The sequence below is a fragment of the Pholis gunnellus genome (assembly GCF_910591455.1).
Source record: "Pholis gunnellus genome assembly, chromosome: 7".
Classification (NCBI taxonomy): Eukaryota; Metazoa; Chordata; class Actinopteri; order Perciformes; family Pholidae; genus Pholis; species Pholis gunnellus.
In genome coordinates this window covers 27,005,770-27,062,188 of record NC_136533.1, presented here as the reverse complement: position 1 = coordinate 27,062,188, position 56,419 = coordinate 27,005,770, and the positions used below count along the sequence as shown (strand labels likewise).

General features: G+C 41.3%; 4 protein-coding genes across 4 annotated transcripts; 1 reads left to right on the top strand and 3 right to left on the bottom strand.

Annotated features, from left to right (window-relative positions):
• Positions 1 to 848: 848 nt before the first annotated feature.
• On the bottom strand, positions 849 to 11,737 carry cotl1 (coactosin-like F-actin binding protein 1). The gene is made up of 4 exons (XM_079163355.1): positions 11,383 to 11,737; positions 10,337 to 10,419; positions 2,428 to 2,585; positions 849 to 985 (listed from the first exon to the last, which is right to left on the bottom strand). Exons 1-4 carry the CDS (start codon positions 11,457 to 11,459, stop codon positions 875 to 877), a joined length of 429 nt encoding a protein of 142 aa, XP_079019481.1. The 5' UTR covers positions 11,460 to 11,737; the 3' UTR covers positions 849 to 874.
• Positions 11,738 to 14,515: 2,778 nt separating this feature from the next.
• klhl36 (kelch-like family member 36) lies at positions 14,516 to 23,225 on the top strand. Its single transcript, XM_079163234.1, has 9 exons — positions 14,516 to 14,730; positions 15,055 to 15,138; positions 16,641 to 16,835; positions 16,931 to 17,053; positions 19,443 to 19,664; positions 19,765 to 20,070; positions 20,890 to 21,117; positions 21,250 to 21,407; positions 21,543 to 23,225. Exons 2-9 carry the CDS (start codon positions 15,079 to 15,081, stop codon positions 22,114 to 22,116), a joined length of 1,866 nt encoding a protein of 621 aa, XP_079019360.1. The 5' UTR covers positions 14,516 to 14,730; positions 15,055 to 15,078; the 3' UTR covers positions 22,117 to 23,225.
• A 178-nt stretch (positions 23,226 to 23,403) lies between these two features.
• On the bottom strand, positions 23,404 to 34,246 carry LOC306698764 (aldo-keto reductase family 1 member B1). Its single transcript, XM_079163235.1, has 10 exons — positions 33,937 to 34,246; positions 29,455 to 29,631; positions 28,187 to 28,303; positions 27,510 to 27,587; positions 27,297 to 27,413; positions 26,304 to 26,416; positions 25,335 to 25,422; positions 25,171 to 25,254; positions 23,811 to 23,893; positions 23,404 to 23,737 (listed from the first exon to the last, which is right to left on the bottom strand). The coding sequence occupies exons 1-10, from the start codon at positions 34,015 to 34,017 to the stop codon at positions 23,704 to 23,706; spliced, it is 972 nt and encodes a 323-aa protein (XP_079019361.1). The 5' UTR covers positions 34,018 to 34,246; the 3' UTR covers positions 23,404 to 23,703.
• Positions 34,247 to 36,211: 1,965 nt separating this feature from the next.
• Positions 36,212 to 48,612, bottom strand: tat (tyrosine aminotransferase). Its single transcript, XM_079162284.1, has 12 exons — positions 48,558 to 48,612; positions 47,627 to 47,919; positions 47,062 to 47,166; positions 46,391 to 46,458; positions 45,899 to 46,057; positions 44,741 to 44,879; positions 44,523 to 44,575; positions 39,909 to 40,061; positions 39,677 to 39,805; positions 37,828 to 37,911; positions 36,868 to 36,966; positions 36,212 to 36,741 (listed from the first exon to the last, which is right to left on the bottom strand). Exons 2-12 carry the CDS (start codon positions 47,916 to 47,918, stop codon positions 36,601 to 36,603), a joined length of 1,422 nt encoding a protein of 473 aa, XP_079018410.1. The 5' UTR covers position 47,919; positions 48,558 to 48,612; the 3' UTR covers positions 36,212 to 36,600.
• Between the last annotated feature and the right edge of the window lie 7,807 nt (positions 48,613 to 56,419).

Below are 56,419 nucleotides of genomic sequence, written 5' to 3'. Positions count from 1 at the left end.
TTTCTAGGCCATGTATGAACAGAAAATTAGTTTTTGTATGAACAGAAAATTAGTTCATTAGCTTTAGAAGTGCTGGTAGGCAGGTTTAGTTACCTCAGGACATTTCCAGGCTAGCCGTTTCCCCATTTCTTTATGCTAAGCTAAGCTAATCAGCTAATCACCAAATATTCATTCACCGCAAAGACCAGAAAGATCTCATCTTAAGGGCTTTACACAAACGGGGGCATTTCTTTTGTGCAGGTAAAAGGTGTATTTCCCAAAAATATTTCATTCATGAATTTGGAAACATCCTTGAGTGTCACCATGTTAAGGTATCTTTACGTGTGCAAAATCTCAAGGTCTCAAGGAATATATTCCAGTGTTGGCCGGGGGACAATTTGGCCCTGATCTGCCCCCAGATGTGCTGTGGAAGCTTTTTTTCACATCTCAGATACATACTGATTACATACACTGTTAAAATCCAGTATATAAATGCCCTAATGCATATAATTTAGAGGTGCACCAACAACATCTGAACTGTGCAAATACACTCAGCAGCCACAGTCCCACTGAGGTGTTCTGAAGCGGTTGTTGGGAGTAAATTAACAAGCTGTTAAATTAGTGGAAAAAAAGAGACTACTGTTTTCTAATAAGCTGGTTTTAGGCAGCATGAACGGCATTTGCTGAGTATTAGAAAGACTTATACTGGTCCAACAGACTGCTCCTAGTGCACCTCGGATTCGTTTGTGTGTGCATTTCCCTTTCGTCGAGCGCCCTCTCCATCCCACCTCGCCCTCTCCCCAAGAGGTAGCGGCCCCTGCCCCAACCCCCCTCCACCCCGACTTAACCCCCCCCCCCCCCGACCCCAACCCTTCCAGTGGACCATGGCACTTCTCTACTCGGCCTGAGCGTCATAGTTGGCTCCACCGGCCTTCTTCAGCTCTGTACGGATGTTGTCTGCATCCAGTTCCCTCGGGTCACTGAACATGAACTCCTTGGCAAAGTTCTGTGGACACAGAAGAGTTCAGAAAACCCAAAGTTACTTTTCACTTTTAGCAGAATGGGAACAACCCAAACTAATTAGGGCTGGCTGATGTTTTACATTTTTCATTGAGTATTTTTGTGCGGATAGCAAAACAAAAATTTGAATAGCTTTGAAAAATATGAAAATATTTTTCAGGAAAATCATGACAAACTTCTGAGTGCATCAGTCAGGAATCGTCTATCGTTGGCTCATTGTCTGTTACCAGTGTATCATTTAGCCTTTTATCTCCTTTCTGTTGACTTTAAATTGTGCTATTGGCACATTACAAAATCTTTTGAATCGGTGTGAATAATTATTTGGCAATAGCAATGTGCTTTCCTACGCTGTGACAAGAGTGTGTAGACGAAGACATACATTGGTATATTTTGCTCAGTTAGTGGCTGGGTTGTTAGCTAGCTAGCTTGCTAATAACTTCACCATGATTTCATGCTACAGTTACACAACATGAACTGCTGGGCTTGGTCTATGTTACTTTAACATTTAGTCAGATTTGATTGTTTTTAAATTATTGTTCATGATAGCCATTACTCTTTTAAATGGCTTATGCTAAACTCTAGCGCTAATCGTTAAAGCAAACCGCTAGCATGTTGACTATTGTTATGATTATGGTTAAGGAAGAGTGCTGTGAATTTGAGTTTTACATGAAAAGTCTGTCCAGGGCCGGTTATTAAGCCACTGCATTGTGTCTTTAACATTTCATTCAATAAAGAGTTGATAAAGGGGCTCTCCAAGCTAGTGAGCTTGCTAACTGTCAGCTCTTAGTTTGATACATAATAATTTACATCAGGTAATATAAATAACTGATATTCTTGAGACAATTCTTTGGCAATAAATTCCGGAGGACAAAGAAACTGTTCTTTGTCCTCCAGGCCAGGGTATAACAGCATGGCTGCTTAGTTGAGCACAAGTTAACACATTAAAGGAACCACGTGGAGCATTTGAGCACTGGTAGCACTATGCAGCAGTCCTTCACAGGGTACCTTCAAAGCTGCATTGTGCTGCATGTGTTCATGTTGTTTACACGTCCAGCTGACTCAGAACAACATTAGCATTCATTTGGAACCCACCTGATGACTGCAAGTACAACATTGACTCTCACTTTTCCCCCCTCCAATGTCAAAATACAAATATTGATTTGTGCATCTTTAACAAGTAAATATAAAGCGCACATAGCGGCTAAATGTTTCTCATTATTTTGGACTTTTTCCATATTATCTAGATTTTCAGATGGTTTATTGAATTTTAAAAATCTTATTTTTTTCAACTTTATGCAGCTTTCTGCCATTTTGCCTCTGTAACCAACGAGTTTACCAAAAGGGAACCATTAAAGCTTCACTCTCATGATAACAGCCATTACTGTAATTGCCACTTCCTCCACATGCGACACCCGCGGAGTCTCTGACCTGCACGATCTCTTTGACCAGCGCCTTGTCGGTGCTGATCTTGGCACGCTGCAGCCCGCTGATGTTCTCCCCAATCCAGGTGATGAGGGTGAACTTGGCCCGTTTGCTCATGGCGTCCCCCATCGTGATCCGGACGAAGGCGAACAGACGGGCGTCATCTGATGGAGGAGACGGAACAGGGCCGCGTTAAGACTCAACATTACAGCTGATATTTTTTTAAATGTGACACACTTCCATCACACCCCAGTGGGACAGTGTTTGTACGTCCTGTGTGTGTGCGTGTGTGTGTGTGTGTGTGTGTGTAGGACAGACAAAGAGAGAGAGAGCAAAAAGAGTTGCAGTGTTGCAGTGCAGATGAATACAAAGGTTCTGCTTTTTTGTAATTTCACTGCACTGGCGGAGTCCCAACAGCCCCAAACTGAGTGAAGTGTGTGTGTGTGTGTGTGTGTGTGTGTACTGAGGAAATATTCAGGTCAACAGACTAAATGAGTAAAATCTTTTGTGAGCCTTGCAGTTGTGTCCCAGTGACCACGCCCGTCACTGTCACGGTGGTCCACTGCAGAAGCCGGCTGTCTGTGAAGAACGTGCAGCAAACGCTAAAACATTTGTGCTGCTTTCTCTTCCCGACTTGTACCTCTTCGGGCCTCTAAATCCTATTCAACCGAAACAATGGGCCTTATGCAAGAACCACCGGTACGAACAGATTGGTTCTTAAGTGGCTTGTACGAGTGATTTAGGAAAACTTGCCACGTTCCCCAATTTCCTTTTATTTGGGATTTTGTCTTGGGTACAAACACAGTTTACAAATGGTCCAGCTGTTATCGAAACCTACATTTTCAATAATGGATTGTATATTTCAGAACTTTGAAGCAATTTGGATTTTGAAAAATAAATGACAGTTCATAATTAAGTTGAAATGATCTTATTCGATAGATAGAATATAATTCTAAATATAATTATATGGCCTAATAATGGTAAAATGGTAAATGGACTTGTATTGCACTTTTCTGGTCTTCCGACCACTCAAAGTGTTTTAACACTACATGTCATCATTCACCCATTCATACATTGATGACAGAAGCTAACATTCAAGGTGCCACCTGCCCATCAGGACTAACTAACATTCACACAACATCTACACAACGTAGGCACAGCTACAGGAGCAACTTGGGGTTAAGTGTATTGCCCCAAGTTGCTCCTGTAGCTGATCCTTGTTGATCCGCTATAGTCCATCAACAAGGACTAGCGGAGCCGGCGATCGAACCAACGATCCTCAGATTATAGGACAACTGACCCACATTCGGCCCAGCACTGATTTAAGTTGGCTGTTGATGCTACTGTTGTCACAGTCTGTTGTCACACATTATATGTGGAGACTGGACTGTGTTGCATCTTTCTGTTTTTCAGAGAAATTTGTGTTTTGGTCTCCCTTTTCCTTGTGTTTGCTTCCTATAAGTTAACTCTATATAAGAAGTGGACGTAGTCATCGTGACGTCACTCATTGGATTGTTGACTGATGTTAGTTCGGCGATTTTGCCGTCGCCATCTTGGATTACGGCCGTCGCCATGTTGTTTTTTTTGCAGCCAATGAACAGACATGACCATATTTGGAATGTGGAGGAGTGACGTCGAGACACAGTATACGTCTCTGGTAGAGACCTGTCAATCACAGTAAGCCCGCCCTAAAGCATACTCTGCTTTATGGTCTGTTTGACTCTAAATGGACCATCATTTACTAAATGAACATCATGCTGTATTGAAGAAGACTTGAAACTAGAGATTGAGACCATAAACTCATGTTTACAATGTTTACTGAGAGAATAAATCAAGAGAGAAGTAGAGTCATTTTCTCATAGACTTCTATACAATCAGAGGAGTCGCCCCCTGGTGGACATTAGAGAGAATGTACGTTTTAAGACACTTCCACATCGGCTTCACTTGGCAGAACCGGAGGTTGACGCCTGGTTTCCTTCAGGTTTAGTGTTTCCTGCTTTTGTTTTGAAGTTAACTCATTGTATCATTAGTTTCACCTGTTTATTTATACATGCACACTTCTTTTGTTCTTTGTCGGTTTGTCTTCAGTTATCCTGGGTTATGTTGCTTTATCCTTACTGTTATGTTGGAATCCAGCTTGTCAGCTTTTTTGCATTAAGTCATTGCATTCTTTCTGCTGCAGCCTCGTATCAATATGAACATCTCAAACTGCAAAGACTGTATTCCCTGTATGTGTTATGAATATGACATTGACTGGATATTTTCCTGCACAGAGAATTGCGAGGTGGCCGTTTCCGTCAAACCCTGTCCCGCCTTTCAGCTCTCGGCAAAACTCTGACGGGTGTCTTCACAGAAAAGATCTTTTTAACAAGAGTTGCACTCGTGGATTTCTGTCATTTGTACAATCGGAACAGTGAAGCAAAGCCGCTGCCAGAACTGTCAAAGAGGAAGAAAAGAGCCTGTTTGTTTATGGCTGGACGATATTTATAAAAGCTTATTATAATACATCTAAGAACATGACATGCCACAAAAAGGCACACTGATAAAAGCAAATAATTTAAATTGGAAAGTGAAATAAACAAAATAAATTACACAAAAAGGATAGGCTGTCTACTTAAAATACAATTCTTTTTTAAAATTCATTTGTAAATGCATCACAAACATGAGGAAATGTACCTATTGTGTAAAAGATATTTTCAAATAGGATTAAATTGAATTGATTTAGAAGATATTTAGTATATCAGTATATGTGTGGTCATGTTCTCAGTCTCAAAAGTATCTTAACAATGTCATGTGATATGCTACTTCAGTACACTTAATGAACAAATATGATGTAATGTAGTTGAAGACAAATTAAACTTTTGTGTTTTAAGAAGTTTTTGAAAATATTGAACATTGGTTCATACAATAAAAAAGTGGTCTTCATGTCAAGGCAATGACAAAGCCTAAATATCTATTCTAATATTAGACTACAGCTACCACTAGGACTCTTTACATCCTTCATTAGTAGTGTTTTATACCAAGTTATAAAAACCATCTCCAATGCTAACCAAACAGCACTTTACGTACTATTAGTAGTGATGCTGGCTTTTCCCGTGTTTGTGAAGCCAATAATCTATGCTACTAGCAAAAGATTACCAACAAATTCAACATTCCAATGATACCGAAAAAAATATATTCCGCAGCAGTAACCAGCAGGGCACAGTTGCTATCTGCAAATGGCTAACGACGTACAATAAATGGAATAAGCCCTGTATTTAGGTCCCGCACTCGATGTCCCATGATCTAACATCCGGCACACTGGAAGGCAGAAAACGCACTACTTTCTGTCCTGCTGGCAGATAATTGCTGAGACAGCAAGTTTCACGTCCAACAGTATAGTTAAAATGAAAAACTTCTTCTGTGTCGGACATGGTCTAAACCAGAGGTACAAATGCCTCCGTCAACATCCATGTTTGTCCAATATGGTGTTTTGTGAGGACACAGTGACCTTTCACCTTCAAATTCTAATGGTTTATTCCTTGAGTCCAGGTGGACATGTGTGCCAAATTTGAAGAAATTCGTTCTAGGTGAGATAGCCGCTAACAAAGCTCAGCTAATTTGGTGATTAACGCATTTTCCGACAACATCTTCGCAATAAAGGTTCCCCCGTTATGTCGTTATTTAAAAAGCAACAAGAAATGTTGGGTTTTCATCAGCAGTAAGTGAACAGGACTAGAGGGGCTCAGCTGGGTTGCCGAACAGAGTTTCGTTCATCCGTTATCTACCTGCCTGTTAGAAACCTGGAAGACTTCTGTTTGATTCAAAGTATCTTCATTGAATCTGCCAGGCTCTGAAGCTCCCTGCATCAGCCATGACAGTTTCCATCTGGAATTAACATCCTTACTGGATAAACAACACACAAATTATGGAAGTAAATCGATTTATGACGCACTGAAGATCTATAAAGGCCAATGACTGATAAAAGCATGTGCCTTTATCAAAAAATTACCAAACGATTTCCCTGCACTTACCCCTCTGTAGTACACCAAGCACGAACTGTTTACTTGGTCGTCCCACCCTCCGGTTCCTCAGAGTGAAGCCAATGTGGAAGTGTAATCTCAATTGCTCGTTTTGAGTCTTCTTCAATACATTATGATGTTCATTTAGTAAATTATGGTCCGATTTAGAGTTATGTTTTAGGGCGGGCTTACTGTGATTGACAGGTCGCTATCAGAGACGTATATGGCGTCTCTAAGTCACCCCTCCGCAGTCCAAATATGGTAACTTTTGTTCATTGGTTACAAAAATACAACATGGCTCCGGCCGTAATTCAAGAAAACGCCAAATTCGAAGCTTCAAAACATCAGTCCACAAACCAAAGGGTGACGTCACGTTGACTACGTCCACTTCTGACATAGTCTATGGTCCCACCAGGCAGCATTCTTTATGAAACATCATCCTGGAGCAGCAACAGTGAAGAGCGTCCCATCCCCCGGACTGGGACAGTCAGCATCACACATCAGGCAGCTCACTGCTGGAGGCAGGGCTCAACTTAACTTTTCCTTAGCTTTTAGTTGCTGAAACTGAAAGTAAGGTTGCAATTTTCAGTCATCTTATATTTTCAGTTATTAAAACACTATGCAGTTATACGTCTGTTATAATGAAAGTCTGTCAATGGATGGCTTATCGAGGTGTTGAACACGCTTCGTAGTATAATTCTCCGCCCATTTCAAAGATGGAGGGAAACTTCACATCCCAAGACTTCAAAAATCATCCTTTTAGTTTTTTGATTCTGGTTCATCTGGTTCTTTGTCTGCTGAACCAATTTGCACATCCTTTTGTGACGTTAACAGCTTAGTTGAACTTTTCACTTCACAGTCAAACATTAATTTTTTCTTAATGTAATTTGGTGTGGTATGTAGTTGTGTCAGTATCTTGTTTTCCTCTTGTCAATCATTTGTAAAGCGCTTTGAATTGCATTTAAATTGTTTGAAAGGTGCTGGATAAATAAAACTTGATTGATTGTTCAATTGATTGAAACAACTCAATTCACCATTGTGCAGAGTTATCTGGTTCTAACTGTACCAGCAAACATTACCTGAATATTGAAATATCGCATGCATTGCAACAAATAAAAAAGTGCAACGAAAGGCCAAGATTTGATTTGATGCTGATTTGAAATTAAGTTACACTTAAACGCTCAGTTGATTTTACATGGATGCCACTAAGAGTTCATACAGTGCGACCTGTATTATCTTTATGTACCTGTTGAAGCAGCTGATTTGAGACTTTCTTGGCAGAGCCTCAGTAGCACTGTTTTGATCAGACTGGCTGCAGATTAACAGGAGCAGCCACTATAAAAGAGTCTTATCAGTGCAACCACAAAGGATGTCGCTAGTTTCCACACCTTGCCCAGAGCCACACACACACACACACACACACACACACACACACACACACACACACACACACACACACACACACACCTGATTCAGCTAAGTCAATTCCGTGACCCTTTGTCTTAACTGTCATTGTCACCGTTTGAGATGCCAGAGGAACTAGTGCAAACATACACTTCCTCACTCTTGTTTCCTGGTTTGTCTTTCCTTCGAAGCCATGCTGACTCTGCAGTTTTCTCTGCAGACAGTTTCTCCCACCCTCCTACCCCCACCCTCCTACCCCCACCCCACCTCCTGCTGCAGAGAAAACTGCACTGAAACTACAACAATAATGAGACAGCAAAAAAAGACTTGTCGGCAGACACGTTGCGCTAAATAAAATGACCTCATTTTGGCACACCGAAGGTTGGGCGGGTGACACCGTGTCTTCCTGTGTTCGCTCTCCGAGCCCACACTCGGTCCCTCTGCGACACACAGCCAGGAAACTAGAGCTGTCTCCTGTGGACAGTGTCAGGTGGGTTCGGAGAGGAGTGGTGTTACCAACATGTCAACTGAGTCCACATTTGGTCTTGTTTTTGATCTTCGCTAAGAGCAGTGCCCGAGGACGGTAAAGCCAGACATCATTTGGTGCAGAGTTCCCAAAGGATGAATCCCAATCACTTTGTTGACGCCCAGATCTCTTATATCTAGGGTCCTTAGTGGAGGAGTTCCACTGTTTTGGGTGTCCTTCTGACGGTTCCTCTAGTGACACCATTGGGCCAAGTTTTCACTTGTACACAAAAAAATCTAAAATTCTAACAAACAGATATTACCATTAAAGCTACAGAGCGATTCATGCTCCCCAGAGAATAGAGTTTTATTTATTATTTTATTTTGAACACTCCACCAGCTTCTCTTTTTAGCCAACCTTAGGACAAAATGTCAAATTTGTACACAAGACATCATCTACTAATCTGCTTCTGCCCAAATCCATACACTGGATATTAGTGGAAACTTCTACCTGCTGGTGGCGCTAGAGGAAAAGTCAGGGGCTCATCGAAGTCATTAGGATTCATCCTCTGAGGATAATGAAACAAATTCAGCAGTGACAGCACATCCAATATTTGTCGAGCAAATTCAGCCTGGACAAACGGACCGAACACTGCCGTCCCTAGAGCCGTGCCTTCCCGCCAGGAGACGTTCAGGACGGGATTTCCCTTAAGCTGATAGTTTGGTGACCTACAATGAATAATTCATGACAGTGACTAAATAACTTATTGGTTGTTGCTACATTTTATCAGCAGAAATGGTGTTTTAAAAGTCCTGGTGGCAATTCTAATTACATGTGAGGATTTAGAACGTCCCCTGCCCTGCATGCAGTCCTATCCGTCTTCTTGCATTGACTCAACTTGTGCACAACAGAATTCACCTCCCTCTCCCTTCTGCAGTTGGATGACTTGAAGATCACTATGCAAAAGGAGCCCTCCTCTTCAAGCCTCGGTAGACGAGCAGTCTGCATCGGCTCCTCCTACACTCAGAGCCTTGTTTCGTTTTTTCTTCTGCAGAGTTACAACTTCACTGCTAAATAAGCAAAACAAGCCCACGGATAGAAAGATGTCTGATAATGTGTGTGTGTGTGTGTGTGTGTGTGTGTGTGTGTGTGTGTGTGTGTGTGTGTGTGTGTGTGTGTGTGTGTGTGTGTGTGTGTGTGTGTGTGTGTCATCTCCGAACAGGAACCGGCGGCAGACGCACCGGTGGAGCGGTCGTAAACCGTGGTAATAAATGAGTTATTTCTACATAGGAATGTGAACTGTGAAATGTCAGGAAGCAAAAAATAAATAAATAAATAAATAAATAAAAGTACAGCCCCGAGGCAGCAATCTTTAAAAGACAACCCGAGCAAGCATCAGAAACAGCCACACCCAACATCAGAGCAGCTGCTTTACTCGAGAGGCTCCATGCAGACAGAGGTACTAGTAATAACTGAGCATTCATTCAAAGCACACACACAATCAGAAAATAACTCAAAACTACTTTTTTTATCATTTTTTAGCATTATTTAACTCAAAAGCAGCAACAGGTGAACATGAACGCTGACTAGTTAGAAAACTTAAAGTTTCTACGTCTTTCTGTTGTAATTCAGGAAAACAATATACAAAAGACTGACCTTAAGTGTTTCACCAAAAACAAAAAACGTGCAGGATATTATGGAAGAGATTACGCAACGCATACAGTGCTAAGTGCTTTGACAGTGTAGTTAGGCTACAGGGCTCAAGGCCAATGGGTGACAGAGCACAGAGTCTTAAAAGATTAGTGTCCTGCCAAGTCAAGCTGTGTGGCCCATCCAGCAGGCCGTTTAACCCGTCCGGAGACAAAGCCGCGCGCGCGCGCACACACACACACACACACACACACACACACACACACACACACACACACACACACACACACACACCACAAAATGTAGACTAGCCAGCAGCAGGGAGGACGCATTACACCGGCAATGCTTGGTTGACAACTAGGGTGGGACATTCATAATAGGATCCCCTCCTTACCTGTGCACATGCTTTTGAAGTCCTCATAGTCCGTCCCTTGTCCTGCAGGCAGGATCCTGAAGCCCTCGTATTTAAACACGGCCCTGGAGGATGCACAACACACCGTGCTTTATTTATCACCATCCAGTCTCACGATCTATTGATTCTCAACATTGTTGCGCACATTGGGGCCCATTTTTTTGCAGACTGGAGCAATGCACACAGATTGCCCCAAATACACTCAATGCAGGGTGGTGGCGGGGGGGAAGGGGGGGGGGGGGCTGTGTGTCAGCCATGTGCATGTGTCACTACTATAACGTTATCCTCTCAGAATACAGGACAAAGGAAATTACTTCTGCCCCGCCGGGGCCTGATAACTGTGCAGTGTGTGACCGCTAGTGCTGAATACAGATCAGCTAGATCGGATCAGCTATATATTACGGGAACATAACTGCTGACTGTATGCTGTTAGGGCCAAATATTGTTACAAGCCTAAACCGTTTTGAATTAGGGCGTCGAATCCAGTTTGAAACAATTCGCGAAAGATGGAGTTGCGGGGCAAACCCCCTCCGAGGTGCCGTTCTAGCGCGTATTCGGAGTGAGCGGGTGGAACTGCTTTAAAATATCGAGCAATTTAAAGTCACCTTGGTTAAATGCAAACGTTCACACGATAAAAAAAACAGCGCATTTCATTTTCTATGTCTTTATGAATCTATCGTCCATTCGGCGCGTATTTGGTTAGACAAACTGTGCTTATTCAACATAGAATGTAAAGTTATATTTTAAAAAAGATCCGCCTCTTATTTCAGCACCCTTCGCCACCGAAAAGAAGGCGCAGTGGGCGGTAACAGGCTGTGTGAATTAAAATTCTAACGGAGATTAGATTTTTTTTAAACGGATTAATTATTGTATTGAATGTCTGCCGAAGTAACTAATAGCTAGAGAGTTTTCATTATTCATACGAGGTCGACGGTTACATGTATGATTTTTTTTTTTCAAGCAAGGACATTTAGAATAGTCCCATTCTTTAACGGAGTATGGAGAAGTATCCATGTCCGCGCACTCACCAATTGATGTCCGTGTTATCGTCTCTGACTTGGTTGTAAGCCTCTCTGCAAGCCTCTTTATCGATTTGGGTTGCCATTTTTCGTATAACGTTAGACAGGAGTGAAAACAGTCGAAGTCGCCGTTGTATCAGTCCAAACCAGGGAGAGCTAGCTAGCACAGTATTAAAAAGCAGCTAACTTATACAGTTGATGCTATACATCAGAGTACTATAACTGATAACGTTATACAATAGGCTTCACTCCAAAATCACGACCACCGCACTGGAACGACTGAGCCGGTCGGATGTAGCGGATAGAGACGGCTCTTCTTCTAGCAGCGAGGTTTATTTCCTGTATATCGCTACTTTATGGGCGTTGGTGATGCTAGACGATCAGGTTGCCAGCAGAGTAGTCCCTCAAACGCTGGATTCACCTTCTCCCTGTGAATGGTCAATGGTATGAGGGCCTCTGTCAAGGCACACATAACGTACGACTACATTTTCCGGTAAGGACTTTCAAAATAAAGTAACACAAATATTGAAGGGAACAGCTGTAGCTAAAACACTGTTGTGATATTATATTTATTCACAAAAGATACATTTTGCAGTCAGACATGTATGTCATTATTTTCTTCACCAGCAGTGACTTTCAATTTCCTTTTAAAAATAGGTTTTCTCATGAATTAAACAGCGTATTATCATCATAAGTCATTTAAAATGTTGCTTTGATGTGTTAGACAGATGAAAGTGGAGAAATTATTTGTTTTACGTGATATTGTGATCCAGTTTCTTTTCATGAATGTAGCCTACTACATCTACAGTGATCTGTTTTCAGACAGAAAACACCCAGTAGAATTAGCCAATACAAACAACATAAAAACAAACGTTCTCACTATTAACAGCATGAAATTTGATCTCCCTTTGCGGCTGGTTACACTGAATGGTCTTCATTGTATTGATTCTTTTTTCTTATCTATTCGAACAGAGAAAAGGCAGGGACATGGGGAAATACAGAGGGGTTGAGATGTCAGTTCTGCTGTCAGGAAACAAGAGGAAAGGTAAAGGTAAAACAAAAAAATCAAGAAACGCATAATACTTGATTATTCTTTTTTAGTGAGACACGTCTCTGTTTTATTCTGAAGGTAAAACAGTAAACCTCCGGTTTCATTTGAGCTAAATAGTTTAACTTGCCTAGTGCGGCGGTATTGAAATCCACCAATTGTGTTTCAATAGTTTAATTTCAGGTATAAGGTTTTGTCCTCGAGGGCCGATTCATTTGAAATACAAGCACCCGCATATTCTATGTTATGCAGAACATAACTGTATTACTATACAGTTATGTTCTGCATAACTACTGTACTACATCAAATATTGCAATCTGCTATTCATTACAACATTCTTAACAGTGTAGGCCTACCGCAAAATGTGCAACTCTACACTTAAATACAATACAAGCTATACACAACTACACAATACGGTGTATCTGTCAGCAGGGCAGGGGTTGCATGTGTATGGAGATTATAAGAAGTACTACATGAAGTACTGTATGGTGTCGGCCAGTACAGCAGACAGCACAGAGGCTAAACACGTCTTCCCTCCTCCTGGGAGAAGCCTACTGATTCCACCAGCTCCACGTGCTCTCTGATGACTGACCCTGGACGGTCACCACCTACCTGAGCTCTGAGCTCTGGATTGTCTGATACTGCATCACCCCGCCACCTGCTGGTCCACCAACAACCCATCACACCCCACCTGTTCCTAGCAAAGCAGTGCCAATGACTTAGGTGTTAATGGTACCGTCTGGTTATATATGTATAGAATTGTTAACAGCGCACATAAACTCATAATCCATGTTTGATTGTTATGTTGATGTAAAATGTAGCAGGCAAGGTTACTTTACATTATATATTCCATAGGCTACTGCTACATAATACATGTTTGTCATGTATGTAATACATGTATGTAATACATCATTGTCTATAGTGACCCTCTCTCGATCAGTTCATGATGACTCTGCATTTTGATTTGGCTCCCATTCAGATTCTATTTTATTTCTCATGTTCTGCCAGTTGACTTTGATTTGCTGCAGCTCAGTTTGCTGTTGCACTTGTTCCACATACACGATTGAAAGAGCCACAGTTCAAGCACTCTTTTTGAAATTTGGGTTGAAGGGGAATATGCCAGTTTTTTCCCCCTTTGCCCTTTGGAGGACATTTTTTTAATTTTTTAATAACAAATGTAAGTTATATTTTTTTATGGGTTCGTTTCATCCTAAATGTTGAAATCTTCATCTCTTTCATCGTGACATTAGTATTCTGACAGTGGTATTTTTTCTACCTTGTGAGTCTGTGGGTCAGTGTTTGTATATCCGTCTGTGAACAGATATTGTTACCGCGATGCGAGATAGTCACGAAACTTTACAGTTGTATAGTTGACATCAAAATGATCGTTGAATTATACAATCAAAGTCATATGATCAAGGGGAGTGAGGGGGCCATTGGACCCCCAACTTTACGCCCCTGGACCGATTTTGGCATCACAAATCTTTACAGGCGTGTAGTTGAGATCCAGGTGAAGGCCAAGTTCCCCTGGCTCAATTTGACTTCCAATTTGCGGGTGGTGCGATTCCATCGCATCTGGTTCTGTTTGCATTCACAAACATTAAAAAAAATTCATAAACCGCACCCCAACATCCAAGTTTATTATGGCCTACTTCCCAGTATTTAGCATGGGTTAAATGCCTTTAAAAATGTTCAGGGACATTGCGTGTCTTAAACGTACTCGCATAGACCTAATTGTGATTGGTCCATTAGGAGCATCTTGTTTCCTGGATGTATTTTAAAGCCAGATCTCGTTAACCTGGCTGGTGTCACTCACAACATCGGCTTGAAAGGTTTTGGCTTCAAAATAAAAGGGCAAAAATAATGAAGTGATGACATTTCCAAGTGAAAATGACATACACAGTTACATTTTTGAGAGACCATTGGTTCCTGTCATTTATTCACGTTAACGTACCATGGCTGCAGCAAAACAATGTTTCAAGGAGTGATAAAGGATAACATTAGCCTATTTTGAAAACCTAAGCCGGAAGTCCATATGTTTATTCAGGCTAGCTGAAAATGCTACATTCTTCAGCTATTTCCGTGGTAGTTTTGGGGAATATGTCTCTCTGCGAAGTGAGTTTGTTACAAGAGACTGTTTGTAGCAAGCAGTCTAGTTTGTGTCGTCGTTGAAAAACGCGTCTTTATCGTTTCCTCCAAAATAAAAAGGCGACTGCTTCTCCTTCTGGTGCTCAACTGACGGAACGAGAGATGCTGTTGGCAGCATCACGGTGCACGCGGATGTCGTCTGCTCCACGATCATTCCAAATGTCAGCACTTGTCAGTTCATAACAATAGGAGCTTTTTTAGGGATTGAATCAGAAAGTGACATAACTTAACGTAGTTTCTTGTCGTTGACGGTTTGACTGTTGTGTTTTCTAGCTAACAGTATGAGGAGCATAGAAGCATGGGGACATTAGGGGCTCGTCCAGTTACTAAGTTAGGATACATGGCTTTTCTGGTTCTCACGTCTGTGAGGGATTCATTTAGTGCTAGGGATGGGGCACAATTGGTGAGGGAAGATCTTACACACTATTTTCACCATGTGTGTGTACGTGCGCGCGTGTGTCTCTGTTTGTGTGTGTCTCCTTTAGATGATGCCTGCCTGAGGGAACATAATGGACAATGGCAAACCGAGTCGTGTGTTTCGTCCCCAGCGGATCAGTGAATCGTCCAAGGTCAGTGTGTGTGTGTGTGTGTGTGTGTCAGTCAGACTCTGACACACATGAATGTAAACAAGAAGCTGATACTCATCTCCTCCATTGGCCAATTTATTCAATGACTTAAAAAGACACACCAGAATCTCAGCAATCAGGCGTCAATCGTGTGTAAATGTGGATGTCTTTGTGAGTGTTCCATCCACATTTGAGAACACTTAACTTTTATTTTTGCGCAATTTGTTGCAAGAAGCGTTGACACTTCAAGGTACCCCCGTGGAGTTGTCTTGTAAGCAAACACAGTTGTGTTTACATTCAGTGTTTCTCACCAAAACTCATTGTGTGTGTCCTTGACGTCTAATAATTGTATTCATTGCATTATACAATCAACAATACAGGGATCCAGCTTAAAGAAATAAGATGGCTTCTCTCTTTAAGAAATTTAAGTTCTGGAAAATGACCACCCACCTACTCGTCAAATCCATAAACTTTATAAAAGAAGTGGACATAGTCACTGTGACAATACCCATTGGTACGGCCTTTTTTAGAAGCCTCGAGTTTGGCATTTTGGCCATCACCATCTTGGTTTTTTGGAAACCACAATTGACACAAGAGGGTGGAGTCATGTTCAAACACACACTGAATAACAACATTTTTAGGTGGCCAAAAAAAAAAGGCAACTGTGGAAGGGTTAAAGTTCAATGACAAAAACACGGACAACGTCGTTGTAGCAATCACAAGGTAGCCACGCCTCTAAAGCATACCCTGCTTTGTGTTCTACTTTACTCTAAACGGCACCATAACTTGCACTCACGACATCTATCACGCTTCTGTCCATCCTGATTAGAGGGATCCCTCCTCTGTATCTCTCCCTAAGGTTTCTTCCTCTTTTCTCCCCGTTAAAGTTTCTTTTGGGGGGAGTTCTTCCTGTTCCGATGTGAGGGTCCTGGGACAGAGGATGTCGTATGTGTACAGATTGTAAAGCCCTCTGAGGCAAATTTGTGATTAGTGATTTTGGGATTTATTTTGAATTGAATAACTTACAAAATGAACATCATGCTGTATTGAAGAAGACTTGAAACTAGAGATTGAGACCATAAACTCATGTTTACAATGTTTACTGAGGTAATAAATCAAGAGAGAAGTAGAGTCATTTTCTCATAGACTTCTATACAACCAGAGGAGTCGCCCCCTGGTGGACATTAGAGAAAATGCAGATTTAAGGCACTTCCGCATTGGCTTCACTTTTTAGACACAGAGGTTGCCGCCTGAATAAAACCCTCCCTTCCAGCATTATTTATTAAATGCATCAGAGGAGTTGGAGGCTGTAGAGGCGGGGCTATGCAGCATGTTAAGTCAGGACTCGAGGAAAGACTGACTGACTCGTTTCAAAAGAACTAGCCTGAACTGAACTGTCAGATTTAAGCAGAAGATGAACAAACTTAACTGAGCAGAAAATGTTATGCACAGTATGTTTTGTGTGTACTGTTTGAAAAATCTTGCAAACCGCGTTGTGTTGGCAGGTGTTCCACTGGGTGGACCAAGCTGTGGAGGTGTTGCGGGGCCTCGACGAGCAGCGGCAGCACGGACAGTTCTGCGACGTAGTGCTGATGGCGGACAACCAGCGGGTTCCCGCTCACCGAGCCCTGTTGGCCGTCTCCAGCCCGTACTTCCACGCCATGTTCACCCTGGGCATGAGGGAGCAACGCCAGGAGGAGGTAAACGCACCGTAGGACGATGCACCGGGGCACAGACGGACGTTCTCAAATGTCCAACGCCTGATTAACCTCCGCTGTCCTCTTCCTGTCTGCAGGTTGAGCTGGTCGGTGTGTCCTACATCGGTCTGAACGCTGTTGTTGACTTCCTGTACAGCGGAGAGCTGCCATTGGATGGAGGAAATATTGACCATGTGCTGGAAGCTGCCCACCTTGTGCAGGTGAGACACTGTTCAACACATGATAGTAAATGTATAGATGAACTAGGGTGCGTCATCATATTACGCATATGTAAATGATAGAAGTTGAAATTGAACCAGCTGCCATAGATACGCCAAAAAGGGCTGTGGTGAATAATGTTTGTCATTCCTTCATAGTCTTTCAGTTGTATTATCAAGCATTTATTCATGCACATGTACAGATACTACAGTGTCTAAAATAATTTGTATTGAATATACATTTTAAGAAATTTATTTTAAGGCGTTTTATAAAGCACTCATTTCCAAACACTGGGTTGGGCTGGGTTGCCAAATAAATTAGCCCCCATAGTGCTTTATTTAACATTTATATGACCAGTACACCTTTAAGCCACATGAAGGAGCCTTAATGTTCTCATAATTGCAGTCTACTTATAACATTGAACCTAATGAGATAAATCTGCCAAAATGTATTTATTTGGTCTCATTCATAAAGTATTCAACATGTGTATATGTTTTCTATAACACAGGCATTAAACCAACGATCTCTTCTAAATGTCTGGTTTACCTATTTAAGATAATAAAAGGTGACGTGGGAATGGCAGTAAAGATGGTCAGGAACGAAAAATCGCTCTATTTTGATTTGGGCCGCAATGATTTTGTCATATTTAAAAAGTTCCCAGAAAAAAAGTTTTGTAAAAAACATTTAGTAACTGTACACATTTACAGCAGGTTTAAAACAGGTTTGTGGTGCTTTAAAAACGGCTGTGAATATATAATCATATTTGATTATAACTTCTGTATGTTATCATGCGTTAATTAACTGTTTATACGCCACCTAGGAATGCTTTATAGTATGAGGATTTAAAGAACGTCCTGTTAATAACCAGCATGTTATAAAGCAGTGATTCATTGTTTATATAGTGGTTATAAATAATTAATAAGAGGTAAAAATATAGTGTTAATTTGTTTGGAAATAAAAAACAACAACAGTATAATTCCTCATGATGGAAACAAACCAGTTGTTCTTTAACCTCCTGGACCCGAGCGAGCCCCATTTGGGGTTTACGAGATTTTTAATCGAAGAGAGCGTCGTAGAAATTAAAGTTCTTAAAGACATTAAAAAAAGAAATTACATTTTTTTTTTTTTTTTTTTATCGAAAAAAGTCTCCTTAATGTAATCACGTTAACCATTTTACACACTACAAACACCATTATAAACTATTCTACTAACTAACTAAGAAGATTCGCCACAATATCGCCACAGCCGGCAAGACAACAACTCAGAGAATGCTTCGTGAATCTCGGGCATAGCATCTTACCCGGCAAATCACACCGCTAACAACATTAGCATTCCACACAGAGTTCAACGGTAGCTTCCAAATTACTCTCCGTCAAAGCGTTCAGGAGTTACAGCCAACAAGCCACAGAAAGCACAACTCCCACACTGCGAAAATATTATAACTGTATCATACCTTGAGACGGTTTTGAGGGCCAAAACGGTGAAATCCGCAATTATTCCTTATTAGTAATGTGTTCGTCTGCTCAGTAGGTACGTCTGGAACTTAAAATGGAGTTTCTCCATTCATCTGAGCCAAAATGGTGGTCAGAATGCCGGCGGCGAATCATACAGGGGCTTGGGGCTTGGGGGCTGACCGCTGCACGGTTTTGGAGTTTTATTGGCTCAAACTTCTGTCAATCACTTCATGAAACACACGAGTGTGTTCGTTTTGAGCACCTGGAGCTAATGAGATGTCACATGACAAGATCCACCAACCACAGGCTGAGCAAGGGCTCCAGACAAACAGACAGAGACATCCAGGAGAGATATGACACGTCAAAATGGGTCAAAATGGGTCAAAATGGGTCAGAATGGGTCAGAATTATGCCAAAATGATGCCAAACAGCTCTGTTAGGATAGATTGTACAATATGAGTGACAAATAAAGTGAAATATATAATTATAAAGTATATAAAATGAGAATTTCGCATGTTTTTTTTTAGATAAACACCTATAATTGGGGTTTGCTTCACTTTATTTACACCAAATCTTTTTGTGAGGTTCCTGCACCCTTTGTGCTATGAATTGGGAATGTTTTTAGGCTAGCCAGGGCCTTATTTAATAAATTACAGTGCTTTTTCTTCAGACGAACTTGGGAATTTTCCCTGTTTGCTGTGTTCAGTCTTCAGCTACTATTAACCAGTAACATATACACAATATTTACTCATCTCATCAAATCTCACAATCCCTAGTGTTATTCAAGCATCAACATTTTTAAAATAGACCTTGTAGTTACAGAATTGTAGTCTCTTTTGTATGGGTTACAATTTTCGAGAAAAGGCCTAAAAAAAGGCTTAGGGTCCAAAAGGTTTTAAGGGGACATGTGAAATGTAAAAATCCTGCTGCTGTTCAGGTGTGGCGAGCGGTGGATTTCTGCTGCCAGTACCTGGAGAGGGAGGTGAGCGAGGACAACTACCTGTACCTGCAGGAGCTGGCCCAGCTCTACAGCCTGGAGCGACTCGACACCTTCATCGACCGCTTTGTCCTTGCGCGCTTCGCCACGCTCTCCCTCACTCCAGACTTCCTCCGCAACACCCCGCCACACAAACTCGCGTCCTACCTCGCTAGTGGCCAGGTAAATGCTGCACTGCTTGTTCAGATGTTGACACTGTAAGTTTATTCTTGACCTTTGGGGGCAAAGATTTACAAGACGCCGCTCCTCTCTTCGTCGTCAGGTCCAGCATGACGGTGAGCAGGAGCTTTTCCAGGCCGCCCTGCGGTGGCTAGGCGAGGCCCCCGAGCGGACGGCCCACGCCACGCAGCTCCTCTCCAACGTCCGCTTCCCCCTGATGCCGGTGGGGGAGCTGGCGGACCGGGTGCTGCCGGCGCTGCGGGCCCTTCCGACGAAGGAGGCCGGCTGCGAGGCCCTGGTGGAGGAAGCCCTGGCGTACCACGCCAGGCCCAGCGCCCAGCCGCTCCTGCAAACAGGACGCACCACGCTGAGGGGGGGAGCAGAGCGGCTGCTGCTGATCGGAGGAGAGGTACAGACCAAGCAGCAAACTCAAGGCTTCAAAACGGCAGTCCACAAACCAAAGAGTGACTACGTCCACATCTTAGATATAGACTATGTATATAGTCTATATATGTATATAGTCTATATACATATATAGACTTCACAGGTGATTGCTCACCTGTGATAACGATGACTTACATTTTTTGAGACTACAATGTAGCTATTTACAGTTAATCTGTTATTAGTCCACAAAGTAGACTCTTATATGACAAGGTGTTATCCTCTTGACATTTTTGGTTAATTTGTTTTTGCTTGAAAATGAGTATATGAATATTTGTCACTTTCTGTGCTGACTTGAAACCTGAGTCAGACTTTAGCTGCAGAAATAAAGACTTGCTGTGCTTTCAAATACCCATACTACCATACTATTTAGTGTGCCGGAAACAGATTGTCACAATGCATAGAATGTCAAAAAATACCAGGATGTTCTACAATGTCCGGTAGCCCGCTTTTCAGGCTGTTCTGACCTTTGCCTAGCAGACGTATGAGCAACAAGGTCAAGTTCAAGGTGTCATGTTATGAGGATGTATGTCCCAATTGAATGCATACCGGATGCCTCAGTACCTACTTTATTAGGGCAACTGCAGTATGAACTAAACGTAAAAAAGGCAAAGTATGCAAATTGGAATGCAGCTTTGATTCCCTAAAAACTTGACTAATTGTGTCTCAAGTTGTGACCTTGTAATATCTCATAACCATTAAACAAATAGACAGTGACTGGCACACTTTTTTGCTTTTTAATAACCATGCCTGATCGCTTAACCCTCCTCTCTTTTTACTCCTCAAGGTGTCGGAACGTGGCGAGGAGCTGAGCGCCAATGTTTGCCGGCTGGACGGTGAAACAGGGATCTGGGAGGTGGAAACCGAGCTGCCGGCCAAGCGGAGCCACCACTGCCTGGCAGTGCTGGGGGGCTTCATCTTTACTGCCGGGGGAAGCTTGTCCAGGGACAACGGCGGAGATGCCGCCTGCAACCTGCTGTACAGATACGACCCCCGCCACAACCAGTGGGCCAGGGTACTGTGAGAAATGTACATTTCTGTAGAGAGTAAAGGAGGCGTCCCCATGGTTCTCTTATGTTTGTTGGCGCTTGTCTTTTATCAGCCAAGTCGCCCACGCACAGTGACGGTGTGATGCTTTTTTTTCCAGGGCGCCCCGATGAATGAGCGGCGAGTGGATTTTTACCTGGTGGCAGTGGGAGACTGCCTGATCGCCGTGGGTGGGAGGAACGACGCCGGAGCGTTGTCCTCTGTGGAGGTGTACTGTCCCACTGAGGATTGCTGGTCCTACGTGGCAGGACTGCCCCGGTAGGGACACGTGTTGCCACTGGGTTTGCTGTTTTATGGGGACATTTCTCTGACGGCTGGGTATGCCGTGAAGTTTGGCATTTATGGTCCCCTGAGAATGTATCATAAAGAACATAGAACATTTGTCTTTCCTAGGTCCACTTACGGCCACGCTGGAACAGTCCACCGCGGTGTAGTCTACATCTCAGGTGGTCACGACTACCAGATCGGCCCATACCGCCGCGACGTGCTGAGCTTCGATCCATCACGGGACAGCGAGGTGTGGGTGGAGTGCCGGGCCATGTCCCTGGCGAGGGGCTGGCACTGCATGGCCTCCCCTAACCACCTCATCTACGCCATCGGGGGCAGCGACGACCACGAGGACACCACGGAGCGCTTCGACATCCTTCAGGTGGAGTCTTACGACCCATGCAGCGGCCAGTGGACGCGGGTGGCGCCGCTGCTGCTGCCCAACAGCGAGGCGGGGCTTGCGGTGTGGGTGGGGAGGATCTACGTGCTCGGAGGCTACAGCTGGGAGAGCATGGTGTTCTCCAGGGCCACTCAGGTGTACGACCCTGACGAGGGCTCATGGTCCAGAGGACCCGACCTGCCGAAATGTATCGCAGGGGCCTCGGCATGCGTCTGCACAGTGAAGCCCTCACCATCATCACCCTCTTCGGAGATGAAGAAGATAGGACAAAGGATGAAAGGAAGATTACACCCCACGTAGCAGCGGTAATGAAGAACTCTCTTTGTCCAAAAATATTTCTGATAAATCTTTTTAATAGAAGAAACATATTTTGTTATGTCCCTTACACGGGTATCAGAATCATGTTCTGGGGCAGTGCAGCGTCACAAAGGCAGAGAGGTGGCAATAACTGTCACCACTGAATTAACTACTTTTTTGGTTAAGAACTTATGATTAGTAAGGGGGATGGGAGAGAAAAGAAGAATTCACTCTGCTTTCATTTATAAATCTCCTACAAGACCTAAAGTTGAGTTACACACTGCATACCTGAGTATTAACACTGTATAGGCAGATATATGGGCTAGGTGACTGTCGTGGTAGGCCAGAATTTCCACCTTGCGGTTATATGCCTCCCCCCAACCAGTCAAGTAGCAGTTTACATCCATGTCTGTCCAAATCACTTTTTCCAAATTTTCATGTTAGAAATTGTCACAATTAGATATGAATTCTTGAGTTATGGCCAAAAATGTGTTGCTTGAGGTCAAAGGAACCTTTGACCACCAAATTTGAATTAGTTTAATCTTCTGTGCTAGTGGACGTCTGTGTCAAATATGAAGAAATGCCCTCCAGGTGTTCCTGAGGTATCACATTCACGAAAACATGGAATGGACGGACATTCCGGCCACGACTGAAGCGTTGTGGAGGCATAAAAATCCGAAGAGTCCCTCATAATCATCATTCTGGCTCCAAGGTTAATCGGCTTTGCAGGACTAAAAGTGATGGAATTGACAAAGATACATTGTTACCGCTTCCTCTGGAGTACAGAAATAGATTAATTTGAATGATCTCACAGAAATACGAAACGCCAGCGACCTCTTAAATGTAAATTACATTTCAGCAAAAAACATCACAAATGTAACTTCACCAGTACTCAACATCTCAGGGTTAAGGTCCTGTGTTGTTGACCCATCCACCTCAACCACTCACCGATCATACTACATCACTACATCTGACCGTTGCGTAGTCACGTAGATTTCATTTGCGTGTCAACCACAAAAAAGGATCCTGATTGACTTTCCATTGGCATTGTTCCGTGGTGACACAGTGTGTGCCACCACCATGTGATGCGCCGTTAATGGGTCATGTCATGTGTTTGTGTATATGAAGAGATTTGTTTGTACTCTGTTGGACACCAAAGCGCAAATACATTAAATGAAATTAAATGTTTCATCCAGCAAAACTACCTTAACTCACATAATAGAGTGTATGTAAAAAAAAAAAACATATTGTAACAAAAAAAGTTTTTTCTGAATTATTTGCTGGACTGTGCATTTTTGTTGAATTGTCTTTAATTAAAATGCAGCTGTTAACACAAACATAGTTTTTCGTTCATGACACAAAAACATTAGAAAATTAGGCACCCCACTTTTCAGAGCTGATGGACGAACTGATATTTGTGAAGTCACATTCATGAGATTTGTCTTCACATTCTATCTTGAGTATTATGCAAACAAGGCACTGATGAATCACAGCATGTAATACTGATACTGTGTGTAGACTGCATGTAGCCGGTCTTGAGTCTCGTTGGTTGTCATGGTATTAGTAGATCCAGTGTGCCGTGTCTTCTCCTCATACGAACGGGTAGTACGGATGAGACTTGACTCTGAGAAACAGAACAGGCATCACTGTGAGAACAGCGGCACTTTGCAGAACCTTTTTGCTGTGTGTCCACTTACTCTTCGAGCATGCAGGCCCTCCACCCTCGGTGCAGTCCTCTCAGTGCTCTCATGTCTTCTTCAGTCAGACTGAAGTCAAAGATCTGCACAAACATCGAAACTGATTTGGACAAATGGATTTTACAGACAACTATACCGATTTTATTTTGCAGTGTATATATACCAGCCTTTCTAAGGGGAAATACATTATGTTGAGTCGAATGATGATACAACGCTGGCAGTATGCATCGTGAGAAGAGGGACTTTTTAGTATTCTGAAATTTTGTATGGGTTTGTTTAGCCACGCTAGCAGCATGGTTTACATGATCACGGAAGGACACTGGGTGTGCTAGCTAGCTATGCTAATTCTTGTCTAATTTAGTGGTCTGATAAACGGTGTGGTCAGTAAATCCAAGTACAAACAAAAAGACAAGATGAGATGTATTCATAATTTATGAAACTGGTCAATAGTTATCTTGTGCAGGCTATGTGAGAACATCATTACGCTGCTAGCAGCAATGGATGTTGAAATGTTTTGCTAGAAGCTAGCTTGTTAGCTTAGTTAAGATTGAGTTGGTGCAAATTACTTACGTTAATGTAAGACAAAAACAATTAGTTTAGTTAGCTTAGTTTGTCCCTACATGTGTCATTGAAATTCACAAATATTGGTGAAATGATTTTAAGAATTTGAAAAAAAGTGAGTGTAATCATGGGCTATTTAAAACTGATGCATAGCCACTGATTTGACACAAACAGTACAATAAAATGACTGTGCACATTTTTTTTTTATAAAAATGAAGCAATTACTGGGTGTTCTCATCCAATATAAACCAATGATCTACGTAGACAGTTAAGTCAGATTGTATAGAAGTCTATGAGAAAGTGACTCTACTTCTCTCTTGATTTATTACCTCAGTAAACATTGTAAACATGAGTTTATGGTCTCAATCTCTAGTTTCAAGTCTTCTTCAATACAGCATGATGTTCATTTAGTAAATGATGGTCCATTTAGAGTCAAATAGACCATAAAGTGGAGTATGCGTTAAGTCGGGCTTACTGTGATTGACAGGTTGCTGTCAGCCGTATACGGTGTCTCCACGTCACTCCTTCGCATTCCAAATATAATTGGTTGCAAAAAAACAACATGGCGATGGCGAAATTGCCGCACTCAAGGCTTCTAAACGGCAGTCCACAAACCAATGGGCTACGTCGCGATGACTACGTCCACTTGTTATCTCTAGACTATGGTTGGACCACAACTTGTAGGAGCAAGTTGCAGACGAAAGACTGAACAATGTCTAATGATCGCACCATTGTCATAAAAATACAATTCTTAGGAGTGAGCCTGAGCGACGGAAACCGTAAGAGGAAGAGGTGTTACCTTTGTATTCTCAAGGATGCGATGAGGCTTGTCACTCTTAGGGATGACTGCAATACCCTGCTGCACATGGTACCTCAGCAACACCTGGGGGAGTACCACTGTTACTAACAAAGTAATACACACACACACACACACACACTTAGACCACAGTAGACTACGCTGACCTGTGCAGGGCTGCGTCTGTGCTTCTTGGCTATATCTGCTACGACTGGGTCCTCCAGGAGCTTGTGCGGATCAAGGACTCCTCTGAACCTGAGATAGGCGAGATACAAAAGACCAGAGCACAGGATTGCACTATGCAGACAAAAGGCCGTTCAAAGCACTTTACAAGGGCAAAAAATATATATTTAACATTAACATAAGACTTTAAGAATGCATCACAATTGCATTCAAAAGACATTGAAAACAAAAACAGAAAGGGAAGTAAATAAGTAGTTGAAAATTAGATAGAAATTCATTCAGATGACACGAGGGTTCTGGATACATCGTAACGTACACATCAAATACAAACCACTGTGAAAAGCTTCCATGAGGAGGTGCAAGGAGGCTTTTTTGAGATAGAAACAAAATGCTAAACTTTTCTGATTGACTGTCAGCAGTTATAAGGGAGGAGTTTTGCTCCAGGAAACTCTACAATGTCAGTGTAACATTGCAAAGCAATTAATTCTGTTTTGGAAAAAGCTAAATAATTGTCTTTATCACATTTGTTTTCATTTAATTATTAAAGCGAATGCATGAATGAAAAGGAAATGTGTGTTCCCTTTATTTTATAATTTACTGTTGTTTTTGTTGTTGTTTTTTAACCTAGACTTCATGTCCAAGGTTGATCCTATTTGTAAATAAAGAGATGGAAACAGCTCCATTTATCTGAAATCTATGGAGTGAAGATGACAAAGGGTTGGTTATAAGATGACAGATACCTTTGTGTACAATAAACAAATCCTGAGTAAACTGACTTGTTTACAAGCTCTACTTTGGTTGTAACTGTGCAATACGAACTAACACAAAGTTGATCTAAATAAATGTGTCCTCTTTGGGGCAAACTATGCTAACAAATTGAATCGAATTTGGATCACAAAATGATCTCCGAGCAAAGTCAGTCTGAGTCAGTGGAGTGTATGAGGGATACTTACATCTCTGGGGGTCTCTGCGGCGAGCCAAAGGGACTGTAGGCAGTCAGGGCGATGCTCTTTGATTTACAGAACTCTATCATCTCTGTCTGCACCAGGTAGGGATGGAGCTCAATCTATGGATGATATAACACCAAACAAAAGCTGAATAACTATGCACAACCTGTCATTCATTACATTATGTTGAAATATGGAAGTTGCATCATTGCGTGATAAAGTGATTACAGCACATAATTACAGCACATAATTACATTGTACAAACACATCCGCACATAATTACATTGCACGAACATATTCTCACATAATTACATTGCACGACCACATCCTCACATTACATTGCACGAACACATTCTCACATCATGACATTGCATGAACAGATCCTCACATCAATACATTGCACGACCACATCCTCACATCATTACATTGCACGAACACATTCTCACATCATGACATTGCACGAACACATCCTCACATCATTACATTGCACGAACACATCATCCTATCATTACATTGTATTAACTCATCCTTACATAATTACATTTCATTAACACATTTCCAATTAATTCTGTTGCATGAACTCATGTATATGGTGTCATCTAACATCGTAAATATCTATTCTTGACATCATTCATCATGTAATGCAATATGTTGACATCAGTTGAATGATATTTAATAATGTCATAGATGAATATTCTGGATTCTTTGCTGTTGAAATGTTTTTTTCATCTCTTATCTTGATATCATATGATGAATTACAATGCCATATGATCACAACATACAAAACTGTATCACATCATTGTGAGACCCATTGTCCGGTGTCATTATATGGCATCATTGTTTGATACTATGTTGCTCATATCGTCACTCACTTTGTACTTGTACCAAAATGTGGGACATGGGTCCATACTTATAAGGTGTGAAGGTATAAGGAAATAGGAATAGGAATGTACAGACTTTCCTCCACTTACGTCACTAAAGGAGCTACATTTGCAGTACCTGGTTGACAGCTGGGGGCACCCTGCACAGAGCAAGAAGTCTCTCCAGCTGCAGGATGCTGAAGTTGGACACACCGATGCTTTTCACCTTCCCTGAGGCTTGCAGGGCTTCCATCCCCTGCAAACACAACATTTGCATCGTCTCTCCATCTCAGTGTTCTGTTTTTCTGCATTTTGGGTTGAGTCAGATTACTTCCCCCGTAACGCATCTTACCCTCCAGACGTCCACATAGTCTGTGTCAGAGGTCAGCATCGTTCCGTCCTTCTTTGGGAAAAGGTCGTCACCCATTTTCTAGGAAGAAATGTAAAGGTAAAAGTCAAACAGATGCTTCTATGAAATGGCATGTTTCATTTTCCTGACATAATTATAATTACTCCCTTCGAAAGATATTAAGCGAATTTAGAGAAACATAAAGAACCACAAAATACTCATTGAATTAAGGGATATTTTTTATATTGGCAATGTATAAAATGATAAAATTACTATATTATAGGTAAACGGGTTGTTCAAATTGACAAAAATAACAAACAAATTAACACTGTGTGCTCCGTTAACAGCATACAGTTGCAGTTTTTGATCGCAGTGTAAATGTTGTTTTTAAAAGGCTAAATGGCAACAAATATAGATTGAAGCCGAATTAGATGAGAACATGTTGTGAATTTTGGAAAATATTACATCTATATTTAAAATAAATTGTTGACCCTTGGACTTTAAACTGAGACAATTAAGTTCTCTTTAAACATGCGAGGCACCATGGCACAGACCTCCACAGACGGCACGCAAGTTACGAGCAGTGTTCTCTGAAAAAATGTCGATTTTCAAGATCTCCTTTTTCTAAAGTGTTTAAAAACAAATAGTTCGCATTTGTAAATTTGGATATTATGCTTAACCTTTAGGCCAACAGGGAAATGCACAAGGTAAAGATCCAGGTAGTCCAGCTGGAGATCATTCAGGGACTTATTCAGGCATTCTGGGATGTCCTCTGGGGCATGATGGGTACACCACAGCTATATAAAAAAAAGGTACAGGACAGGAGGGTTAACAGAAAATAAAAGTATCCAAGTATACAAAATAATGTCAGCTAGTTCTGTTAAAGGTTCTCTATACCATAATATGAGCATGGCAGCAAACAACTATTTGCTGTGTAAAGCTCCTCTGTGCTTTATTAGTGCATGTGAGCTAGCCAGTGCTGTGCACTGAGACTATACGGCGGTTACCGCTGATAACGTCGTTGCAGAAATGTAGCACCCACCCACCGGTTCCCCCTCAGGTAAACACTGTTAGCTATTTCATATTCAACACCTGTAAAGTCAGAATTCAGATTTCAAACTTCTTCCTCAAGATTTTAAACTTCATTTTTTTTCTGAGATTGAACTTAGAATTCGGACTTTGATGAAGCCTGTGGCCGTGCTTCAGTTTGTTTCCCAGTGTCTCTTGAGTCTCCTTCTACCTTTTGTTCCCTACTCCTCTTATCTTCCATAACCAATCAGTTCTCACTCTCAACTTGTCAAATACCATCGACACATGGAGGTCCTTTAGTGGTTAATATTAGCCGACGGTAGGGATGGGTATATTGATTTTATCCATCCATCCGTACTCATATCGATACTGCTTACCACTTCAGTTCCTTATTGATACTCTTGTCGGTTCTTGTAAGAAAAAAAAGACAATTAATTAAGAAAACAATGAATATTGCCTCTATTATTCTTGTATATATATAAATATATACAAATAGTCTTTCTTGAGCAGCAATACAAGAAGTTCCAAAATCTTTCAAATACATTTGCAGTTTAACAATTATGATTATCTTTCATTTATGAAACTATTCTTATTATCAAACTCCGTATGGCATCTTAAACGTTACCTGCCGTGGACAAGGATGGATGGCTGCTCGCCAAACAGTAGAAAACTGCATTTTTCCAGATGTTCTGCTTGTTGGCTTGTTGTTCAGCTTTTTACTGTAAATAAATCTGTAATCAATTCTGACTGTATAGTCAGAGTTTTGACTTTGTGGCCCTAATCCTCTTCCGTAGGCAACATAAAAATAAATTAAAAAATATTTATATATATATATATCAGTTGTGTAAACAAATACTGTATAATTCCCCCTCCTCATGTTGATCACCGGCATTGCTGCAACACTTGTTGCACCACCCACCTTACTGACGATGAACATGTCCTGGCGCCTGATGACACCCTGCTGTATCTTGGAGCGCAGAGCCTTGCCGATATCAACCTCATTTTTGTAGCTGTGAGCGGTGTCTATGTGACGATAGCCAGCCGCAATGGCAGCCTCCACCGCACCCTGGACCGAGGTGCGGGGAAGATGAGAGGACTGCAAGAAGCAAAACAAATTATAAAATAGGCCCACCTTCACCACTATCTGCCATATTAAAGTTAAGAAACAGTTATATACTGTGAAGAATTTAAGTATTAAAAGCATTATTTAGTAGAATTAATAGCACCCCTAGTGGTGAATAAAAGTGTCACAAGAATAAAAGGTCACAATGTATTAAAGGTCACAATATGTTTACTTTAGAGGGTATTATATGTTTACAGTAAATGTACCTATAGAAGTGTTAAACCATAAAAGTATAATCTTTGAAAGTATTAAACCAAAAGTATAGCCACTGTATGTATTAAACACTGTAAAGAGTAGTCAAGAGGGAGAGAGAGGGGTTTGAGTGAGGCTTTCCAGAAGATGATCGTATGAGGTGATAAGCAGAGAATCGACAGCACCGAGTCATCAGGGAGCGGTCAGCAGGAAGGATGAAACCAGGAGGGGGCTAATGGATTTCGGCCAATCACTGAAGCTGATAGACATTTTCAAACAATAAGACGCTGTATTTTCAGGCCAAAGATCAGATCACTTGGGACCTTCGGACAGATAACTAGCCTTTGCTGGACTGTGTGGGGGAATTTCATTTGATCTCTGTTTCATGAAACATATTTCTATCGATAGTGTAATTCAGTTTGCAACTGTTTTAGTTTCTGTTAATTATTAAATACTTTTTGATCATAACTTGAGCCAGTTGAGTTTTTTGGCACGGCTGGGAGACATGCGGTATGAAGGCAAATCACTGTCAAAATCCGAGAGTGCAAATGAGATCCATGCGCACGTGGAAATCAAACAGCCGCGTGCCTATTTTACTTTGACGAGCGCTTTTATATCACTCTGCGAGCAAAAGTCTGTCTTGCGCGAGCAAAATTCAATCTTGCGCGAGCAAAAGTCGTTCGCGAAACTTAAACCTGCTCGCTCGCGAGTAGATTTTCTTTTTGACAGTAAGTGGGCGGACCCAGTCTCCATTGTATCTCTACATCTAATTGGTTACAATCCTTGTCTTTGGATAAACCGGATATCACTGACACAGACGTCAGGGGGAGATTTTCAGATTGCACTACAGGTCAGGGGCAAATAATGTACATTTTACTGCACGGGTACTTTTACTTTCTGCACTCAAAGTACATTTTGCTGATAATAACATACTTGACTAAGGTTTTGAATGCAGGTATTTTACTCGTAGTGGATTATTGTTTCATCAGTATGGTATTAGTACGTTTACTGCAGTGAGGATCTGAATACTTTTTCATCCACTAACTACTTGTCAGTGATTTAACAGTTAATATACAAACAGTGGTCCCTAATCTTGGCTCCAGATCTTTGAGCAGATCCAAATTGTTGCTCATATTATATACAACTACATTATATCTCTTCTGTAAACACAACAGTATGATTAAATATGATCGCATCATGTTTTAATCAATTAAGATAAAAGAGTGTCTCAAACACACATTGTCTGTAATAGAATGATGGAGTGAATTCAAACCAATCTGAGCAACTTGACTTTAACACATTTGTAATTATTGTATTTAACAACGCTATTAACATCATTTGTATTTCATCAGCCTCTACAGTCTGAAAGGTTTACAGCTGTCAGACAAATGTAAAACATCCTGAGATGTAGTGGAGTACAGTAGTGTTTAGTGGCGGATTGAGAACCACCTCTAACAGACCTGGCGTCTATCCGTGATATCCGGTCTATCCAAAGACGAGCATTGTAACCAATTAGATGTAGAGATACAATGGAGACTGGGTCCGCCCACTTACTGACAAAAAGAAAAACTACTCGCGAGCGAGCAGCTAAAAGACTCACGAGCGAGCAGGTTTAAGCTTCACGAGCGACTTTTGCTCGCGCGAGAGTGAATTTTGCTCGCGTAGTGATGTAAAAGTGCTCGTCAAAGTAAAATACGCGCGCGGCTGTTTTATTTTCGCGCGCGCATGGATCTCATTTGTGCTCTCGGATTTTGACAGTGATTTGCCTTCACAAACGGGCGTCTGCGTTAACAGGTGACTCAGCCGAATGCGTTGTTGTTGCTCATAGAGATGCCAACTGTTGTAAACACCAACAGAACACGTAGGTGTCCTCTTAAAAGCCTTTAATTTAAAATATCTGTTTATTATCCACGCCAACTCTTTACGTGAGTTACTCCGAGCAACCACGGATACTTTCGACTTAAATTCAAAAGTTAACATGGTCGCTGGTTAATCTGAAACACCTGTTCCTGTGAAATCTTATGTAGAATTCTGAAGAACTTGACTCCGCTGTTAGAATATCAATACTGACAACCGAACATGCAACAACCAGACATTTTGATGCTGGTAAAACTTTGAATTAAATGTTGAAAGTGCAAACTCGTCAATTTCCAAGTCCGTCACATGATGCCATTGGACCCAAAAGACTTTCCCCAGATACTTACATTGGGGAAGAGATGTCTGTAACCCTTTCTTCAATAAAAAAAAAGGAATAAATTCTTTATGTGGAAGTCAAACTTTTTTTGCTTCATGTGCCACTGAGCAACTTTCTAAATGGGGCGCCACCTCCCAACGTCCAGGGCCCTATTCCTCGTACGTGGTTGAACTAAGTCGATCAAATGTCCTATTATCCAGCTTAAGTTAACTCGATGATTGACATCAGGCTATCTCGGTTCCTCAAAGGCTGATCAAACACTCTCGTTAATTTGAACCAGATGTCAGTCATCAGGATCGTTGCGCGTGTCCGTCCTACTTCAAAAGGGGGAAGCGTCGATCACCGAAACCATGATTTTCTAACAGTACAACAGCAAATAAACGCAAAGAAAGAGCCTCTTTTTTCTCTGCTGACGAGCAGGAGATGATCATGAACGCATATGAGGAATTCAAGACCATAATCATGGCGAAATCTAACGCTGCGAGGGCTAGACGAGAAGCATGGCAAAATATCGTAGACTTCGTTAAATGCGCAAGTGTTGGGAAAATGTATAGGCTAATTTTAAGAGCCTCATCACCCCAATCAATCACATGATATTTCTTTAAATGTGCCTGCTGGCAGTAGGCTTAATGGAATGCATCATCCAATGAGATCTATAGCGACAATAATTATATCAACTCTTTCAGAATAAGTAGATAAAAACAAGCCCAAAGAGTATCTAACTGATACGAATTAATAGATACTGATGAGGATATATGTAGGTGTATGCACGTATGTATCATGTACTATATATATATGTGTGTATATACATGTATGTGTAGATTACCATATAGAATAGGAGTTTGAATATGCGTTTGTGAATCTGTGTATGGGCGGATCAGTATGTGTGTATTATTCATAATAAGCAGTAAAAATAAATTGTGTGTGATTCTCTCTATTCGTATCATGAGTCCACCTTAATCATGTTCTACAACAATGATATCTATGGTGTACTAATAATACTGTCATATCATTATGAGTGCTTTCAACCATCATGTAGTTCAACCAGCCATCAAGAGGACACGGGAGCAAGTAAACACTAAGCACACAAACATTATTCAGAATGGTGATCAATACAACATGTGCCATGGTGATGTAATGAACACATCCATAAGTTTATTAAGCGCCAAATAAACTTTATGAACAGCACGGCATGCAGCGGCTTTCCCGATGTTCTCCGCGTCACCGACACTGTACAAACATGAACCACTCGCAACAAAGCGCAAGGCTGTGATACAGACCGTGAGACAGTAGATGGCGTGTGGTGTTCAATGAACGGCTCGAGAAGGTCTTTAAATAAATGATTCCTTGTCGGCAGAATCGATAGCGCTCGTACAGGAAGTCATCATGATGTGATAACGGATCTTGGCGATCTCGAAGAACTCTCTCCCTATAAAACGCTAATCTGACTAATATCGCTTCCTCATCGATGGGATCTCTGAGGAAGGGAGCTGACACTTTTTTCCGGGGGAGTGGCAGCTTATCCAGCGGATCTAGCTCAAGCCTGCTCTGGAGCAGGTTCAGGCTTATGGATGTGTTGCTATGGTGATTTTTCCAAACTTGCTTCGAGGAACCGAAAAGCCTCACTTATGTAATCTCATCCTGGAAATTATCCAGCTAACTCAGTTAGCCACGTACGAGGAATAGGGCCCAGTTCTCTTTATACATCAATGGTTGGGATGTGTAGGCAGCCAATGAGGGAGCTTGCCATTTGACCTTGAGGCGGGCAAATAATCTGCCTATCAGAAGCCGGTATTTTCAATTGCCTCCCATGGCAGACTTCTTTCGGTAAATACTCCTATACCTAAAATGCATGCATTTGCAACACATAAACAAAGAATCAAATAGAGTACCTTCCATGTCCCAAGACCCAAAACTGGCATCCGTGTGCCATCGTTCAGCTCTACGGACCTGGCCACCTGTGAGTCCTCCATGGAGCAGGCGGCAGCAAAAAGCAACAAAACGAGGAACTCGGCACACACTCGGTGCACACACTCGGTGCACACACTCGGTGCACACACTCGTACACTGTCGGGGCTGTCCTCTTCCTCTTTTTCCCCTCAAACTGCAAATGCTGAGTCAACGTCCTTCCTCTTTCATTGTTGATTTTACTTTTCTGTCTGACCTGTGTCTTTCCTTCTCTTTCTCTTTCTCTCTCCTATTTCTGCTTTATCAGTCCAGTGGTTAATTATTGGACAACACACAAAGTACTTCACCACCATGTCTTTAAGTGAGGAGGGAGGAGCATGTTACAAAGGTCACTCTTCTAATATGGGTAGCAGTGCACACACACACACACACACACACACACACACACACACACACATAAACACACAGAAAGGCCAGGTCGCACTGTAAGTAAAGAAATCTGCTGTAATGTTTCCAGTTCAACTTTAGATGGCGATCTTGTATCACTGCACTGAAATGCTGTCGATTTGTAAGAGAAATATTTTATAATTTGAACGATAGAAGTCTCACAATCTTCAAATATAATAAGCCATATTAGACATAGGGATACATAATAACGTCAAAAAAGAACTTTATCCAGGTTTTGTATGGTGTGTGGGTCTATACATACTGGAACAACATTTCATTTTTCAGTTGTTATTTTATGGTGGCCTTAAAGGACTTCTAGGTATTTAAATGGAGGTTGCTCACAAGCATTGCAATTCCTTTTATGTTAATTAATATAGCATAAGTATAAATTATGATGTTTAATCTCAAAACTTCTCCCTTTTAATGCTTTTAATTTGAAGAAAAAAACAACTGCCCCAGGTTTGTGGTGATGTGATTATTGAAAATATGCTCGATAAAGGCGTCCTACATTATTACCCATCCTCCTGATGATCTGTCATGCAGAGGGGCCCTGTGTCATGATATGTGTGTCATGTATCATAACACTTTCCATTCCAGTTATCAACGAACAAGACAAACATACTGCCTCTTTGAGGATGTACAGTATAGTTACATGCTAACATTAACAAGCTCACAGAGACAATGCTAATATGCTGTTGTTTAGCAGCTGCAATGTTTACCGTGTTTACTATCTTAGTTTTGTGCGCCAATGTCTTATAATTACCACTTAACACAAAGTACGGCTGAGGCTGTTGGGAATGTCAGAGGTTTTGCGGGTATTTGGTCAATTACCAAAAATGTTTGCCTGCTGATGCAACTTGATCAAAAGTTAGAGGATCACCAGAGTTGTTACAATTGATCCTGAGGGGGATGCATCCATCATTTGTCAAGACTTTTTACGCTTAAGACCACGAACGTCGACCTCATGGTGGCGCTAGAGGAAAGGTCAAGGGAGCACCAAAAGTCCTCCATGAATGTCAAGATTTCATGGCAATACATCCCATGGTTAAGACATTTCAGTCCGGACAAAAAGTGGTGGACAGATTGACGTTGACGTCCCATGAGCCACATAGCTCAATTATTATACCATTTATTTTACGTGCACCAGACATGTATTAGACACACACCCCCTCCCCGGCTTGAACATTGTACAGTAACAACTTTTATAGAAACATTTAACAGTTTAAGCGAAATTTCACAACCTCACAATAGAGAAATGCTGCCAAGTTAAAAGCTGCTTTATCAACCAGAGAAGTTATGGATGATGTCCAGGTCTGTAAAATACAGTACACACATGGATGTGTGTACCTACTGTACATTTTTATAGTCGCAGTCATACAGGAAGTTACATAAGAATAGAACAGCCTATGGATTGCGTCGCACAGATTGTGAGGCCGTCTGAAGCTAATTTGTGATTCCATGAAAATAAGATTTTAATTATGCTATTGTCCACCATATGGTCTTTTTATGGATATGCAAAATGCTTTGTTCTTACCAGTCATGTCAACATGTTTTTATTAGCTATAAAGAAAGTACTAAATACAATTTTTTGGATTTAAATATATACACGTGTGTGATTCAATATGACACACAATTAACACACAAACAATATACAGAGAATGTTCTGATAAAGAGCATGCCAATGTAGTTGGAAGTTGCTTTCTCGCTGAGTATGCATAAGATTATCCATGCATATCGTTTCCAAAAATGGATATTAAAATAGATATTCGCTTCCCATAATTGGGACAGCAAAGAAGCCAGGTGAACGGTATGCACAGTCTACAATCCTGCAGTTTATATCAAAGAGGTTACATCACAATGACATACAAAGCATTACACAAATTATATAAATACACAAGAACAAGTCATATACGCTGCCTGTATAAAATATAAATATTAGGTCTGCTTATTGCATACGGTTTACATAGAAAATTACACCATTGGTGGACAATCAAATGTGTCGCTCCCAAGCTTTTTAGTTGCCACAGTGATGACGATACTAGCAAAGTTTTGACGTCCATCTCTAACTTCCTAACAACGGTGGAATACAATTTGAAAGCTGATTCCAGCTCTTTACATGTGACTAGTGGACAACTCTTCTATCCTCTAGGCTTTGGTCTCCGCGAGGCGAAATGTCGTCGGACTGGTCACGCTCTGACTTCTCACTGGTCCAGGCCGTTGCTGTCGCGGCTGCGGGGCCGATGGTGGCGCTTGCAAAACTCCCTGATCCGACCGCAGGCCTCCACCATCATCTCCTCCGGCACCGTCACCACGATGCGAAAGAAGTTAGGGTACTCAAACGCCTGGGAGAGGGCAGCAAATGGACAGTCTCAGGCATTAACAGGGTCACACATCTTTATTCTAAATTTGAGTTTAGAATAAATCATTTATCCGTCTTTATGGATAAATGACAGAAAAAGGTGTCTTACTGAGGCAGGCAGACAGAAGACCGACTGCTCTGTCACCAGCTGTTGAGTAAAGTCCACATCGTCCTTAAAATCTGGAAAGTGATTCATGTCAATCCCCACCTGGACAAATGTGAACACACATTAACCTCTGATTCATATTCAAACCGCCTTAAATGTAATAAAATACCGTAGAATGATGATTCACATGCATGTATAGGTAGGACAAATTAATGAATGTGGGAAATTTATATTATAACATGTTACACTGCCCATTAAGGTCCCATATTGTAAAAAGGGAGATTTTTATGAATTTGTATTAAAGCAGGTCTAGGTGCTATGTAAATAGTGTGAACGTATGAAAACGCTCAATCCATAGAGAAATAAACATAGCCCTTATTCAAAAAAATATATGTCTTTAGATGAGCCGTCAGGATTTTCATACGTTGAGGTCACAACTATACAATATATAAACCATTTCACAGTTTATAAGTGTAAACATTCTCAATGTGTCAACACAGACCCAAGCTATTGCCTAGCGATGTAATACCATTGAAACGCACAAAAACGGAGCGTTTCAGACAGAAGTTGAATACAGGTATGAGACAAAGTAAGAGCTTTTTGAACATGTAAACATGTTCTAATAGAAACCCAACATACAAGTATGAACCTTGAAATGAGCATGATATGTGACCTTTAAGTTTGGTTCATCTGGTGTATTTAAAGTTTTTTCCCCTTAACTACAGTAGCATTATATTATTTTACAATACCTGCATCAGCAAAATATAAAGGTAAAAAATGATTTTCAGCGACTTCATCAAAATGGCATACCAATTAAATTAAATTCATTTTTTTCCACTTATTTATAAACATAGCTTTCAATTTTGAGATGTGGCAACCACTTCTTCAGATTATTTTTGTTAAAAATATAATAAACACATATATACATGAATAAGATAAATCAAACACACTTTTAGTACTTACCATGAGGTACATGGCTCCTGAAGGCATGATGGGCTTCAGCCCAGGGACGGTGCTCAGCTCACTGAAACAGATCTCAGAGTTGGTCTGAGGAAGAAAAAAAAGAAACCATCCTGTAAGAGCCAGTTTGTATTCTTAACAGTTTTTTGTATTTTTTTTGTATTTTATGTGGAGCAACAATTTTTCTGACCCCAGATTATAGACTTTTTAGTTTTAGCCAGCAGAAGGTCAATGTTTTAGTACTCCAGTTATTGCATAAGGATGTTGTTTATTTTTTGTTTACATCGAATAAAACTACTTTTAACTACGAGCTACGAGCCTCATCATTGGACAGCTAACAAGAAAGGTTTAGCCTGCAAGAGCACGTGGTGGTCTACGCGAGTCAGAACCCTTTACATCCTGCAAGAAGTGGCCAAGAAGGACGGTAAGATAAGCTGCCACTACACATCAAATCAGTCTTTTGTGAAACACATTACTGTAAATCGGAAAAAATAGAACAATTAAAATATGTTTAAACATATTTGAAGACAACAGAAGACAATAATTATTTTGGTCACATTTATAGGGATTATGAATATGAGTATGAGTTGTGATTCTAATATTATATATATGCTGAACAATATACACATTATGTGAAAATATGTTATATTAAAGAAAGAACTTGTCATTAGATAGATAGATAGATAGATAGATAGATAGATAGATTATTCATCCCCAGGGGGAAATTAGTTTGTAGCAGCAGCAATTTACAGAGTAAAATAAAATATAAAATATTACGTATGGAAATGCAAAATATATACAGTACAATAAAATAACAGAGCAGATATTGAATTTGAAGAAATAGAATAATAAAAAATAAGATAAAATAGAATAAAAAATAACATATGTATATACAATGAATTAGAATGGTATCAAATGAACAACTAGGAAAACTAAACAAACTCAACAGTAGTGCAAGGATCACCAACAACAAGCAACATTCGTGTAGCGTTGTTAGTCTTGTGGATGATCTGGCCAGAGGTGATTTATTATACAGTGATATAGCAGAGGGCAGGAATGTTCTCCTGTATCTGTCCTTGTGATACCATATTACGCATGGCAACATGGAGTAAAATAGACACGATGACGTGTTGTTGAGAGAGGAGTGTAGGTGGAGGCAGAATAATTATCTGAATACGTTTATTAATAGTTGCTAGCAACTTTTGTTGGCTTGTTTTTTTATAAACCACAAGTGTTACTTGAGAACGATAACATAAACCGATGAAACCATATTAGCTGAAGAATTGACGGAAGCTCCGGAGAGGACGGCTGGCTAGTTAGCTACCTACTTTGTCCATCGCTAGAGCTAGCTAGAGCTCTTGCCTGCTCTTCTCTTGGCGAAGTGGTCTCCTAGCAGCAAGGAGTGAGGTAGAGGAACTGTAGACCCAGCTGAACACCAAAAGCGGACCATCTCTCTATCTCTCCAATAAATTAGATATAGCTAAACCTTTAGCAACATTTTCTCTCCATGTCTGAAACGCTTTGGACATAACTTGCTAGAGCTCAGAATCACATTTTATCATCTTAAATGGATGCAGTATCGATTCTGGCACCCTGGTGTAACCTTAGGCCATTGCTCTGAGGTTATTTGAGTTTGACTCCAGTTTTTCATTTGTTTTTCTCTAGCAAACACGGTGACGTAATCATGACGTTGGCTGTTAGTGGGTATACAGCACTATCCAGGTAAGGGTCTGCCGACAGACTCGTGCTTCCAGAGTATCGCTGAGGTTGCATTTTTGTTGGAGTAACATATAGAGATGATAAGATGATGATTTATTGTATATAGAAAGATATTACTCATCAACCCCATCACCTTCAGAAAGCTGATGGTGTTGTTGTAGAAGCTTTGAGGTGTGTTGTTGAGGATGCTCTCCAGGGCACCCTGGATGATACTGCAGGCTCCCAGAATACGTTGGCTCAGTTTCACCAGACCCTGTCGAATCTGCAGTGGAGACATACTGCATTAGGTGAATGTAACTGTTATCTATTGGAGGCTTCTTGTTGTCTCTGCTCAAAGACGAATGCACAAGTAAAGCTACACGAACCTTGGATCCAAATATATCATCCCTGTCATGGATGAGGATCCATCCCATCCTCCAACCGGGGACCAGCCAGCGCTTAGCCAAGCCGCTGCAGGAAAGGATGGGAACTTCACTGCTGAGAGACGCCATGGTGGGAGAAATGCAGCCTGGGAAAACCTGAGGACAGGAGCAGGAACAAGATCAAATAGATCAGATGGCAAAAATCATCCACGGGTCATTCTGCCTTCAAAAGGAGGCCATATTGTTGACATGGAAAGCCAAGTACATTACGGTGTTAGAAGCTTGGCATTCAAGTGGTTAAAGCCGAACAAGCTGTACAGCTGGATATGGCAAATGTGTTAAAGCTATGGCAGGTAATCTTCTTCAAAAACACTTTTGTTATATTTGTTGAAATTGTCATTACATCCCGATAACAAGCAATGAATCAAATGCCCTGACGCAAAAAAACAAAGGACTGTAATTAACAGGACTGTAATTAGCCTGTCCAATCATTTAATTTGTTCTGAAATAAACCAGAGTCTCCCAATATACTAACAATAGCCATGACTTGTTTACATTCATTATGATTATTTTGGGGGGGGGGGGGCTTTTAAGGGAGGCCTGAAGGAACAAGCTGTCAGTGTTGTCAAAATCTAGCAACTTTCATTGGAAAATAGTTAGCAACACTGGGTGGAGGTTTTTCGGTTAGATTATTTAAAAAATCTAGCTTACTCTAGTTTCTCAACCTTACCAATCCTGGCTTCAACAAACACTTGATTATTTACTGCTTAGCGAAGGTAAGACCAGTGTTCTCCATGTTATTTCTTTTTTTGGTTTCCACCATCTCCTGAGAAAAATATCTGGCTCTTTAGCTAAATGCTACCCTATGCCCACAAGCTAGTGGTTAAATGTGTTTGTCTGCTGCTACCACCTGCTGCAGCCGGAAATGAGATTGTTCGGAGCAGTGAGAGTGAACCAAAGCAATAAAGTTACAGACCAAAACCATTGCACTGAACTGAAAGATGCTAAAACAAAACGCTGCATAAAATCGAGGCTTTGATTTGTCACAACTATTGACCCTTTTTTCACATTACACATTTATTGTTAATAAAAGTATTTAATGCTACAGATGACCTACTTGAGTGTCGGGAACAATCGTTTACTTTTACTATGTACAAGACAAATATCATGTCTTAAACCTTTGCAGAAGCTAAGCTCCCTACTCCTAAACCATGATCAATTTTGAAGCACATAGTAGGAGAGAGAGAGGCTTTAAGGGAAATGGTAATGTAAGGTAACCACATAGAAAGCTGGTTCTCATTAAAGCCAAACATCTTTGACTCTGAGCTGGGAACTGCCCCGCGTCCTATTGGCCAGACTACTGTGAATGACATAACAGCAACATCAGACATGTGCCTGCCTAGCTCTCCAATTTAAAGCAGTTTGTGACCCCCCCCCCCTTCCTTCTAGTAGGATTACAACTATATCAGCATTATAAGTACTAATTAATTAATGATTATGATAAAACTGACTGACTTTACAGGCACAGAGAGTACCTAGACTGTGCAGACATACGTTGTAAGCACATCATTTACTCATTCAAGAAACAGAGGGACTGACTGAGTCTTGTTTTGCTGCTGCAGTTATCAGACACCTGGCCCGCAAAACACTCCCCCTATTCCAGCCTTCCAACCCCCCCCCCCCCCCCCCCCCCCCCCATCCATCCACCCCACGGCTCCCATTGCGCGCAAGCTCTTTCTGCGGCAAAACCCGTCATCTGCATTGATTGGAAACACATGCGGCCACAAAATTGCAAAGTCATTCTGGTCTGCGGTCGGATGGGGAGTGTTTGTGGATGAACCCAACAACCCCGACTCCAAACTTTTCCATTCTCACCAGCCCCGACGGCACATTTAAAAAGCACAGGTTCAAAATTCAGGATATAATATGAAAGTATTTTCCATCAGAAGAAACAACAGAGAAGCAAAGTTATGTAATGAGCATAAGAAAAACTCACAGGACTTTTTACTTTTTGTGAAATACAAAAGGCCATCATGCAGTTTATGATAAACTGCTGGTTCTGAAGGTGCTTTCAGATAGTCAGCGGTTGCCGCCACTGCCTCCATAATTTTCTATATAATTTGATTTCTTAGATCAGAAACCTACAAGAAATGTTCCTGGCATGGTCTACAGGAACGCCGAAGTAATTCATTGGTTTATGTATGAACAGGCCGGCAATTGTCCCGTTGGTGTCAGTCAAATCAGTGGCTATCATGGATGTATCGTGGCTTTGCATTCGGTTCTACCTACGATTTAACTCACTCTATCTCAGTCTTTAATCATTTTACCATAATTTGTGACTTTAAGGAACGGTTAGGGAAACTAAGCTAACTAATTGCTTAGTGTTACATGAACATAACATATCAAAGCTATCTAGCTGGCTAGTTTAACAAAGTTAGCTAGCTTCTAGCACGCAATTCAACACACATTGACACTAATAATGTAATGATGCTGGTAATACAAAATAAGTGAACATTTTAAATGTGTCAAATTTTTTTTTAGCTAAAGCACAATTTGTAAAGGAAGAAGCTGCCTTGGTAATGGACACAAATCTCTGGTATTTCATTTTTATTGAGGCAAGGTGGCCATGCATAAATTCACACAACATGTGTTCTTGAACAGCCAACATGTGGCTGCCATTTTTTGGTACCGGCTGTGAATTGAGAAAGTATAGAAGAAGAAAAAGTGTGTGTTCCTGTTAGACATCCCCCATGGATTTGTATTTATCACCATAACAGAATGTTACCAAGGTGGAAAACTACTGGTAAACAATTCAACTACCTTATCTCCATTTTTGTATTGAGCAACACTATTCAGCCAGTGTGTGTGTGTGTGTGGGTGTGCGCATGTGGATATCTGTGTACATGTTTGCATGACCTCCAACAAAAGTTTGACCGGTAAAGGCTTGTCAAGGCCGACATTGATGCCAACGCTTTGGACTGAATGTGCTGGCAATGTTGTTTCCTTGGAAACATTACAATTTGTCTGAGAAATGAAGGTAACTCTCTCAGCCCAGCTTTGAGGATCATGCACAGCTGTTACATGGGCCTGCTTGTGGTTGAACTGATTGTCTGATGAGATCATCTCTTTAACCGTTTATGATCACAATTTCTTTTTAATTTTTGAAACAAAAATATAACATTTTCAGATTATTATATAAAAATTCAATCATCGTTTCTTTCTGTTGAACAAAATATGACGTGTGCTTACGTAAGCTAGTACCAACCAGTTTCAACTAATAATATGACAACCATCCATCAATCAATCCAGCAACTTTTTGCGACAAATGAGGTGTGTTATTCTGGATATGAACACGCTGTGGCACTAAACGCAAAACTAAAGGAAAACTAACTTAAAGGCAAAAAAATTATAATACAGTATAGTCAAAATATTTTGAGGGAAAAAAGTCATAATATTATGAAAATAAGTTCTAATATTACAAAAAAGGAGTCATGATATTATGAAGATAAAATACTCAGTTGTAAGATACCATTTTAGGTAATGTATGCCCTTTCAGGAATATGCTGTGGTTTGATGTCTCCTACAAATTACGTCCCCATACAACTAAACAGCACTCTCAATTACGTTTAAAAGGAAACATATATTCTCCACGGTATTAAACAGTTTAAAACACGTGGTAAAAGTTGTAAATTGAAAGAAACAAAACTAAAACGCCACAAAACTACTTAGGTTTAGTAAAAAATCATGGTTCGGCTTAAAATGACGATGAAGTTGAAACAAAACAAAAACACAAATAATTATAATAATTATTTTGGTTTCACTGGACATGAACAGCAGTGTCCTAGGTGAAAGTCCTTTTTTTACTTTCAATTTGCACTCTCAATTACGTTTCAAGCGAAAATTAATTTCTCTCCGGATAACGATTGCCATTTTTTAACACTTTGAAACGTGTGGTTAACAGTGTAAAATTGAAAGAAAACAACAAAAACGATACAAAACTACTTGATTTAGTAAAAAACATCTTGGTTCAACAAAGTTGAAACAAAACAATAGAAAAACGCAATGAAGGCACTTGGTTAGGTTTAGGCAACTAAAGTTCTCGGTTCACACGGGACACAAACAGCAGTCTCCTGGACAACGAGCCTCATCACTACACCAGATGTCCACAGACTCTTTTCAATCAACAAACTTCAAAGCAAAACGTAATCCACGACAAAATACATTTCCTTCAAAACGTAACTCACAGTGCAGTTTCGTTGTATAGAACATACTTTTTAGGAGACAGGGCTGTTAGAATGCTACGGCAATGTGGAACATGTTCATGCACACAGCCTGTGGCTAAAATGCTATGCCCTTGCCCACCCCCACTGCTTGCCCTTGCTGACCTCCATGCCCCCTGCTCATCCAGCGTACCCACCTCGCTGGTCGCTGCTTCCACGCCTCATTCACAGCACATGGCCCCTAATCCCCCCCATGCTGATGTGGGGTTGTCCACCCACCACCCAGAGCCAGGGCAAATACCACCAAATGAAACACAACCTGCACTGTCACTGTGGCGAAAAATGTGCCTCGCTGGTGTAACAGAAGGCCAAGCCCTGTTTGTGTGGTTGCACTCACCATATCGCTGTAGATTTCATCGGCCAGAATGGGGACGCAGTGTCTGGAGGCCACTGAAAACAGAAAAAAAGAAAAATTCTATTGTTTTACTAAGATGAGGCAAATGCCGTCTTAGTCCAAATTTCCGCCCCCTGACATGGGCTGCCAATTCAAACTTTTTCAGGATTTCGAACTTGCCTATTCCTACCAAAGCAGAGCGGGGCAGAACTAGAGCTAACCTTTGAGGATTTTCTGCAGGTGTTCCTCGCTGAAGACGGAGCCACACGGGTTGGACGGATTGGTAACAATCAGACAGGACGTCCTCTCGTCAATCAGGCTCTCCATGTGTTGCAGGTCAACCTCCCATGACTTCTCTGGCTGGAAATCAAAGAGGGATGTCAGGGTGGGGGCAGACACTTTATTGCGCACGACGATACACCCGTGTCTTGGTAACATTCAAGGCTAGTTACTGCAACCTGCTATGGCGAGGTTACGTTGAGGTTGTGTTGGAGAATGCGTCGGGAAGGGGAAAGCCAGCCGGGATGAGGTTGTCAACAGTTACATGGTGTATCCATCTCAACTGCCAAAGTCCTTGAATGTTCTGGTCGCTTATTCATTGTAACTAACTTTTTTTTAAAGATGTAAGCCTCTCAGCAATATGATTAAAATGTGATGTGTCTTCATTTGGAAAATAAATTGAAATTAAGTGACCACCACTGATTTAGGTTGCCACATATTTATGTGGTGGTGGCTAAAGACAGAAACACCTCCAAAACTCTTATTTACACAATTGCATTTTGCTAGTTAGCAAGCTGGTCGCTAATTTAATCAAGAAATTGGGCTTCGTTTGTACAGTAGTAGAAGTGCAGTGACTAACTGCGATTGTATTATTATTATATTATTATGGATTTTAAAGCAAACCCTTCCCAGGGCGAAGAACAACTATTGTTATCATCTGCGTGATAGCATCTCAATGTAAAGTCCAGGAAAAAGATGCTGTGTGATGGAGAAAGCTATAATGTCCACTCCATTTCGTCAAATGCCATCAACATATGAGAGAGTTCAATGTTTAATAGTTTATATCTGATGGGTTTGATACAGTACCATGTGTTGGCTTGCTGTCCTTTTATTTGTTGTTACCTCTGAATGTAAAGTAAGTAATGTCTTGTAAGCTCTTGAATATGAAAAAAATCCATTTATTCTTTTCTGGCTTACACATGAATGCCACGAAAATAATCCACTGATATGGCTTCTCAATTATCATTGGCCCTAACAGCTGAAGTTGTGATACTACAAACTAAAATAAACAAATGTTACCTTGCAAATTGAAAGGTATAGGTAGAGTAAGTGTTTGTGTTTAGGGGTGGGGGTAGGGAAGGGACCCCACTCCTACTTACCAGCAGGTTATATAGTTTGACCTCGATGCCCATGGAGACAGCCAGAGTCTTATATAAGGAGAAGCCTGGACATGGGACCAGGATGTTGTCCCCTGGGTTACACAGGACACTGATAGCCAGGTCAATGGCTTGACTGCAGCCGCTGGTCAAAATCACATCCTGGAAGAGAGCGTGGTGCATTTGATTTTTTGAGAGCATAGACTCCAAAACCATATATCCAACAACAACACCCAATAAAGTCACTGTAGCATGTAGATTAACTTCGAAGACATGCAGTGTCCAATATTACAATCTGATTCTATTCATTATGAGCATAATATTGCAAGTGCTGTGTTTATTACGTCGTGCTGCTAAAATTTCATTTTCATTCACACAGAATGCACCTAAGTTGTCCTATACTGTGATTCAGATTTAAAAGGTAGCACTGCAGGTGAATGAGGATGAAAGGGCATGAAAGATTAAATGTGTTTGAGGTGTTTGAGGAGTAAGCACCTCTGCCTCCAGTGGGGCCTCAGGGCAGCTGTAGAAGTTGGCCACTGCCTGTCGGCTCTTCAGGTAACCTGCCGGTGGACACAGAGAAAACATGCGGTAAATGCAAATAGAGATACATTAATGCAATGGCTTAATCGTTTAATCAACACTACATGTGCTCCCTTCACTGACTGTTGGGGGTTGGTAAACATGAGCATGTTATTCACTGACATCAGACAATTTCTGGTTACTAAACTTCACAATACAAATTAAAGGGCATATGGTGAGGGGCTTTCCTGGGTTCTGACATGCTAAAGGTCTCACCACAACAACTTAGGAACACAGACTTTGTAGTAGTTTAGTGTCTCTTTGTAGTTGTCTTGTATCTCTTTGTAGTCATTTTCTGTCTCTTTGCGGTTGTTTTGCCCCTTTTATTATTCATTTTAAATCTCTTTGTAGTCATTGTATGTCTCTTTGAGTGACATTTTGTAGGTGAAGGGGGACCCCTGTCACTTTGGGCCCCTGGCCTTATTCAGTAATCTATCCATGCACCTAATGTAACTAAAAAACTATCACATCTCACCCGTATGCATCTGTTTTACTGCTGTTGAAGCTAACGTGAATTCACATTTCTTTACTGCCGTGCATTTAAAGATGTTTGCTTTGGAATTTTGCTGGTAAGTGAAACTCACCAACAGAAGGAGCGTAGCCATTGTATTTTTGGGAGTCTATGGCATCTTTCATGGCCTGCAGCACTGCATTATCAGTAGGCAGGTTTCCAAACACAGTGGGATCCCCTGGGGAACAGATGTGATGGAAGGCATTTAGTCAACAGTGACAGGACGCAAAAATCAAGCAATAAACGATGTTCAAAAGTCTGCGTCACTCTACACATGAAAAAAACACAAGTCGAGGAATATGGGACACATACACATACACATGTACACGTGTAAGAAACCATATATCTGTACTAGATTATTTTTAAAGCTATTAGAACTGTTGTGGACGACAGTTAATGGACAGTATGCCATTGCATAATGTATTTATTGGTAGTATCATATCATATAGGTAATTGGCCTGGTTTGTTTCAAATATTAGAAAGTGATTGGAACTCTAACGGGGTAGTCATTCTTTATTGATTATAGTTACACATTAATGGATTATTAGAAATAGAATATTTGCATTACATGTAAGCAACAAAGCTGAATCTCCAGAAGTGTTTAAAACACAGATTTAGTCATGCAGAAACCCTCTCACCTATGGAAAGCGAGATCATGGGTTTATCCGGGTTCGGAGTGAGCTCCATCCCATCCACAATGGCCCTAATGGGATTCAGCGTGTTGTTGGCCATCTTGGAGGGCTTCACTTCCCATATCTGCCTGCGGCTTTTGGCTTTGGTCGGATACAAGCTGCCATTTACACTGACGTGGTGGACGGCGTTCCCGTGCACTCCCTTACCATTGACTCCGGCCCCATTCAGGCTTTTGCCGTTGACGGTGCCGTGGACCCCATTCCCATTCATCTGAACCAAATAAGACTTTTTATCCATCCTGGAATGATGAAGATGACGAAAAATTAGAGCATCAAAACACTCAAAACTGTACTTAAATCTACTCTTGATGTACTTAATTCAAGTGTTAATATTTCTGCACTAGCTACAGTTCGAGGAGGAATATTGTACTTTTCTTTTTACAATTATCTGATTGATATAGTTACTAGTACATTATTTGACTTACTTTTATAAAATATATTTTTACAGATGAAACTGCCCAACACTATATTAAATACTCAAAATGAGCTCCCCTTCAGCCTGCTACACCTTTAACATGCTCTTTACATGTTAATCAAGCCATTACAATATGTAATCATTTGAAAGGGGTTAAAACATCAAAATTGTGATAACCCAGAAAATGATATGCTGTTGATCACACCTGATTCTGCAATGTTACTTTTCAATCATCCAAAAGTCACTTTGTTCTAGCTGTTTGTTATACCTCTCCATAGAACCGACAGAGACGGGATGAATACATAAATAACGAATCATTACTGTTGCAAAAATAAACTTTGAAAGATCAACTTACAACGGTGTACTAACGAAACATTAAGCAAATCAATTCATAGTTCATTTGTTTATTATCAGACCATTCACTAAAAAGGTAAAATATTAAAAAGTCATATCTGAACTTACCTGATTAAATATTCAACAGAAAGTTTTTCAAAAAAGCAGCAGCGCGTGCGGGATGATGAACAATAGCCTTCGGGGATGTTTTACGGTGGTTATATATCAAGATCCCCGAACATGGGTGTTGAGCCTTACCCATATTTCCATTGGTGGAGACCGAGGGCTGTGCCGTTACACCCCTCTTACATGACTAACAAGAACCATCCCTACCATCAATTATCGGTAGGGAGGAGGGGGAGACGGGGGACCAGTGGGGACGAGTCCCACGCAGGCGAGAAGACACCTCCGCTGGAATGCGTCATACGCATTGGCATCAAAACAGAGACGGCGCAAAGTGCAATATTGCTGCATTCCTAATTATTCAAGTAGGGAATGTATCTTTGTCCATGGACAGTTAATATTTGGTAATATATGTATTATAAAGGGAAACGACAACATGCAGAGTGGTGATAATCCTCTTTGGATTCTTCACTACAGCCGACTTATTTCACATAAGTAGTCATATGATCCATTATTCATACTTAAAAAATACTGATTATTGCTGCTTTCAGCAGCACTATAATGAGAAAGTGACATATTTTTAATAAAATTAGACTCAAACAACCCCACAAGTAGGCTAATGTTAAGGTAACTGTAAGTTATTGGTGCTGCCAAAACAAAAAATGACTTATTCATGATGGGTGAGATAGTAAGGCTAATACCTGAGTCAACAATAACATGGATGTGAGCCACTAGACTGTCCGGGCACGTTGCGTTGTAATCAATATGTCAGACAGACACATAGTGTTTTTTTTCCGACAAAACACATTGCTGCAGAATGTGTTGTTATGCCACTGAGAGCACCTTTCGTTCTGTTTCCTTCAGTTAAGTTCAACGACCTACTGTTTGCAGTGAGTACAATGAGCAGACTAACTTGCTGGACACGATTAGAAAAGCGTTTCACGCTTAAACAAAATCTGTGGAAAACTACTCCTTACATAGTCTGGCCAGCTGTTTTTTAGTAGTTCATATTACAGTCCATTTGAGTGAAATAGTGCCAGTGAAAATAGGTCCTCTGAGAGTAATAACAGAGGACCTACCTAGGAAGTGGTACTTTTTTTTTTTTAAAGAGCAATAAAAGGCAATGTTGTACTTTTGCATGAATTATGACCAAAAAAACATTTGATTTTTTATCATTATTGATAAACAATTCATTTATCCCACAATACAGTTCTATGGCACAAGAGCACCTTATATTGTGTCTACTGTCAAAATGTATTTTAAAAAGAAAAAATAATCGGTGGTTTTCTCTTATAAAAGTAATAAAAAGATGAATTACCACCAGAATCATCCTTTGATCATTGTCCTTTACACCTCAGCAATAAATAAAAAACATATCAAACATTCAACTGGTATTTCCTAAAAAGAACATAAGCAAACAAAAAAGATGTTTTGGCTGCTTGTGTGACATTTAAGTTTGACCTCAGCTTCCCTCCAAAACTGCAAAGTCATTGTCCAGCACTCAAGAGGAGGCTACTCGGTTTCATAAATTAGCATGTTGGGGCCTTCAACATGCACTCAGCAAAAATAGTCACAGCTTTGCCTTAAGTATTGCGTTCTAGAATTACTTGCAATTTGCAGTTATGCTAGAGGTGGTCTTAGGGTTAGGGGTCTCTGGTATGAATCTCCAGGTAGAGTAGATCAGAGTCAGAATCATCATTATTGGCCATATGCTTACACATACAAGGAATTTCACTCCAGTTTTTCCGTTGCTCTCAACGTACAAACAGAAATAGACAAATAAACAAAAAACAAGGACAACAAAGTAGACCAGAGGTAAGCATAAACATTTAACTACTATGTACAAATATAAATATATATATACAACAGTATATATATATATGAACATAAAACGCAACAATGGAGGTAATAGTGCAGTATTGTTTTGGCGTACAATCCTCCAGAGGGGAGGATTTGGAACAGGTTGTGTCCAGGGTGTGAAGGTTCTGCAGTGATCTTTCCTGCCTGTTTCCTGACTCTGGAGCTGTACAAGTCCTGAATAGAGGGCAGGCTGGTAATGATTTTTCTGCAGACCTGACAGTCTGTTGTAGTCTGTTCCTGTCCTGTTTAGTGGCCGATCCAAACCAGACAGTAATGGAAGTGCAGAGAACAGACTGGATGATGGCTGAGTAAAACAGAATCAGCAGCTCCTGAGGCAGGAAGTACAACTTCTGCTGGGCCTTTCTTGAGATGGTGTCGATCTTGGGGGCCCACTGTGGGTCCTGGGAGAATGTGGATGCCAGAAACCTGAAGGTCTCCACAGTAGACGGAGTGCTTTTCAGTATGGTGAGGGGGGGCGGTGTTGGGGGACTCCTCCTTATAAAACCTGCAGTAGAACACCACTAACGCGCCAGAGCGGCTAGCTGGCCTACAACTACGTCAGCATTACATGCAGCTCAGTTTGCAGGAGCAGCTCTGCAGTGAGGTGCAGTGTGTGCTGTGATTGGTCAGTGGGCGAGCACGTGACTATTGTGAAACGAAACTTAACTTGCCAGCTGAGCTTAGTTGGAGGAGTAAGAGTCCAAATTGAAAGATATGGAAGAAATTAAAACATGTTTAGGGTTTTGCTGAGTGTAGTTTATTTTTTTTTTTACCTAGCTTTGTTTTTTCAACACTCAATGGCTGAATAAGGAGGAGAAACTGATTTAGTGGCGGAGTTACTGACAACGCCTTTCTCAAGAATGAAAGACATTTCAGGAAAAGCTGGACATCGTAAGAAATGGTCAGTCAACAGCTGGCAGCCCTGACTCAGCAGGAAAAGGATTTGTATGAACGGTATTTCTTGCTAACAGCGTCGGAGAAGCGTTGCACATTTTAGGGCTGGGTTTGGAGCTATGCTACGCTAACCTGAGGACACCATAGCATTTGAAAACTTTTGGAGAGACTCGATTGGATCTACAACTCAACGAACATTTTCTCAGGGAAACAGCTCCACAACCGCACCCTGACCTGCGGTTTGCGCTGGCCGGTGGGCGCCCGGCGGAGGTGGGATCCCAGCCCCGCTGCGAACCTGCCGCAGCAGGCCGGCGAAATACAACTGGGGAGGCTCGACTGTCATCACTGGCGTCCATGAATCGAGAAGGACTTAGTATAGTATAGTATTTGAATGGCTCGTGCTCTTATGTGGTGGAATGCGTGGATCCGCTGCAGGTTTGCTGGATTGATGAGTCATAATGAGGTTATTAGGAGGTAATTCAACTGTAGTAGGACAGCACAGAAGGCCCAGGTATAAAATGCACGGCCCGCCACTGGAGCCAGTGATTGGGGTGATGTGATGTCTCATCCACAAATGCCCTTTAAAACCATTTGCTACAAAACGGCTTTGAAATCAAATACAAAATGATGCAGTGTTACTTCATCGGTTGTTGCTCTTTAGCCTCATTGTGGGGACATGCAACATCACATGGATCTGACACAATACTGACACAAGGAGAAACCCAGTAAACAGTCAGTACACGCACCTGAAAATACATAAATAAACTGATACAAGCCTTCAACTCAAAAAGATCCACCCTAAAATAGAATTATTCAATGTTTTCTGACACAGCACAGATTTTATTTGTTAATCAGAGGCATTTCCTGATGAATTCTAATAAAACTGTCAGACTGTTGGAGTCAATCACAAGTAATATGATGACATCATCAATTCAAGCATGAATTGCAGTGATTTCCATCTTGTTGAGCATGTTGACATTTTTGTTTTATTGACTAAAATACTGTGAATGTCAACAGATACATTCTGCTTTTTGAGTGGATTTTCCTTTTAATAGGGAGTTATATAATAAATCAATACCCACACAGTATACCCCTTAGTACTTTGCACCTGTTCCTTTAACTAGCACGGTATTGCTTTGCCAAGAGCATTGGTCATTCTGTCTCTCAATACTTTTGAGAGCATACTTGCACAAACGAAATACATGCTATGTGAACAGCATGCATGAGTCCCAAGACAATTAAATAAGAGCAAAAAACACTTGCAACCCCTTGCACGTGCTAGATTAATGGAGATTACCTATGTAGCATCATTTTGTGGATTGGTGGTTTGATGGAGTACATGTGCATGCATGAATGTCATGAGTTGCAGTTTGTATTTTCTTAAATTAAAAAGTAATTCAAAGAGTAAGTTAGCACTGGATCGTGTTGGCAAAAGAGGGCTCTGTTGCACCTGTAAACAAACCCAACAATGACATCACACCCTGATGCACAATTCTACATTGAGGTCAGTAATGGATGAAATAAGGTCAGGTTGAGGTCTCAAATTAGCAGTACCAGTTAGGTTTTAAAGATGCAATGTGTAAGATCTGGACAGAATTTTACACTCAAAAAATGATTAACAGAATGTCAAGAGGTTATAGTGTAGACGTTATGTCAAAGACGTCTGTTATGTGCCGTGTTGTGTTTGTGCTCTCCCTCTGCCCCCCCTCAGTGTCCTCTCGGGTGCACATTTTCCCTGGATGCCAGCTGCCAGGTGATTGAACGCAGCTGCGTATAGTCCTGATCAGTACCACGGTGGTTAAAAGGAGAGGAGCTCCAGGAGGACAACCCCTTGGGCCAAAACCGCAGTAGTGAAGCTGTGTGTGTGAGCGTGTGGGTCAGCGTGTGTTCCAGCGTGTGTTTAAGCCGTGTGCGCTGTTTGTATATCGTCAAGTAGTGTCGCTTTCTAACAAATGTTATATTGTTACTCCCTGCATCCCTTACACGCTAAAAGGGGAACGTAACAACGTCTATGTATTGTTTTGCACAGATTTCTACTGAAACGAGCATGCTAACCAGCTAGCCCCAGTCCGCCCTGTCTTGTAATACCACCAGGCGGCAACCTTCCGGTTCTGAAGAGTGAAGCCTATGCAGAAGTGTCTAAAACCTTCATTCTCTCTACTGGCCATCAGGGGGCAACTCTGGCTGCAAAATAAAGTCTGATTTTATAGAAGTCTATGAGAAAATTACCCTATTTCTCACTTGATTTAAACATGAGTTTGTCTTATTAATCTCTAGTTTCAAGTCTTCTTCAATACAGTATGATATTCATTTATTAAATGATGGTCCCGTTTAGAGTAAAATAAACCATAAAGCAGTGAATGCTTTAGGGCGTGGCCAGCTTTCAGTTTCAGTCGGGGGGGCAGATACACTTAAACACACACACATTTAAAGACTTTCCTATTTGATAACGCTTATAGTTAGGGCTGGCTCAGGTTTATAGTTGGGGCTGGCTCAGGTTTATAGTTGGGTCTGGCTCAGGTTTATAGTTGGGTCTGGCTCAGGTTTATAGTTGGGGCTGGCTCAGGTTTATAGCTAGGGCTGGCTCAGGTTTATAGTTAGCGCTGGCTCAGGTTTATAGTTGGGTCTGGCTCAGGTTTATAGTTGGGGCTGGCTCAGGTTTATAGTTAGGGCTGGCTCAGGTTTATAGTTGGGTCTGGCTCAGGTTTATAGTTGGGTCTGGCTCAGGTTTATAGTTGGGTCTGGCTCAGGTTTATAGTTAGGGCTGGCTCAGGTTTATAGTTAGGGCTGGCTCAGGTTTATAGTTGGGTCTGGCTCAGGTTTATAGTTGGGTCTGGCTCAGGTTTATAGTTGGGTCTGGCTCAGGTTTATAGTTGGGGCTGGCTCAGGTTTATAGTTGGGTCTGGCTCAGGTTTATAGTTGGGGCTGGCTCAGGTTTATAGTTGGGTCTGGCTCAGGTTTATAGTTGGGTCTGGCTCAGGTTTATAGTTGGGGCTGGCTCAGGTTTGCCTTGGACAAGCCCTAGATAAGCTGCTACAGGCCTAGACTGCTGGGGGACTTCCTACGATACACTGAGCTCCTCTCTCCTCTTCTTCATCTCCTTCTGTATGAATTCATGTCCCATTAATGCAAATTACTAACTTTGCTTCTTTCCCGGAGTCTTTGTGCTTTATCGCCTCACAGGTTTCCATGAATCGTGGTGACCGTGGTCCTGCTTCCTGCCATGGCCCTGCTGACACCCACTGCTACTATCATTATTATTGTTAGGCACATTACTGTTACTGATACCAATACTGCTTTTATTATCATTATTATTCTACTATATGCACTGTTCCTGTTATTAGTAGTAGTTGTAATTTGTCCATCATTATTCTGTTACTACTCTCATTATATAATTATGTCATATACATTGAATGTGTTGTAACTCTGTTATGTTGTTCATTCTGTACACATGACATCTAATGCACTTCTGTCCATCCTGGGAGAGGGATCCCTCCTCCGTTGCTTTCTTCCTTTTTTTCTCCCAGGTGTGATGGTTCACACCTGAACTGATGTGAGGGTCCTGGGACAGATGATGTCGTATGTGTACAGATTGTAAAGCCCTCTCAGGCTAATTTGTGATTTGCTGATTGTCTGTCTGAGGAGATTAACTGGCCAAAGAAAAGCAGACGTGACTCCCAGTGGGGGCGGACCATGAAGTATAAGTCCAACCCTGCCTGACATAATTTCAATTCAATTCAATTCAATTTATTTTTGTAAAGCCCAAAATCACAAATTTGCCTCAGAGGGCTTTACAATCTGTACACAGGTGACATCCTCTGTCCCAGGACCCTCACATCGGAACAGGAAGAACTCCCCCAAAAAACCCTTTAACGCTGAAAAAAGAGGAAGAAACCTTAGGGAGAGCAACAGAGGAGGATCCCTCTATCAGGATGGACAGAAGCGCAATAGACAATATAACAGAGTTACAATACATTCAATGCATATGACAGAATCACAGCAGGAGGCAAGACCAGGGTCCAGGTATAACCAGGATCCACAGAAACCTGCGAGGCGAGAAAGCACAAAGACTCCGGCGAAGAAGCAAAGTCAGTAATTTAATAAACCATTTTAACTTCCCCATGAGGGATTAATAAAGTATATATTCTCATTCTTTATTTGGCTCATTGTTCATATAAAAATATTTATTAGTGCAGCCTTGATTTACCCGCAAGTGTCCGAGGCAGCCAAAGTGTTGTCACACCATCCCATGCTACTCTGAGAGAAGTCTTTTCTTTTTAAAGCGAGGTTTGTACTCAGGGTCACAATGAAACGAGGCCTCACTGTCACTACTTGAAGAATCACCAGAGTAAAGAGTGTTCACATCAAAAGAAGAATCTGGATCTTCTTCCTCCTCCTCATCCTTGTCATCATTGCTGGCTTGTGCCACAGCCTCTACACAACTGATGGAGGATCTCAGCTTTGTCACTCTATAGCACTCCTGAACACTTAGTCTTTTAAGACTTACGTAGGGCTGTAGCAGCTTGGACTGCAGAAGCAAAGCCTGACTAGGCAATGACAACTTCAGCTGGGCTCTTCGGATTTTGCAGGTCTCAGAACTAACAGCCAGGCAATCAGAGTTGGAGGCAGGGGAGACAGCAGTGGAGCATCGCCTACCATGCCCCCTAGTCTTTGATTCAAAAAGACTGATGTTGCGTGTGCGATAAAGAGGTTTGACGGAGCTCTGAGGGACAACATGTCTAGAGGATTCAGTAGATAAAGAGATGTGGTTAGCAGCACAGACTGAGGACAGAATCTCTAATTGAGGAGTAGAGTTAGAAGCATCCTCTATAGGAGGCCCAGAGACATTGAAGTCGGGTAAGGCAGGACAACTTGTCCAAAACGTAGTAGGGGCCTCTAGGAACTGCTCAGGTAAAGGGTTTTGACTGAATCCATCTAGTGCCTGAGAATGTCTGATGGTAGTACAAGCCCGTCTGAACTTTCTTGAAAGTTTGGAAAAAGACTGTTGAGTTGGTGGTTGACAGCTGGTAGAGCTATCCTGAGATAAAGGAACTGTTTTCACTTTGCATGTTGTGTTCGGGAGAGTTGTTGCCACAGTGTCTGGTTGGTCGATC

Coding starts and splice junctions, on each gene's coding strand:
- cotl1 (XM_079163355.1), bottom strand. CDS start 11,459: ATGGCAACCCAAATCGATAAAGAGGCTTGCAGAGAGGCTTACAACCAA. Junction 10,420..11,382: donor GATAACACGGACATCAATTG/GTGAGTGCGCGG, acceptor TGCATCCTCCAG/GGCCGTGTTTAAATACGAGG. Junction 2,586..10,336: donor CTTCAAAAGCATGTGCACAG/GTAAGGAGGGGA, acceptor CTCCTCCATCAG/ATGACGCCCGTCTGTTCGCC.
- klhl36 (XM_079163234.1), top strand. CDS start 15,079: ATGGACAATGGCAAACCGAGTCGTGTGTTTCGTCCCCAGCGGATCAGT. Junction 20,071..20,889: donor TGCTGCTGATCGGAGGAGAG/GTACAGACCAAG, acceptor TTACTCCTCAAG/GTGTCGGAACGTGGCGAGGA. Junction 21,408..21,542: donor TACGTGGCAGGACTGCCCCG/GTAGGGACACGT, acceptor TGTCTTTCCTAG/GTCCACTTACGGCCACGCTG.
- LOC306698764 (XM_079163235.1), bottom strand. CDS start 34,017: ATGGAGGACTCACAGGTGGCCAGGTCCGTAGAGCTGAACGATGGCACA. Junction 28,304..29,454: donor ACATGTTCATCGTCAGTAAG/GTGGGTGGTGCA, acceptor TTTTTTATATAG/CTGTGGTGTACCCATCATGC. Junction 23,894..25,170: donor GCATCCTTGAGAATACAAAG/GTAACACCTCTT, acceptor ATGTTTGTGCAG/ATCTTTGACTTCAGTCTGAC.
- tat (XM_079162284.1), bottom strand. CDS start 47,918: ATGGATAAAAAGTCTTATTTGGTTCAGATGAATGGGAATGGGGTCCAC. Junction 39,806..39,908: donor ATGATATATTTGGATCCAAG/GTTCGTGTAGCT, acceptor TCTCCACTGCAG/ATTCGACAGGGTCTGGTGAA. Junction 36,967..37,827: donor CAGGAGCCATGTACCTCATG/GTAAGTACTAAA, acceptor ACATTTGTCCAG/GTGGGGATTGACATGAATCA.